Source organism: Diadema setosum, chromosome 9 (genome assembly GCF_964275005.1).
Source record: "Diadema setosum chromosome 9, eeDiaSeto1, whole genome shotgun sequence".
Classification (NCBI taxonomy): domain Eukaryota; kingdom Metazoa; phylum Echinodermata; class Echinoidea; order Diadematoida; family Diadematidae; genus Diadema; species Diadema setosum.
In genome coordinates, this window is record NC_092693.1 from 22,946,160 (window position 1) to 23,007,107 (window position 60,948).

General features: G+C 40.8%; 3 protein-coding genes and 2 long non-coding RNA genes across 5 annotated transcripts; 3 read left to right on the forward strand and 2 right to left on the reverse strand.

The window, feature by feature from the left end:
• Nucleotides 1–11,761: 11,761 nt before the first annotated feature.
• Nucleotides 11,762–27,014, reverse strand: LOC140233246 (uncharacterized). The gene is made up of 13 exons (XM_072313356.1): nucleotides 26,896–27,014; nucleotides 24,590–24,719; nucleotides 23,533–23,913; nucleotides 22,781–22,920; nucleotides 21,952–22,008; nucleotides 20,695–20,972; nucleotides 19,289–19,389; nucleotides 18,573–18,870; nucleotides 17,913–18,075; nucleotides 15,052–15,269; nucleotides 14,099–14,369; nucleotides 12,290–12,427; nucleotides 11,762–11,776 (listed from the first exon to the last, which is right to left on the reverse strand). The coding sequence occupies exons 2-13, from the start codon at nucleotides 24,708–24,710 to the stop codon at nucleotides 11,762–11,764; spliced, it is 2,181 nt and encodes a 726-aa protein (XP_072169457.1). The 5' UTR covers nucleotides 24,711–24,719; nucleotides 26,896–27,014.
• A 9,671-nt stretch (nucleotides 27,015–36,685) lies between these two features.
• Nucleotides 36,686–42,564, forward strand: LOC140232537 (uncharacterized). Its single transcript, XR_011901490.1, has 4 exons — nucleotides 36,686–36,839; nucleotides 38,015–38,196; nucleotides 39,149–39,235; nucleotides 41,315–42,564. It is a non-coding gene; the product is annotated as an uncharacterized lncRNA (long non-coding RNA).
• A 4,788-nt stretch (nucleotides 42,565–47,352) lies between these two features.
• Nucleotides 47,353–53,231, forward strand: LOC140232552 (uncharacterized). The gene is made up of 4 exons (XR_011901491.1): nucleotides 47,353–47,506; nucleotides 48,682–48,863; nucleotides 49,816–49,902; nucleotides 51,982–53,231. It is a non-coding gene; the product is annotated as an uncharacterized lncRNA (long non-coding RNA).
• Nucleotides 53,232–59,172: 5,941 nt separating this feature from the next.
• Nucleotides 59,173–59,583, reverse strand: LOC140233247 (histone H3, embryonic). The gene has a single exon (XM_072313357.1). The coding sequence runs from the start codon at nucleotides 59,581–59,583 to the stop codon at nucleotides 59,173–59,175; it is 411 nt and encodes a 136-aa protein (XP_072169458.1).
• A 715-nt stretch (nucleotides 59,584–60,298) lies between these two features.
• On the forward strand, nucleotides 60,299–60,610 carry LOC140233248 (histone H4). Its single transcript, XM_072313359.1, has one exon. The coding sequence runs from the start codon at nucleotides 60,299–60,301 to the stop codon at nucleotides 60,608–60,610; it is 312 nt and encodes a 103-aa protein (XP_072169460.1).
• Nucleotides 60,611–60,948: the final 338 nt, after the last annotated feature.

A 60,948-nucleotide genomic window follows, 5' to 3' on the forward strand; every position in this document is an offset into this window, starting at 1 on the left:
ACCCCATGACATTGCACATAAATAGTCAGAAATGTGCATTTCATGCCACTGGTATTCTGACGACTCATGATGTATCATCTTCTTTTTCCATGAAAACGTATGACAGTCACATTGAGATTGAAAGAAATAACAAAAACAAAACAAAAATCAAATACGGGTGGATCGCTGTAAAGGGTGAAGTATCTGTAGGGGGAACGTTCCTCTCACGCAAGTTGCTGAATCAAATAGATAGTACATTATTGTAAGTGCAGTGATATCGGATGACAAACAGAAAAGGTGTGGTTACTTTCTGTTATAAGGGACCGAGTTGGAGTAGTGGTCTTGTCTATATATGTCACTGTGATATCAACATGGGGATCCTCCCTGGAAGAGTCAACTTGAGTTGCCACTAGGACACCATGAGGAATGATTCTTCACACAGTATGCATATTAGTCACATCCTTATTATTTCTCACCTGGGGGGCATTTCATGAAGCATTTTGTCAGATATTCTTTTTTTTCTGACAAACTGTGATAAGCTACTGAAATCCTCACATCTGACTGGCTGAGAACAAATTTATTTGTCCAACAAATTTGTCGTACAAAACGCTTCAAGAAATGCCCCCCAGATTCAGCTCAAACTTGGACTGATTTGCCCTCACTTTTTTGTTGTTGCTGCTGTTGTTGACTTCCATGCAAAACAACTTTGCCCACCTAGTTCTGGGTAGCGGCCAGCCCTCATATGTGGAACACTGTATAGTATCTGAACCGGCAAAGTGTAGGTGGATTTAGACACTGCTTTGTGAAACAAACATGTCACAATATTCTATTGATTGTCTGAATCTCACAGCATAATACTTGGCATGTGAGTGTACCTGTGTAGGTGTCTGTGTGGGTGTGCATAGTGTTTGCATGTGTGTGTGTGTGTGTGTGTGTGTGTGTGTATAAAGACAATTTCCAGGTATACTGCTTGCCAGAATCTGGCAAGCAAATAATTTAAAAGCCACCCTTTCTCCTCACATTTTCCCTCCAACAAACCCATGAAATCATGCATACTCAATCTCAAACCAGGGACTGTTTAGCGATGTAACAATTTCAACCTTACTGTCGAACACTTAGTGCCTATTGCATATTGCGATGCAACACCAACACACATTGCTATTGAAGAAAGTTTGCTTATATTCCAATACAATGTGCGTCTAAATAATGTTCTGTGGTGACAAAGGCGAATTTTTGACAGTAAAAAATAAGAAGCGGCAGCAGAAGAAACTGCCTGCCGCATGCCATTTCAGCCCGACCAGACGCGCGACGCTGTTAGTACGCTGTGCGAATCTCTACGTACAGCAACTGGGCTGTGTATACTCGCGGGAATGCCGTGGCGTGGTGTGTACCAGCGCTGCATCCACCGGACTAGCAATGGCCGCGCACACACAGCGCATCTGCACACATGTGATTGTCATGTACCGTATACATGTATGGATTGCGTGCACAGAACCTACTACTGTACGGAATATCGTAGCATGCAGCAGCATGATGTACGGTGAATGACGGTACGGTGCTTACAGGGCCAGGGTAAGGGAAACTTGCCGAAACCTTTACAAATTATGTTTACGAACCAAAAGAAAATGAAATTGCTTGAATGAAACGTATGCAAAAATTGTTTCAGTATTTTCGGGGGTGCGTCAAATGTACCGAGGATGTCCGTCAAAAAAGTGACCGAGGTGTGCGTCACTTTCAACGTGTTGTCCGTCAAAAAAGTGACCGTGGTGTTCGTCACTTGCAACGTTTTGTCCGTCAAAAAAGTGACTGTGGTGTCCGTCAAAAACCCCGTGTGGTCAGTCAAAAAATGACCATGACGCACCCATGTCCGGGGGTAGTGGGGTGCGTCATTACATTGACAAGTGCATAACAACAGAGGACATGCCAACTCGCTGGCTTGCATAGCTCCAAATTTCCCACATGGATGGTAATCCCCAGCCTAGGTTATTCTCTACTTTCCCCTCAACCCTTACATGGCTCTCAAACTGCCACTACATTTTAGTCTATGTTACAAAAATGTTCACCAAGAAAGGTAGATTTCTATTCATTTTATGACAGCTCACAATCATCCAAGCAGTATGTAGTGCGATATTACAGAGCTATTATGCCCTACTGAGTCCAGGAAAGCGACAACTACTGGGTATAAATATTGCATTAGAGAATACTACATGTAATTACAACGGTACCACAAATTAGCAGCTTTGTAAGTGTATCTATTGACACTTTTCTCAAGTTATACTCAGGGACGGATCCAGGAATCCGTAAAGGGGAGGCGCCTTTACAAAAGGGGGCGCATGCGCCCCCTATTTTTTCTTTTTATATCTTTTGTTTTAACAAGAAATAAAGAAGGGGCGTGTGCCCGGTGTGCCTCCCTCTGGATCCGCCACTGATACTAATGACATTGAAGTCTTCCCAACTATCTCCATGGCAGAGACAGCAACAGAAAAACAGGTTTGGCCGGATATCAGATTCTATGACATCACAATTACCTCAGGCATTTCCTGAAAATGCCTCTTTACATGACACTATTTTCGGGTTTGCATTCAAGCTAGAAATATCACTCAACTACAAATACCATACCCCTGCCCCAAAATATGCTGAAGTGGTAGCTTTTATGCAAGATTTTTCCTTAATGTGTTGCTTTCACAGCAATGAACTTTCTGCCAGTCATATCAAATATATATTGGTACCAATACGAATATGTGTGCTAAAGTAATTGACAATGCTTAAACACGGGGAACTTGTTTGCTGCGCAAAGGTTTTTCCCACATTTTTGGTCACACAATGCCGCTCCCATGGTAACCTTTCTGGCACCCTCTGAGGAGATGCAACTGTTTTGCTCATCAGTTTCTCAATACCAACAATTGTGCCAAGTAGCACTTGAATCGCTCAAAAAACTGGGGAAGTTGTTTTCTCTGCAAAGCTTCTTCTTGGCTTGGTTGCCACTTTACCGTAGAGGAAGATAATTTTCGCGGCATGAAAATTTCATGATTGCCACAAGCATCCAATGCATATAGTGTACATATCGACATTCGTATGCATTTTAATTTCGCGATCGTTGGCTCTTGGGAAATTTGCGAAAACTAAAATGTGCGTGAACATTTCTGGTTCACAGTATGTCAGTATATTGTTACATTAACACACTTTCTGTCACTCTCAGAAAGTCTTGCACATTGGAATAAATTGAATTCATTTGTTTTACATGGCCACTAAGGAAACAAGAGTGTGCTTGTACGCAAGCAACCTTGGGACCGATGACTTTAAAGGGAACCCAAAGAGCAATGTGGATTGAGTGAAAGCAGCAACATTAGTAGAACACATCAGTGAAATTTTGAGGCTAATCGCACAATCAATGCACAAGTTTATATGAATTTTTAAAGTTTTTATGTTGGAACCGCTGAGTGAGGAGACTACTAGAGGTTATGACATATCAGTGGACAGCAATATAAAGAAAATATATAGGGAATTCAATAGAAATTTATTTTTCATGAAAATTACATATTCCATCAACTTGATACTGACATATGTTACGGGTAGCAATTATTCCCCCTGCTTTCTGAAAGCGGTTAGTCAAGTGCTCTTCCATTTTGCTAGAAAAGTTAATTTTTGTGGAATTTCCTTTATATATTCTTTATATAGTTGTCCACTCATACGTCATAACCTCTAGTAGTCTCCTCTTCCAGTGGTTCCAACAGCAAAACTTTAAAGATTCATAACTTTTGCATCGATTGTCTGATTTTCCTCAAACTTTCACTGATGTATTCTACTAATGTTACTGCTTTCATTCAATCTACATTGCTCTTTGGGTTTAGGTTCCTTTTAAAGCCAGAAACACCTCCTCTATTAAAAACATCAATTTCTTTTTTTTTTTTAACCTCTAAGTCAGTTACAGAGATACAATGATCTTTGACCCTATAAAAGATGGAACATTGAGAGCAGCATTACCAAAATGCACAGGAATCTAGATTTGACCATCATACACCCAAGTACAAAATTTCAATAATATTTGTATAAAATTTCAACAATATCCATTATGAAAAACTAACTGTATGGCAAGCACAAGACATCCACCAAATACTGTAAAATTGGAAAATTTCGCAGTGTTGAAATTTTCATGCATTTTGCGCAACCAGAAACTAGCGTGAAAATAAAAGCAATGTGAATATTTTTGCTTGCCAGACGTCTCAGTAGTTGATGTCTGATTCCACGGAATTAAAAACACGCGAAACTCATCATACCCAGCCGAGAGTGAAAAATTAGTCGTGTGAAAATATCCACTTTTACAGCATGACCTTTGACCCTATAAAAGGCAGAACATTGGAAGCAGCATAACAAGAAACAATGGAGTCTAAATTTCACCATGATGCAGATCCATATGTTTTGAAAAATCCATCAAGAAATGTGAAATGTTGAGCACACACAAGAAATTAAATATGGTGGCAGCCTTTGGCCCAATAAGAGACAGGACACCGAGGGCAGCATAACCAAAATTAGCACAGGTCTCACATCTATTGATTCTCAATAAACATATATGCTAAAAACATAAGATTAGGAAAATATATACAATACAATCAGATTCAGTGTTTTTGTGTTTCATATAGTAGGCCCATTTAATTCACTTTAGTTCTGAAAAGGGAAGATTTTCTGTTTAAATTCCCCTCAGATGTCCTTGATAAAAGAATCTGGTTTTACCAAGCTCAAAAGTTCAATGGGTGTTCTGAATCTACATCAAAACAAATGTATTCCCCCCACATCTAAAAGAAAGTGCATCCAGCCTCCAAAATGAGGTATGTTTTACAGCTCGGGATTCCCCATTAAACACATCTTATTTGTTTCTAACATGCTGGTATGGCCTGTCGGTACAATTTTCTAGATTTATGTTACGTCATTGATATGAAAAAGTAAAGGGGTTTACCATAAGCTTGTCCACTTTAATCACTGGGGTAAGACCTACAGCTTCAAGAAATTACAAGTATTCATGTCTGTGCAAAACTTGAATGAAGTCCATTGAGATATGCGGCCAGTAGAGTACAGACAAGGAGACTCTTAAAATCTGTATCAGGGCGATTACCTCCCGAGGACAGGGGGTAATTGCCCTAGACCCCCTAAAATCAACCATTTTACATTTATGCAAAACAAGCATACAAGTTACCATCAAAAGTTACAATAAAGAGCTAAATTTTGAAATAATACCACTGAATCAATAGATATGACTCTATAACAAACTTGAATGACCTCCGTCAAGAAACTCAGCCCATAGGCCACACACACACAACACCGACAAAAATCTGACCTTTGACCTTATTAAAAAAAGCAGACATCTGGGGGCAGCATCATTAAAAACAATAAAGGGGTCTGAATTTCACCATGATGCACCTCCATTATGAGTTTTGAAGAAAATGATCTAGCAATGTGCATTGTAGAGCACAGTAATGGAATAAAATCAGGGGTAGCATCACCAAAAATTATAGGGATTCATATTCAACTATGTTGAAACTCTGCAAAAATTTTTAACACAATCTGTTCAGGAGTGTGGCTAGTAGAGTGCACACAAGCAGATGCTAAAAAAAATAACATTAACCAGTATGTCAAAAGATGGATTAAGCAAGGGTGCTACCACCAAAGTTACAAGAAGCTCGATCTTTTAATGGTACACCTCCGATCGGAATTTGAATAAACTCCGTTAAGGAACGAGGCTAGTATTGCGCACACAAAATGTGATTGGGCAGCGGCAGCACAACACTGCTAAATCTAAAGTATTCTCCAATACATGTACAGTTGAACCTCTATTATCCGGCCTCCCTTTATCCGGATCTCTCTATTATCCGGACGCAATCTCGCCGTGATTTTTTAATCTTTTTTTTAATAATTACGGGAGGAAAGGGGGATTCCCAACGGATACATTTCTTAATAATTATTTAGGTAAATCATCCCAAGAATTTATAAAAGAAAATGATTTCATTCTTGCAAACACGAACCTCTATTTTGGGGTCTGTTACTGTGTGTAACAATGAAAAGGTTGCAGTATACACATTACTACATGTGGTACTACAATGGGCTACATCAGTACAGTGTACATGTGTATGTATATGTAGACTCTAAGCATTGAGTCTCCCGTATCCGGCCAAATCCCTTATCCGGACGAGCCCCGGTCCCGACTTGTCCGGATACGAGAGGTTCAACTGTACCAGGTAAACAATCGATCAAAATGGCCATGTGCTATGGATTGGATATTTTGCATGTTGCACATATCATGTCCTTCTTGTCATATGATGCCAGGCATAAGATCTATACTGCCCTAATTTGGCGAAAGGAAGCAAGTGACATACCATCCAAATTTGACTTATTGATCATTTAAGTGAGAGTAACTTTCCCGGTATAAGTACCTCATGAGAGGCTCAATATAAAGTCGAGAGGGAGGTCACCTGACTTGATTGGGGACTTTTGTGTGTGTCATGTGACTGCCTTTTAACCAATCGCGTTGTCATAATTCATCATGCCAGAAATAAAGCCATAGCAGTCCCTCTAAGACCTTTGGCTCGAGATATGATCTGCTCCCAGCCGTCATTAGTTCCATAACAATAACAACTGCGGTCATTAAGAGAAGTAAAAATAGCCCAACATGATTACGATACACTTTGCATATTATTTCTAAATACACATTCCTCTTCTTCTCCAAGGGTAAGGAAAAAATTCACAACACTAAGGCTTCTTCCAGAGCTCATTGTTTTCTACTTTTTTGTGTGTTTTATTTGGGACAAAGTTCCTGGTTCTTAAAGATTACAATTAGATACTTGATCCCTCTAGTTTGGTCATCAGGTAAATATTAAAAAAACAAAAACAATCTGCAAAGTGGGACTCTTTCAACAAATATTAACTTTTCGTGGCTAAGTAGAGCTAATCCTGAACATCCAAAACATTAAGTGCTTTTATAAGAGTACAGTGACTGTAAGATATGGTCACATGATTTGCTCCTTGGCATAGGTTTTGTGACATGAGACAAACATCATCAGACAATTGGGGGTGGGGGTGGGGGTGGGGGTGGGGGTGGGGGTAGGGGTAGGGGTGGGGGTGGGGGTGGGGGGAACCATGCACATCATTTTCAGTTCCACATTGGTCTGTGTTCATGTGACAACATACAGGAGAAGGGGGCCACCAATACTCATCCTTTAAAGTGAGGGAGATTATTCCAAAGAATAATCGTGGAGAAGCTTTTGTGCTAGATGCATCTTAATGGGCAAAAATAAGTCCCAAATCAAGGAGATTTGTTATATTCTGTTATCGCAGATCATAGATCACAACATCAATCCCTTCTCCTTCTTCGCAAAGTTAATAACCCCTAATACAAAATGTGATGACAGGTCTTTTTCATTTGCTGCCCAAAGATTGTGAAACTCACTACCACAGCATATCCGCCAGTCATCTACATTGGTTTCATTCAAATTCTCTCTAAAGATTTATTTGTGAAGAAAACATTTTTTGTGTATGTTATGTACATGAATGAAAACAGTTTATGTTGTGTGTTGTATGATTAGATCTACTTTTATTATGCTGAATGTAATTTGTCAATTTTTTTTTTTGTGATAATATTGTAAAATGGTAAGATTTACTGTAAAGCGCATAGGGAATTAATTTGTCATATGCACTGTACAAGCTAAATTATTATTATCATTATCTGGACATGAAGAGATTGTTAAGTTTTCAGGAAGCCTCCTGCGGAATCAAGGAGACCTGGTAGAAAGAATTAACCCGTTCAGGACGGACTGATTTTGCTATAACGCGCATTTCCCATAGACACCTGCCCGAGTATTCTCGGGACTCGTGTTCGACGGGTTAAGGATAACTCTGCTCTCGAAGAAAGGAGAGAAAACTTGACAACTTTCAAAGTCCACAGATGAGAGAGTATGACTGACAGAGACAAAGAGAGAGATAGATTGACAGACAGCACATATGGGACCCGCTACAACAAAAGGATCCTAAAGTCGCTGACGGCTGAGCTGAGAAAATCGAGTTTGAAGTCACATCATCAAAATTGGTCAAAACAATCGGATTTCTGTTTTTGCCATGATGTTGTAGTCTAATGTTCTGTCTATCATCTGCCGAAATTTCGAAGCTAAATGATCAAAGGAAAGTTGAGAAATCAGCGTTTTTCTGGGCCATGATTTTCCGACTTTCAACGTAACAGAAACGTGTCCGAAGATTTGGATTTAGCGCCGCAGCTAGACTCATACCTGCCAACATTTCAAGATGAAATATCTTACTCGTGGATTGCAAAAATCTTATTTTGTATTCAAACTGAAGTTAAAAATCTTACTTTCGGTTAAATCTTCAGAAAATACACATGAAAGGTATATCTTAATATTTTTTTAAAATCTGATTTCTCTGACAGAAAATCTGATTTTGCTATTTTTAATGTAAAAAAATCTTACTGAATCTGATAAAATCTTACTAGTTGGCAAGTATGTAGACTCCGCCCCTAGCAACGAGGGAGTGATCTTATTGGTCAGTGCGTGGCATCGTGATTACTGATTGGTCATGCATAGACCGCTGGTGCTAAGCTTGAATGAACATCGCGGAGGTCGCTAGGAGCATGCCTTCTATTGTCAATCGGTGAAAACTGTCTCGCCTCCCCTTGATCATGATAGCGTCGGAAGGAAAACTTTGAAGGCGTTTTTCTCGAAACTCTGATTTCCTCAACTACTTGACATGCGCTAATGAAATTATCTATATCTCCGCAACCGAGTACTTTTATGACTCGTGTTATATATGAAATTAAAGAAGAAAAGTCAGGGAATAATGTCATGCCATTTTCAGAAAATTGTCCTCCCCCGACTTTCGGATCCTTTTGTTGTAGCGGGTCACATATAATGATAGAGAGTATGAATAAGACCCACATGACTATATCTAACGCTGGCTGTGTATGCATTCATAGCTAATGTTGTTACACCTTTGCTTGAAACCCGGAAATAAACTTGATTTATGCCTACCGGTAGTGGAGGGTAGGGGGTAGAAACTTTGATGATATCATTCAATGAGTATAAAACCTTTAATACGTTAAAGGACAAGTTCACCTTCATAGACATGTGGGTTGAGTGAATGCAGCAATATTAGCAGAACACATTAGTGAGAGTTTGAGGAAAATGCGACAATCCGTTCAAAAGTTATGAATTTTTAAAGTTTCTGCTCAGTCATGGCTGGATGAGAAGACTACTATAGCTTGTGATGTCACATGAGTACAACGGTATAAAGAAAGAAAGTATAAAGAAAATTCACCTTATTTTCACTTTTCTCGCATAACAAAAGAACACTCGACTTCTCTCTTTCAGAAGGCAAGGGGAATAATATTATCCTTAACGTACATCAGTAACAAGTTCAAGAAATGTGTACTTTATTAAAAAAGTAAAATTTTGTGAAATTCTCTTTTTATTTTCATTATATGGTTGTACGCATGTGACATCACACACTGTAGTAGTCTTCTGATCCAGCAGTAATTGCGCAGATATTTAAAAAATTAATAACTTTTGAATGGACTGTCGGATTTTCCTCAAACTTTCACTGTGTTCTACTAATATTGTTGCATTCACTCAATCCACATGTACATGAAGGTGAACTTGTCCTTTAAGCTTTGTTACAATTTTATTTTGTTTCTCGATGCTGAATGGAAATTGCCTTGTAACTTAAAAAATGTAAAAACGTTGTCTGAAATGCCAAATAACAGTGGTGATGATGATAATAATGATGATACTGAAAAAATAAACCTGAAAATTGTACTTACAGAATTCCTCATACTCTCCAAGCAATTTATAAACCAAAAAATAATGTCAGATGCATGGTCATGAAAAATATCTTGGGGGTGGTTGTACTATCCAAGTTAGCTTGGTATTAAGCTCTAGCCGCCATAGCACTGTACAGAAAGTCTTGTTGTTTCAACATGTTGCTGGCATCTTTGTCCGTTATATAGTACAACCAATATATCATAAGGATGCAAATTGTATATTTTGCTGATCTAGAGGACCTAGGTATTTATATATCTTTGTGACATACTGTATATGCCATATATTTCGCAAGTCTAAATTTTCGCAAATCGGGAATTCCCAATGATTTCGCGAGTGGTTAAATTCGCGATCCTGGAGTCCTGTAATGAACAGAGAAATGTACATGCGTACATCACATTCACATCGGGATCAGAGTCAATATTTTTGTGTGTCTTTAATTTCGCGAATAGCACCCGATTTGCTAAAGTCGCGAAAATAAAAACCTCCCAAAATATTCGGCGTATACAGTAGTATGAACGCACCACATCACACTCAATTTACTGAAATTGGCAGACATTTGCAGACAACAAGCTCCACAATCTTCTGACTCTCATGAATACTCACAAGATGTCTGCTTTTGGTTGGGCATGGTTATTTTTGACCATCTGTCTAAAACACATATTACTATGAAATATAACTGACATATATACTTCTGCACAAAACATTAAATAAAACCAAATCCCAAGTAAATGTGGATTGAGTGGAAGCAGCAATATTAGTAGTTCCATGCCAGTGAAAGTTTGAGGAAAATTGGACAATTGATTTAAAAGTCATGAATTGTTTTGATTCTGTCACTGCTGGATGGGGAGAATACTATTCTCCATGATGTCACATTGGACTACTAATAATAGAAAAAGAAAATGTAAGGAGAATTCCACAAAATTTCATTTTTCATAAAAAAATACACATTTCATTGACTTGTTACTGACATATGTTTAGGGTAATATAGTTCAACCTGCTTTCTGAAAGAGGTAAGTCCAGAGCTCTTTCATTATGCTCAAAAAATTAAATTAAGTTGAATTTTCTATATATTTTCTTTACGTTGTTGTCCAATACGATGTCATGACGTGCAGTCTCCTTATATCCAGTGAGGGCTGCACCGAAACTTAAAAAATGCATTAGTTTTGAATTGATTGTAACTTTCACTGATGTGTTCTGCTTTCAGTTGATCCACATTTATATTTAGGCTTTGGTTTCCCTTAATACCTGACTACGCAAAGTACATGCCAATAAAAACAATGACTTGATTTTTGAACAAGCAATACCAGGTGCCAAGCCACAACAAACCCTATGCACGTGACCAGATATTGGCATCAAATCACTATGGGGATTCCCCTGATGTAATGTACTTTGAGGGAAATCCCCACACCATGACATGTCCTACTTTAATAAGGCAGAGAAAGGACATGATAGGGTGTCTGTGAATCTACATAACTCTCTGACTATGTCTGTGTCTCAGATTAAAAAGAAAAATCCAAGAAAAATAACAAAGAGTTCACTCATTGTGCACAACTTGTTACATACACACACATCCTCCAGTTTTCAAACACATTAACACATACATACAAAATACAGCATGCACACTGAGGTTCGCCCATGTTTATAGCTACCATACGCTTCCCACATTCACATCTTTATGGGTTATCCTACTAGTGATATATTCACTACACATCATTGGAGTTTGTTATAAAATGAGATTCATAACAGCCAACAGCAGACACTCATGTTAGTAGCAAGGACAGATTTTTGTACTTTTTAATCTTTTCTATTTTTTTGAATGGGGGTATTCATTTTCTTTTAAAAAAGATACTGCCACAGGTAAATCCAAACTCGAAGTTATATTGGTTGTGGCTTAGCAGTATGACAACATTACAATAGACTGATAAATACTGGATACAACAAAAAGCCAGTAACGACACCAATCAATGTCACTTTGGACAACGCTGCAGTCAGACACAATCAGTTACAAATCACAAACATAAGAATGACATTGACAGTGTGGTCTGTCATACCACAGTGTACACGGGAGTGTATTAACTGTCTTTGACTTGCAGCTTTTCTGCACATTCAAACCAAGATTACTTCGTGCTGAACAAATAAATTACCATACCAAGGAAGAATCGTGGTGATATTCATGCCAAAGATATCAGAATTTCTCATATCAAATACTTACAACATAGGAAAACATAAAAGAGAAGAATGAGAACAACAAGAAGAGAAGAAATACAAGGACAACAGAAAGAAAAGAAGAGAAATAGGAGGAAAAGAAGACAGTAATGAAGTTCATGAAACTACTAAGAAAAAGAAGAAGAAGAAGAAGATGAAGAAGAGAAGACAGAAGATGATGAAGAAGAAAAGAAGGAGAAGGAAAAGAAAATAGTGATGACGATGATGAAAAACCAGAAAGGAAGGAAAGAAGAAAGAAAGGAGATGACAATCTAATCTGGCCATCCTACCTTCATGATGTCTGACAGATTTTGAAGAACAGGCGGCTTTGGTGGGGGAGAGACGCCGCCATCTGACCCTTGGTCAAGAGGTTCCACAGTTGTCACTCCAAGCTCACTGGTCAAGATGTAACATACAGCCTGTGCACCCTGTGAAACATCAATTGTATGCCTCATGACTTCCAAAGATATGAGTCACAAAGGAAGGAACAGAAGACTTAATTCTACTTATGAAGTGTTTGTGCACACTTGCATATTATAATATGTCATCTATGACACCTATATCACTTCTTAAAGGGTACCTTCAGGTATGGACTTTCTCTTCGCTGCGTGACAGATTTGCTACTCATAAGCATATATCACAAGTATTTTCATTTAAAACATTGACTCCAGAAAAGAAAGATGTTTGCACCATGTTTTGCCAGGTTGATGCACTGTAGCAATACATCATTTGATGCAATCAATGTACTGCAGAGCAATACATCATGGGCCCCTTCATGCATGAAGTTGCAATCATCCCGGTGCAATCGTGATAATATAGCTAGTGTAAACCAACTGAATGTACGAGTACGCAGCCAATGCTTGGCTATTATCCATACAGTGTGCATAATGATTTAGAAGCAATAAACATTGAATGTACACGCATCACTGACACATTGACACACTGACAGAAATAACCAACTTAAGTTGCCACAGAAATCCCACACCACATAGTTTCTGCTTGGTTTTTCTCTTCACAAAAATTATAGCCATGAGACATTTATTTCATTGACATGAGTTTTAAAGCAAAAATGGACAGCCAAAAAGTCTTCCTCTAACTGGCAGTCCCTTCGCACTGCGATACCTATACCTACTTTGCACCTGGGGTGAATAACATTTTATGACTTCGATCTTACATCCCTTTGCAATCACTGATTGAAATCGGTGCATGCAAAGATGTGATGTGGCTCATCCAAGATACTGAACAGGTGGAAATTTTCATGTCAGTTATTTTTCACACATTTTTAATTCACTCATGGTCCCACCAATTGAGTGAGCAATTCAAACAGCTCAATGCCACCATGGTGGTTGAAAACTTTGGTAGCACGCACTCTCGCAAAAGGTAATTGGTCTGCATTACGACAGCAAATTCACCTACGACACAGGACTAGCAAATGTGAGAAACACTACTGATAACATACCAGTTTACAGCCCTACTATTTAAATACCTACCTTATGATTAAAGATTTAAAATGATATCACCAATAACAAGCAAAATATTTGCAAACTTTTATTTTCACACTGAGCTAATGGTGCGCGGAATACAAGAAAATTTCAACTTTTACAGTATCGCTCTCTCTCTTCCAATTTGTTAGTTTCTCTTTTATCTGTTGTTTGTTTGTTTTCTTTTTCCATCAAGATGGCTGGATAGCCCATATTTAGCTGCACTAGACGGTCTTCCATGGGTCCAGTTGAGTGTACTTGGGGCAGATCACTTCTGCACCCTGCTATTTGAAGATGAATGAAGAGGGATCTGTTACACAAGTGCGGGTTGTGACTCTCTCACAGACAGGACCTCCATTTTGTGTCCTATCCATGGGACAGAGTGTTTTTGCCTCTGCTGGAGAGGAGAGCATGATAACACACAATGTTGCACAGCAAGACTCACAGGGATTGTCCCTTACCTCAAAAGGTGTGTCTGTGATAGGGGGAAACCCTTACATCAAGCTTTCACACGGTAAACACAAAATACAACCTGAAAGAGAGAAATCCCTCATTGTTGGGTTTTCCCCACTTGAGTCATGTATACAAGTGTGACTGCAGAAATGTCAGATTACCCACCGCTGAGCCCCCGGCTCCTGTCAGCATGTCCACCATGGAGAAGAGCCCCTGGGCCCTGGCGCGGGTCAGTCTCTGGGTCAGCCTCAACCTCGTGAATATGTATGAGTGGCCCTCTCCTGACTGGATGATTGGCTGCCAGGTGGAAGTCTGCGACATTTGATTGGACAACTGAAGCTCGCAGACCACGCCTTCGCCATCTTGCAGCAAGAGAGACCAAATTGGGGCGGGACTTCCTTGCCATTGGCTCCCGCTTTGAGATGTAGATGGTCCCCTGAAGAATGGAGTTTTGGAAACATCAAAGTATATTTGATTTCAGTGGTAGTTAGACAACAACTTCCTTAGACAGATAGATAGATAGATAGATAGATAGATAGATAGATAGATAGATAGATAGATAGATAGATAGATAGATCGATAGATAGATAAATGATTAGATGGAGAGATAGAAAATGAATATGTAAATGATACAATACCAGACACTTCATCTCATACACTTATATAAGATGATAACTTATCTATGCGGCAATCATTCTCTCACTTTTGAACCAGCATGAGAAAGTCAAAGCAATTTTGCACAGGAGTTGGATAGAAATCATGTTATCCATGCATCCCATTAAGTATTTACAACTTTTTTTCGAATTAAAGTTAAACTAGCTAATGTCTTGTAATATTGGTTAATGATAATTACGTGAAAGGACATGTGTCAGCTACTGTAAAAGTCGAAATTTTCACGGTGTTGAAATTTTCCTGCATTTCGCGCAAACCAGAAACTAGCGTGAAAATAAAAGCATGCAAACATTTTTGCTTGCCATATGTTCCAGTAGTTGATGTCTGGATTCTGCGGGATTAAAAACACGCGAAACTCTTCTTACCTGGCTGAGCGCGAAAAATTAGTCGCACGGAAATATCCACTTTTACAGTATCTTGTTATAAGACATTGGAGGGTTCCCTACCTAGCAGACTGGTTTACAACACTTCTCTGCTGCTTTCTCTGCACCACTCTCTGTACTCTAGCCTTGAAGCTGATACCAGATGATGAACATCCACCAGTCTCGCTCACACACTCCATAATGGATGAGGAAACAGGCTGCCTTCTGCCCAGTTCCTCTGCACCACCAAGAGAGGGCGACATTCCCATATTCTGACTGAAGAGCTTCATAGGACGTAGAAACTGTATATTCCATGAAAAAAAACACAACAAACAAAAGCGAAATATGGTACAAACAATTATTGAAGGAGCACCACCAAGAGAGGGCGACATTCCCATATTCTGACTGAAAAGCTTCATAGGACGTAGAAACTGTATATTCCGTGAAAAAAACAAGAACAAAAGCGAAATATGGTACAAATGGACAAATATTGAAGGAGCACCACCAAGAGAGGGCGACATTCCCAATATTCTGACTGAAGACCTTCATAGGATGTAGAAACTGTATGTGACCCGCTACAACAAAATGATCCTAAAGTCGGGCGAGGTCGATTATTTGAAAATTGCATGACACAATTCCCTAATCTTTCTGCTTTAAATTGATATATTACACGTCTTATAAAAATAATCGGCTGCGGAGATATCGATGTTTAAAAGAGAGCATGTCAAGACGTCTGGGAAATCACTGTTTCGAGAAAAGCGCCCTAAAAGTTCTCCTTGCGACGCAATCACAATCAAGAGACACGCAAGTCAGTATTCACCTCCGGACAATAGAAGTTAAGCCCTAGCAACCCCCGAAATGCTCATTCAAACACAGCGTCGGCGGTCTCCTCACCGACCAATCAGTGACCAGGATGTCAGGAGAAGCGGCTAGGCATAGTGCAACCCGCCCGCACGCACTAGTCGACTGGGCAGTGTGCGAGCTTCACGCTTCGGTTAGCGGCAAGCAGCAAACTGACCAATGAGATCACTCTGATCGTTGTTAGGGGCGGAGCCTATGTGTGGCGCTCAATCCAAATGTTCGAACCAGTTTCTGCTTCGTTGAAACGTCAAAAAAACATGGCCCAGAAAAACGCTATTTTTTGGTCTTTCCTTTCTTCATTTTGCTTCAAAATTTCAACAGATGATAGAAGACATGTCAGACTCTAATAATATGTCAAATTCAGAAAATCGTAAGTTTTGACCAATTTTGATGCTCTAACTTCAAACTCGATTTTCACGGCTTCGACAGTGCGCGACTTTAGGACCATTTTGTTGTAGCGGGTCACATATATTCCATGAATTCAAAAAAAAAAAAATATGGTGCAAACAGACAGACCTTGAAGGACAGTGTCAAAGGGTAAAAATATAAATTAGTGATCATACATGGACTAGCAATATTCAGAGGGATAACTTGACTTCAGTCAAGCACCTAATGCACCAAAGGCCTGGCATGGTTGGTATTCTCATTCAAAGTCAAGTAGCATCAGATACTGTTAAAAAGGACAATATAGTAAGTTGATATTAATTCCATAAATATTTTTTTACTGTATTGCAAAATATAAAACTTCTACTAATATGTTTTATACATTTGAAGGACACAGCCAGTCAATTTAAATTTAAGAGTAATCCTAAATAGCCCAGGTTTGATGGTGAAAAAAAAAATCAAGCTCTTGGACTGACCTGAAATTTATTATTGAACAATTTTCATGACAGAAAGGTCTCTTCAATCATCTCTTCTTATCACCTATTTCTTGGATATCTGACATACACACACAATAGTGATTGCTGTGTCTTTCAGAGTGTGGGAAGCAAAAATACCTGTTTACTCATGCCAGGAGATCAAAACATGATTTCTCCAGTCGTAACCACAAACTTACAGGTGACATACAGGGAGGCCCAAAAAGAACGGAACCCCTAAGATCTTTAATTTCAGCAATATTGTTGCAAATATATCATTATTTTGCATACTACTGGAAAGGCCATTCTTTGTCCAATAGATTGACACCAAGTTCTTTAATTTTGGTTAATGTGTTATGATTTTAGGACCATTTTTGTCAACCCTTGCAATTTTCAAAATGTGATCATTTTGCACTCTCAGAGATACCAAAACCAGCGACAATTCGGCTTGTCATAGAACCAGTAGCGTTCACAATGTGTGGAATGTGGGGCGGACAATGACAATGACACCGTCCGCCCCACATTCCACACACTGTGAACGCTATACTGGTTCTATGACAAGCCAAATTGTCGCTGGTTTCGGTATCTCTGAGAGTGCAAAATGATCACAACTTGGTGTCATTGTATTGGAAAAAGTATGGCCTTTCCAATAGTATGCAAAATAATGACATACTGTATACGCCATATATTTCGCGAGTCTAAAGTTTCGCGAATTGGGAATTCCTGACGATTTTGCGAGTGGTTAAATTCGCGATCGTGGAGTCCTGTATTAAACGGAGAAACGTATATGCATACGTCACATTCACATCAGGATCAGAGTCAATATTTTCGCGTGTCTTTAATTTCGCGAATAACACCCGACTCGTGAAAATCGCGAAAATAAAAACCTCGCGAAATATTCGGCGAATACAGTATTTGCAACAGTATTGGTGAAAACAAAGATCTTAGGTATTCCATTCTTTCTGGGCCACTCTGTATTGACTTGTAAAGTATCAACATACACAAAGAATTTCATTCAAAATTACACAAGCAAAAAAAAAAAAAAAAAAAAAAAAAAAAAAAATATCAGGAGTTTCTATTGCAACGACTTGGGCAATGTTGAACAATGCAAGGTTCACTGGTTTCTGCATTATCAGGTCTCCGCAAACATGCCTTCCAGTGCCCCAGTTAATTCTCAGAACACCTACGACAGACTGACACCCACGACAGACTGACACCCATTCTCACCTTTCTTGTCTCTTCTCTCTCTGTGTTGTCAGGAATGAGTTGTGGCTGTGCTTGTGAGGATTCACCAATACCACTACCACGGTCTGCCTCAGAGTTCAGAGGTCGGCAAAAGTGTGTGCACAAAATGACAGGCTTACTGTAGTTTGGTATGGACAGCTTCTGCCTGCACAGATTGAGAAGGAGTTTATAATGACGAGTTGCCCCATTGCACAGGACACCAGCAATATGAAATTAATATACATGAACGGCAGTCCAACATTTCACAAATTTGCAATATTTTGATGACCCACGGAAGGAAAAAAACAAACTTCAAGCTAGTGATACAAGAAATTGTGATTTCTCTAAGAACTCTTTAAACGGTGATATTTGTTCCATCAACCCTCCATAAAAAACAAGCAAACAACCAAATGTGTCTATTTGCAGTTTAGATCTTGCAAACATTATGATTAGATCTGAAAAGCCCGAGATTCATACCATCAACCTTGCCTAACTCAACCTCGCCCAAGTCGAATGTCTTTTCAAGTCCTCTTCTCTTCATATTCTAGTGATTTTAATCCCTCATACATCAAATTTTCTTTGAAGTCAAAGCTATTTCTTCAGTCCAAATAAATTCAACTTAGGCAAGGTTGAGTGCATATCCATATTTTCAGCGTCACTCACCATGGGGTGTGGATGGCAATCACAGAGTCCTTGCCCAGACCAAGCCGCTGTGCCGTGGCACGTGCAAACAGGACACACACGGCTTCATCTCTCCTTCCTGCTCCTGCTCCTGCTCCTTCCTCTCCCCTTCCTCCTCTTCCTCCACCGGTGGCATTGGTCCTGGACCCTGAGGCATCCCCTCCCACGGCATCCCTTGCCCCTATTTCTCCATGGAGGAGGAAGCAGTTGGCCGCATACAGACCCACGTGACTTTCCAGGGAGAGGACTCGCACAACAAGCTTGGACTTCCTCTTGCTCTCTGATTGACACAGTTTAATGAGACAGAGGACCAAAAACCAGATAGTGTGACATTGGGTGATTTCAAGTGTGGTGCTAGTGCTAGTGCTAGTGTTATCTCCCGAACAACTGCCTTAAATCGAGCTCCAACACCATTGGTCAGATTAATGCAAATGACACCAATCCAAATCATCAGTCCTAATACTCGAGAGTAGGTGTTGGCATCAAACCACTGCGAAGTCTGTGAGAATTGCATGATGAAAAAAGCAATGGCGCGTGGTTACATTCAAATATTAAAACATGAAGTCATGACTGCTTAGTTTTAGACACATCATTAGGAAGAAGAATTAAAATGCCACAAATTTCATTTTTCTCCAAAACACAGCAACCTTAATTTTGCTTGAAGCATCAAAGTGAATGCATTTAAGAAGTCTTCTTACCTTGCTGAGAACCCTGTGAATCATGTTGGTTATGATACCACATGGCCACCGAGGATTTCTCTCTGTTCACCAACCGCTGGAGGCGCTCTGCCAGACCAAGTCTAGAGATGCAAGCAAACAAACCAAAGACTGGGTAACACACATTCTGTGAAATTTCACACAGAATACCGCACTTTACCCCACTTTTACTTGATTGCCTTTCAACGTACTCTCACACCAAAAAAGAAAAAGAAAAAAAAAAGATATAAGAAATAAAATAAGATAAAAAATAAAGAATAAATAAAGAAAGAAAGAACAAAAAATAATTTAAAAAATCATAAAAATATTAGCTTATGCCTCAAGATTTTTTTAACCACAAAGCCCTTCTCGTTTAAAGTCATCACTGCCTGAGTTTAGTTATCACTGCCCAGGTTGTTACAGTGCTATTGTGATTTGAGACAGAGACTAGATTTTTTTTTTTTAATGTAACTTCTTTACAACATGGAGAATTTCATAAATATTTTATGTGCAGGTAAATGGCAGTGTTGTGAGGGGATGACATCATTACATCATTTGATATGCATGATAGATGATTGTGATTAACATTATTTCATTTTGTTTATAGCACTTTCTTTATAGCACTAGTGCAGCACAATGATTAGTATGTTCAAGGGAACTTACTCTACAAGGCCTCAGAGGCTTTGTTGTTGTTGTGTTTTGTTTTTTGTTTTTACTTTTTTTACACTTTCAAGTATTGGAGGTAAAATTTTTTGGCTCATATATTGATGTAAAATTTTGCAAATGTACATAATCTGTGTACATTTTGTTTTACACAATACACTTACCATGCCTATCAAAGTGACATGTTTATAGGACACCTTTTTCAATGTCAGCCTGTGAACTACCTTCAACTCATGGCTACAAACATTCTGAATATGATGCCTAGAGAGCTATAGTACTGTAAAAACATATCCGTCCATGCATGCACAAGTTCACATAATCACAAACTTGAGCAATCTTGTTATTTCCTTGTGATAGTGCACACGAGGATTTGCCAAAATAAGTACTAGTAGTCAGTAGATCTGGCGTGGGCTGTGGACTGGCATTGTTACACGCACTTAAACATCTATCACCTGTTACATGTACTTCACAACCACACGTTGACAAAGAATGGTACTTAAAATCCACATTCACCTTCAAGTTTGGTTTGAGAACAAAGCTTGTTCTGTAGACCTTATAGCTTTCTCATGTGAACTTCTTCCCAATAGAACAGATTTTGTATACCTTTTGAAGACATGAGATGAGTTGGTACCACAAGAGGGGGGGGGGGGGGGGCAATGAGAGTGACAGTAAGAGTGTAGTGGGGTAGATATTAATAAGTGAATACGATGACAATTTCACAAGCAGTGTGAGAGACAGACACTTACTTGAGGAATTTCCTCTTTTTTCTCGCCGAATCCCCTGCGTCTCCTCGGCCAGAGGTGGACGTTGATGCTGTTGCCGTCGTTGTAGCACCTGCACCATGAGCTGTTTTCTCTGGTGTGACTGCAGCCTGGAGCTTCAGCTTTTTGACCCATTCACTGCCGGTATGTGGGCTGGCACCTGGTGAGGTGGCATTAGCATTGTCTGGGCCTCTCTGTGTGTGCCTCTGGTGTTGGGTTGGTAAGGAGGAGGCATCTGATACACAGGTGCTGATGGATAATTCCTACAAGGATGAGTTTTGAATACTGGTAAACAATATGTCACATGAAAAACTTACAAAGTCTACACAACTACAAGTACCCTTAAAATCACTACCCATATGGTACACAGTAAAAAAAAAAAATCTTGATATTTAGGAAGAGCTGACAAAATGGTGTGTGTGTGTGTGAATAAGATCAGTATTCATCCAGTACACTAGCCATACCATGAAAAGGAACATTGCTTCCCTGAACAGTTCATGTTCAAATGTCACTGTACTATGATATCTCCTTAAAAGATCATTGCCGTACTATTGGGCCAGCTTGATGTAGTAACACTCTGTCTTGCATCTCTACTAGTGTGGTATACATTTGTTTTGTAGTGATCACCATAGCAGCAGTAAGTGCTGTAAGTGGGCTCTGTCAGTTCCCTAAATGAAGGTGTCTAAAAACTAAAAAGAAAACACCACAGTTGGTTGCTCTATTTTTGTTTAATTCAAATATACATGGATAATAATCTAATATGTGGAACACAACATACATTGTTGTCTTGAAAATTATCAACTCAAATCTGTATGCTGAGATTAAATCATGCTGAAATCTTGGACTGCAGAATGTAGAGCAACAAGAAATGCATGGCAATATTTTAAGTTAAATGTATCAGCGGACAGGGTCACAGCACTTGCCCAGGTATACATAAACGAGATGCAAAAGACAATGCATAGCAGTCTAAATATTAGGAATATGTGTTAATTCTTGTTTCATTCCATTTATGTGAGCATCATATGATCTGATTTCCTAAGTCTACACCTTTCCTTCATTAATGTATTGGTGTTTTCTTTTAACCCCACGCTGACTTCAAAGTGAAGTGTGCTGATTTATTCTGATGGTTTAAGTAGTCTTAAATCAATCAAGACATTGTCTACACAGAGAAGTATTAATATAGTACAATTTGCCATCATGTGAGTCAACAGGTGAAGGAGATATATTTTTTTCCCTACTTACTTCATTGGTAGACTCCTCCGGTGACTCGTAATCCAGGATTTCTGGTTCACATGAGCTCTGTTATCACAAAACATGAAAAACACATATATATATCAGCTGAACAGCTGATATATCCTGAATTCTTTGAAGATGAAATATCACATCATTTGACTCAATATAACAGTGCTGTGAAGCAACTAGAAATCTGTTAATGGTGTCTAATCTTTTCAGTATAGCGAGAAGCTAGAAATTGGGCTGGTTGCATGGGCTTGAACCCCATGCAACCAGCCCAATTTCTAGCCTTGGAATGTTATCAGTCTGTGTCAATAAATCCTACATAATATGGCATAACACGATTGTCACTGCGATTGTCATATTAGAACATTTAAAGTCAGTATTTGAGAAAACTGATTTATCCCATATCACACACATAACGTTGATTAATTCCACAACAGTGCACAAATTTCTTGGAGTGTAACAGCCTTTAATATATATCATCAAAATGCACCAAATTGACAAAATGCTGAGGATCATATACCATAGCTCAGCCTTACAATTAGCATCTGCTTCTTCATTTCCCTTTTTGATGACAATGTGTGGGAAAAAAAAACAAACAACTCACTTCTATAGCTGTTGAACATTCACTGATCTGAAAAGGAGGTCTCAAAAAAACTGTAGAGACATGCTTAATTATGTACCCTTTTGCAGCGAAGAACCCAAAGAGTATTGAAGTCAGCACATGATTGTTTTCAGACAAGACGTAGTCACAAAATCACTCTCAGAAGTCAGAGGTTTGTGCACACACAGAACTGTGTGAGCTCATTAAAATCAATATGATTTCACTTCTCACCTTGGGACTTGTTGACCGACCGTTACTCCGTCTGGGATGACCACAGCTTTGTCTGAATGTCTTGTCCCTCTGTGCGTTTTTGTCTCCTGAAAGTCTACTCCCTTCAACTCTTTCTTCCTGTCCCATGGGTACATTTATTCCTGTGAAAAATGATTTACATTAATATTGACTGAGAAACACAGGCAAATTTTCATGTGATGTCTCAAACTTTCGAGAAACACATAACCGGTAGGCCTACATGTCATTTGGAGAATTTAAATACAAGATGAGATGATAACAAGTATGATATTAAAATATAAGAGAAACACCTTGCAACATCCAGTGGGCACTTGAAAAATAGCAGACACAGACATGTGACCAGAGATCGAAGTTCAAATGTCTTTTGATTGTCTAATCAGTACGATCACTCAGCCTTTATTTGAACACGGAAGGCCCAATATAAGTATGATTTTCATTAGATTTGCTCAAAGAATGAATTTGGTTACATTGAAAAAAAAAAATCATTCAGGATTTTTTGTGACATGTTTCTCTTGCTGAACTGCTCTAACTCAAAACAATCTTCTCTTGGGGTGGGGGGGGTTCCCTTGTAGGTGTATGATTGTCATTCTTTAATTATCATGGGCTTCACACCTGTCTATCTGTGTGATCTACATTTGTATTACCTCTCTCACAAGGGGAAGTTTTCGAAGGTGACGTCAGTGATTCCCCTCTCTCTAACCCAGCCTCCTCAGAATACTGAGAATGCAGCAAACCAGACACTGGTATCCTTGGGCTTCCTAGGTCCCCCGAGTCACTACTGGAATCGCTAATGCATAGTTCTTCAGAGTCCAGAGGTGGCGTTCTCTGCCCTGTTTTGGCCCCAAATACCACTGCTCTCTCTTCACTGCGAGATCCCACCAGTGCCGGGCCCCGTCGCTGCCGACGAGGCGCTGGTCTCGAGGGGTTCCTTCGCAAATGACTTTTCTTCTTCAATGGGGCCATGCCTAGTGTCCGCAAGTCTTCCACATCTTTGGCATCCTCGTCACTGGAAGAAGACCAATCAATGACTGCCTCTTCTTCCGCCTCCTCATCCTCTTCCTGTTCCTCTCTGGAGCACTCATCAGTTCGGGGATTCCATCTCTTCATATTCACATCTGCAAGAATTGCAAATAGTATGGAGATGATAGCAATAGGAAACTGAAAAAGCACTGAGAGAGTGCAAACCTCCTCCACCAAGCAGCTCATTTCCATCCATACAAGTATGCTGAAAATTGCCCTTATTTCCTAATGATGAAGAAGCCTTTCTGTTGTGTCTCAGAGTGTACCTCATCAGCAGCTTACTGCATGCTGCACATCCAGCATGAAACACTATACATCGTATATACCACAACAACATAAGCAGCAGCAACAACATAGGCAGCAGCAGCATCAGCTTCTTCTGTGTAATACTAAAGAAACTTTCAAAAAGAACCATCAGGATTAGGTAAGATGCATCATGTATGCTCACTGCTTTAGTTGCAACAGCACTCTGTTCAGTTTGCCGTAAAAGCGTGTAAAATAAGAAATAGTTGTCATCATTATCATTATTAAGAGGAAGGTGTGGTGGGAGACTCTCCTACAATCCTAGCAGGCATGTTAATGGAATTGAAATTGGAAATAGTCGGCTTTTTAGTGCAGTGTACAATGCATGAGGTGTGGTCATACACATACATTTATATGTACTTGTTTGTGACACAGCCATCCTCTCATGTGCTCTGTTCAGACTTTTCCTACAGGTATGACTGCAAAATTATTAATCTACGAACGATTCTAGCCATCCATCACGCATACCTTTTGTTGCCGTTTTTTCCTTCCACTTGTGGAGTTCTTCAAACCCAGCACTGCAGCCTGACCAATCTTTCTCGATGCGGTCAAGGTAGGATGTTTTCCGTTTCTTCTTGGGAGGGTTCATCTTGTAAACCTGGGGACAGATGGAAAACATCAAGATTTTGTTTAAAATTCCATGGTGGTGGACACTTTTTTCTAAGACCCTTTTCTTGATAATTGATGAATAGACACACAACAGTAACATGTTATACAATAAACCTATACTGAATTCTTAGTAATGTGAGCTAGTTTACCATATTAACCCTTTGAGTACGAGTCCTGAGCATACTCGGGCAAGGGTAAAAAATGGGAATTGTTGCAAAATCAGTCCATCCTCAAGTAACACCTAACTGCTAGTAGAATGAGCCAGAGATTCCAAAACACAAAACTAGGGACATTCTCGGACCAGGATACCATCATCATGATGCTGAAAAAAAAAATTTAAAGATCTCCAACAGAAACCAAGATGCTACAAATGAATACACTAACAGTAACAATCAACTGCTTCCCGTAATTCAAATAGAGTGTACAGCTACTGTGATAATCCCTACATTTACTTTTTTCATGAGCATGATTTCAGATGTTTTCTCTATGTCGGAAATCATCAGCTGGGCTCTAAACTGCAACTATGGGCGAGCAAGTTCGATACACACAAATCATAATCATTAGGGCGGTTGAATGTAAGGACCCACAAGCATAGCATTAGCAACAATGGGTCTTGTTCAATGTAAAGTGTTACTATGTTCAAGGTATTTTTTTATGCTCGTGGATAGAACTCTTCTTTGTACGAATAGAATTACTAAAAAAAAATACAATTAATTATAATTTTTGGTATTAAGAGTGTAAGCGGAGCTCTAGAGTTCACAAGTGCCACTATGTCATTCACCATTTTACTGCAGTTTACTTAGTCTTAAGTTTACTTCTCATATCATACGGCAAGAGAGTGTCAAACTGAAAGCTGCTTCCATAAACTAAAGAAGGAAAAAAAAAGCCCCCATCAGCCACCCATGGGTAAATCATGGTCAAATATGACACTTACTAGGGCTGGAGCAGTGGGGTTGAACAAGTTTGTAATAATGTAGACTAATTGTAATTTTATTCAAATTCATTTAAGTTAATTTTGATTGCATCCTTACTATGCAATTTCAGGAGAGAAGAAGTGCTCCAACACAAACAGAAAATGAAGTCAATGTGACAACGATAGCTGCGCTTGTCACAAGGTAGAAGTTGTTGTTGTTGTTGTTAGTAAGTTTTGTAGTGTACAATTTGTGTGCCAAATATTGAGGCCATCTATGTGCAGGTTTCTACATCTTTTTGGCTTTCGTTGGTTACAGTACTTTTCATGAGGGGTCCCAGGTCTGGCATCAGTGAAATGTTCCTCCCACTTCATTCTTTTTTGTTCTGGGTTGCATCCTCTGGACAAGCCGGCTCTGTAAATAATACGGGTACTTTGAGCAGATTTCTCAGCCTCGAGAGGCCTAGTCCACTCAGCTCCAATGCGTGTGATTGTGAGGCGTTTACTGATGTGCCAGAACCTCTTAATATCGACTCCTCTAATCCGATATATCAATAAAATCGATCGGTTAAAAAGGGAAAAGGAAAAGAGAGGAAAAAAAACATAATATAAAAACAAACAAAACGAATGAACAAAAAACTATAACATAGCAGAAAAAATATGGGTTGACAACGGACGTGGGATATAAGAGCTAAAGCTAAATTACGCACACACAGAATAAACCATGCATGGGAAAGACTTCCTTTTGAGACAGCCACCCCAATCACGCTAGTACGGTACTAAATCAATGCAGATCTATACAGCTCTACCTAGCCTAACCTTGCTTGCGATACGCACGGATGCACGCACTCACTTTTGGGTGGCTGTCTCAAAAGGAACTCTTGCCCATGCATGTTATGTTAAAGCAGTTATGCAGCTAAAAAAATTAAAATGGAACTATTACAAAACGAAAGGAAGCGCACGCTGTCTGTGAAGAGAATAGGTTAGGTGGGAAATGCAACAGAATTTAAACTGAAATACATACGAAACATAACCAACGAAAAATTAGAATCTATATAATATTAATACACGTAAAATGACGTATTTATTAATAAATGTATTTAAAGTTTTAATGCAACAAAAATAACAAACCATACGTTTTGGCAAAGGCATAAATGCGCATGCTCAAGAATTCAAATGAATGACAAAATGTGTTTTATCTGTCAATAATGTGATGTAGACTAAGGGGGGAGTTCACATAAGTGGAATTTCTCACCTATAAATTGACTGACTTTGTTCTTGATCAGTGAGTGTCAGTGTCACTGTCGGTGTCAGTGTAACTGCGACCAGAACCAGCCCCAGAGCTCCCCGACCCGGGGTTTCCTGTCGTGTAGCACAGCACACAGCTCACGGAGGTGATCAACAAACACAACAGTGTGCATGTGGGACTAAAATGTCAAGCTTGCTATTCTCACGAAGGGTCTTGCTAAGGCGGAAGGCCAAGGGATATCTCAGTGACGATGCATTGAGATTACGAGCTCCACAAATCAGACGAGCCAACATGAAGTACATTTTAGGAGATAAAATTAGATTCAAAAGGCATTTTAGGTTTTAACCGTTACTGTTCGTGTTGACAGCACTAAAAATACTAACTACAGTGGTATACCACTTGCAGTACACATACGGCCAGGGCAAGGAGGTACAGTGTAGTAGACTACGCTAATACTTGGCCAGGGGCTGAAAATATAACGTAACATGAACAGAACATAACAACCGCGACCGGCACCGGCGCGCCGGTAGCCCGCCCGCACACCCCGGCCGGCCCACGCGGTACTCGGTCCTTACCGCACCGGCCGTATGCCGGTATTCAAAGTTTATTTGATGAAAATCGGTTTTGAAATGGCTGAGCATAAGATATCCAAAAACAAAGTAAGACAAAGTGATCCTAATAAGACGTGTGATGGATATCACCTTTTATGAGGATTTCTTTGTTTTAGATGTCTCGGCCATGTTAAAAGCAATTTTCATCAAAAAAAAAAAAAAAAAAAAAAAAAAAACCAAACAAACAAACAATCAAAACAAAACCAAACAAAGCATACTGAACTGCTTTCATGAATTGCATAATCATACTCTTCCATATTTCTAGAGAATTCAATTTCTCAGTGTCTCCCAAAAAAGTTGAAAAACCATCCTCATCTCAACCAAAACTAAACCATCCCTTTAACCCTTTCCCTGCTTGCATGGTTCCCATACAATTGATTTATTAGGCCTATACACTTTTGGGATTGACAATAGCCTGGATTTCATGAAATGTGTTTACGAGACAGACTTCAAGAGTTGAATTCTAAAAATGCAAGACTCCCTTGTAATATCTCTCGTATTCAGGTGTGTCGCTTCCCCTCGACAATACTTGGGGGGGGGGGGGGGTAAATTTACCATTTTCAAAATCTCCCTCGCATGGGAAGGGGGATACCCCCTCTCACATTCTCCCCAGTTAGGTCCCCTTCCATTTAACATTTAGGTAGGTCTGCACTTTGGAAATTTCTGAATATTTCACCAAAAAGTGTGCACCAGATATGTCACTTCTACTCAAAGTTCCGTATACCTGGGAAGGGGATATTATATCAATTCAATTCAATTCAATTCAAACTTTATTTCATTTTTCGAAAAGAACATAAACATTTCACTTTCATTGGTAACAGAGAATAAGGTTTCATAATCAAAACAAAGTAAAATTGAAAAGAGAACATAATTGTGGAACCTTGGGGTAACAAATAATGTTGTAATGAAAATTGACTGAAGTGATATAGACGATATAACATTACACAAAATATCGAAAAATGGAGGGACCCACTAAAAAGGCAATGCTTGTAGAATGTGGGCCCCTCAGGTACAGAATGTCAATAGAAAATGAACTGATGCAAAAAGGGGGAAAAAGATCGGGAATAAAGTCAGATTTAAAAAAAAAAGTCTGGAAGCCCAATATTACGAGACAGAGTAACGGACAGACACACATACACAGGCGAATGAACATTAAACGAGACTGAGACGACAAAACTTATATGAAAGGGGACTTCAATACAAGACAGAACGAGACAATGTTGACATAATAGGAAGACAATACAGCGGACAGAAAGGAAACACAGATCCAGCGATCCTCGACAGAACTATGTCGAAAAAATATTGGGATGCGAGGAAGGGATTTCTTGTATGGAAAAATAGAGAGAAATAGATGCGGAGGTACTACAAGTAGAATTGAATCTACTCAGTAAGAGTCTCAGGACAACAGGGACGAGAAAATATGTGAGAGGGATTATTGGTAATCAAAATTCTTCGGAAAAAAATTAAAATGAGCCATCAGGCTGATTCACTTCTGTAGGAACATAACATTGCAATAGAAACAACTTTAATCTCCTTTTAAATGAAAATTAGAAGGTGAATTTCTTATGTCATTATTCAGAAATTCCAATACGTTGGGCCAGTATAAATAAGTGTGTTCTTAGCAAGAATCGTTCGTAAGAGAGGTAAGTGAAATTCATTGGAACGTCGAGTTGGATAGTCATGGAATGATTGATTTCTTTGAAACATAGAATCGAAAATGGAGGGGAGTGAGTTGTTGCTGTACGTATACATAAATTGCCCCAAATTAAATAAATACAAATCTTTAATTTTTAGCAGCTTATTTGCGGCAAATAACATATTTGAGTGGGAGGGTATGGAATTAAGGATAACTGATGACACGGAGAGCTTTCTTTTGTAGAAGGAACACTCTATCCAGTAGGTTCTGGTGAGTGTTGCCCCAAACTAAAACACCATAATTAAGATATGGCAATATCAGTGACGAATATAACATAAGTAATGATTTTTGTGGGATATACAATTTCATTCTATTTATAACACCTATATTACGTGAGATTATGTTGGATATATAATCAATATGTAACTTCCAGGAAAGTTTGTCGTCAACAATAATTCCAAGGAATTTAAAATGTGAAACTTGTTCTAAATGAAAATCATTCAAAACTATAGCTGTACTCAAAATGTCAACAGTATTACTAAAAATCATATATTTCGTTTTTGGGTATTCAATGATAATTTATTGGCTCTTACCCAATTATTTACTTTTTGTAATTCAGTATTGACTTTTTGAACAAGAAAATTAACATCATTGTGGGCAAAAAATACACTGGTATCGTCAGCAAAATGGATAAAGGATAGTACATCGGATGCCTGGCAAAAATCATTGATATAAACAATAAATAATAGTGGCCCTAATAAACTTCCTTGTGGAACGCCAAAATTTACTTCTCTTATTACTGAAAGATTGTCTTTAATTGTAACAAATTGTCTTCTATTTCCTAAATAGCTCCTGAACCACTCCAAGGCCTTCCCACGTATTCCGTAATGTGATAACTTGTGGAGTAGAATATCATGATCAACTGTGTCGAAGGCCTTGGAGAAGTCAAAGAAAATAGTAATTAAATGAGAGTGATTATCAATTGCATGAGCCACTTGATCAACAAAGTATAAAAGAGCATGAGTTGTATTATGCTTCTCTCGAAAACCAAATTGAGAATTAGTCAAAATATTATGCAACTTCAAAAAATTAATAGTTCTCTTATAAATGAGTTTCTCTAAATCTTTGGACAACGATGATGATAATAGTGAAATTGGACGATAATTACTGACTTCATATTTGTCACCCTTCTTAAATAATGGAATCACTTTGGCCAGTTTCATCTTAACAGGAAACACACCATTAGAAATTGATAAATTGAAAATATGAACAAGTGGATCAGCAACTGAAGATATAACACTGATATATCCTCTGATTATACTGAGGCCAAGGCTATTCCCAGCATAAATATATGTTGACGTCAGAAGGGGGGGGGGGGGGGAGTGTGTGGGAGGGCGGAGCTTTTGCAATTTTAGAATTGTTGATTCACACTTCTGTGGAATACCGTTATTCCGAAAATTGACAGTCCTCATGGGCAGAGTCGGATCTAAATCTGTGGATAGGAATTGAGCTGGGGAAACGTAAATTAAAAATGAGGACTAAAAGTTTTGAATATGGATGTCTATTTGAATGCAAGTGACAGATATCATAATAATGCACACGTTTTGATGAAATACATTGTACATTGTATTCTGAAATTTGTCAATCCCCAAAGTTTACTAAGTGTGTGGATGGTAAGTGGGAGCAGGGAGATTCCCACCTCCCTGGTGGGAGGGGGTATCCCCTTCCCAAGCCCGCGACAGAGATTTTGCATTTTCAGATTTGAAATTAAACAATTCGTTGCAAAATCGGTGAAAGATTTGGACAGTTGATGGAAGCACGAAAATGTTCCTCATATCATTTCGAGGATTTATTAGGGGTTAAAATGACATGTTTGCCCCCTTGTCCAACACTGACATCTTTTAAATACGCTTATATTTTTAGAGGAGAGTGGGGAGAAGTGGGACAAAATTTGTGATTTGATGAATTTTCTCATGGCCGGGGGCACTCATGTCTCGGACTCAAAGACTGCTCGGTACAAACGCTATCTAACGTTAAAAGGGGTCGTAGGCTATAGTTCGGTTGAGACCTAATTTCAGATTTCTAACATTTTTTTGGTGAGAAAATGAGAAACCTCTTATGAAATATGAAAGAGCACGTAATTCCTTGAGGAATTCAACGTTTATTTGATAAAAATTGGTTTTGAAATGGCTGAGATATCCAAAACAGAGCGATTCTAATAAGTGTGGGACCCACATGCACTTTATTACGATTGCTTTGTTTTACTTTGTTTTTGGATGTTTCAGTCATTTCAAACCCGATTTTCATCAAATAAACTTTGAATTCCTCTTAAAATGGTATGTTATGTACTACAGTATTTCATAAGTGCTTTCTTGGTATCTCGCAAAAAGTTAAAAGCCCAATTCTCATCTCCACCAATACTGTACCATCCCTATGCTTTAACGTTATAGGCAGAGAGGTGGGAAGAGCCACCTCCCTGGTTTAGGCCAGATGGGTTACTTTAAACAGGGAGGTGGTCTCTTACCCCTATTTAAAGTCTCATATTTGTGTCATAGTTCTAGACCGGTCTATATACATTGTAGTTGATTAAAAAAAGGCCGCTGAATGGGGAGAAGTGGACCACCCCGTGGGAGAAGTGGGACATTGGCTGGGGTGAAGTGGGACAAAAAATTAGTCACTAGACTTCTACAAGTACTGTATGTAACAGTTATCCCCAGTATATCAGATATGTGTGTGTGTGTGTGTGTGTGTGTGTGTGTGTTGTGTGCTAGGCCCCATGTGTGTGTTTGAATATTATTGTAACGCGAGACCCTCTCACTACTAGTACTAATAAACCTCTTGGTAACGCTGCCACCACTCGGTCAACCATGGCCAGCTTTGTGCCCATACACAACAACCACAATTAGGTACAGCCAGCAATCCAGGCAACCAAGACTCCATACTTCACTAGTCTCACATTCTATCTCTGGTAGTCGTGAATCATATCTTTACCGAAGGGTCATTCGATGACAGGTAAGAAGTCCGCTGTTGACGAACTATATGCTGCCTTACTATTAATTATGCTACGAAAACAGAAAGAAAGAAGATATATCTAGAAATTGTATAACAAACTCCCATAGCCCGTATTTTCTAGGTCCAATAGCAATACTGTGATTACGAGCTAACTTGAGCTTGCCTGCTAATGTATGCGTATTGCGTGTCACATGCCACCTCACTAGCATTCACACCTGCAACGGCACTTGTCATCTCACATGTTAAAGTAAAGCCTGCTAGTGTGTGTGTATGCCTATCGTGTATCACATGCCACCTCACTTGCCATCACCACAGTGTAAGTATAGCCTGCTGTAGCATTCACACTTGCAATGTCACTTGTCACATCACATGCACCCCACATTAGCCACTACACTCACCAACGCTACTGTTGCCACTACACATGCCATGACACTTGTCACTGTAAATAAGTCTCCTACACTTACTTATTCCTCTGCCTGGGTAAGCTATGGTATGGTATACACTTCAACAAAGAAGAATCGAAGAAAGCTGTCAAATACATTTGAAAACCAGTTTATTACATGACGGATTCATTCTATTCCGTTCCATTCACAGCAAAAGATACAGCTGTCACACTGGCTGTATTCATATTGTTCACATCTGATCTAGAACAACACTTACTCAGATTCATAATTGAAATTATATTGCAGGCAGTTACACTTGTAACTTATAGGCAAATACACCTTCACTTGCAGTTTATACTAACGACCTTCAGAATCTATTCTGAGCATGTCTGAGTCTCAGCAAGGATTACACATGTCGTGTATGTGCACACACTATTTATCATTCAAAACTGTGGGTCGTTACTAAAAAAAGAGGGGGGGGGCTTTAAAATCAATGCCTAGCATAACCGTCAAATAAACAATGGCCAACTGATTTACACAGTCAAGGTTTTATTAGAGTCACTGTAGATCTCTGCTCCACACAAGTTATCTCGCTTGTGGGTCTTATCTTTCCACTAACATTTCCTAGGATGAGATCTTGCGTTAAGGCTTCCCACCTTCGTTAACAATCTCCATATCAGTATCACTCAGTCTGGTAATTGGCCATATTACCCTTGAATCTTTCTCTGGGATAAACCCACTATTCCACTCAATCCACCCTTCCAGGATTCCACTAATGCCACCGGCCCTAGTACTTTGTTCACATGTCACTCACTCTGTCGGTGTACATGTTACTTGATACTACATACTAGTGCTTAACCAGCACTTGCTTTCAACGCTTGCATCTATCTGGTCTCAAGTTTAATATTCCATAAACTTCCAGAAAATAATGCAGCTAAAAGAAATCACACCTAGAAAAGTTTCACTATTAGTAACAAGTTTGTCGACATTACTTGTCACTCGTCCCTTGCTTTCTGTGATCTACCAACCTTTCACACCTGACTATGAAATCTCTCCTATTAAATCAATGTATAACTGTAGTTATATTCAGTGACATCACAACAACAACACTTGTCGTAACAAGTGTCAATAACAATTACACTTGCCGCAGTGTCAAGTATCAACAAGACAGAGCCTCAGTCACAAGGGGGGGGGGGGGGATGTTCCTTGGGGCTGTATACTTCCGATGAAGTGACACATGTAACTTTCTTTACTCAAGATTGTTACTATTGCTACTGTCAGTATCGGCATTTTCCTTGTTCAGGAATTAAGTCAGATGACGTTCACTTTCCCTGTTCGGGATTGCTATTGCAGGGGTACCCATTTCATCTGATCAAATGCAACTGCACTTCGACCTTCATCTCAGTGGTTACCTGAACGTTCCCTGTTCGGGATTGTTCGCTCCAGTCCCGTTGTGAGGGGGGGGGGGGGGGGGGAATAACCTGGCTACTGTCAAATGACATCAGTAAACTTCACTGCTGTGAGAAACCACTATGCTTACATGTATATGCTTATAAGGGCATTTATAGTGACACATCGATAATGGGAACTCGATAATAAATGCCAATTTAATGGGTAATGGGACATGCTTATACCAGTAAAATCTTTATCCACAATCCAAAACTTATCTCGTCAATTTCAGCAACATCTGGCAACTTTCACTAACAAGTGCAACACTTGCAAAGGTTCTTAATATCCATGGTGTTCCTGGTCAGTAACATTTGCCATAGTGACAACTGTTGTAATTTGTTTAAGTGTTCCTAATCCTTTCAATTGTTCTTAGTCCGTTTTAACTTTTATCATCCGTTAAGGAGTGGTAAATACTTAAGCCAGGGTCCCAGACCCTGTTCTCCTTCCCTATCACCATTGTACTCTTACCTATCATTGCAAATGTTAATGAGACAAATGAAAGAATAAATGCATTCATAAATCGACATGTCCTAGACTCTTTGAGTGTCTTATTATCTACTTGTCATATAGAGAGAACTGGTGGAGGCTAGACTGTAAAACCTTGGGTGACAGATGACTATCAGTCAGCTTGCCATCCTCGACCTGACCCTAGTCAAATTGGTAGTGACAATATTTTGTAGTTGTCACTGTAAGTGTTCATCACTTGGCCAAAATTGTATTACTTGTACTCGTTTCACCTCGTCCAGTAATCTCTTTACAATGACTGCATGTAAAAATGTGTCTTTGTTGGACAATAGCAGACACATACATTGTACACTTGTATATGAACTAGCACTTGTTCTAACTAAGAAGTTATATCAAATAAAATTATTATATTTCACTTTGTTTGAAATCGAATTTGGCAATCATATAAAACAGAATGAGGTAGTCTATATTCCTAGTTTCAGAGGTAAATTTAGAATTCGATACCAAAAAAAAGGAAGAATGATCTCAAAAATTTGGTTGTGAAGAAAACTAAATATCCTAACTTCTTCTCTAAAATACTTCCTATAAACTTACTTGAAGAGTGTCAACACTGGAAACAACTGGAGCAAGAAGCTTGAAAAGGACTGGAACGAGAAGCTTGGGAAGGGCGGGGACAAGAAGCTTGGAAAGATGTTAAGAGCTAGGTGTGGCGGAGGAAAGTTTCTTGCAAGGAGAGTGATGCAAAAAGTTCTTTAGCATCACCTGTCTACCCTTTTATACGAAACCTCAGGATCCACTGTCACCAAAATCTAATTTGCATAATCAGTGCCAATTGGTTGAAAGTAATACCTCAGACAACCTAGTAATGCTGATTGGTTAATTCATTTCCAATACATTTATACATGTCCTTATTATCAAAGTTCATTGACTCTACAAGCAGTTCTCTTCTGTGTACGACTCTACAGACAGTTTTCTTCTGTGTCTAACATACCCACAAGACTCATTTGACATCAGAAATGCCACTTACTCTCCTAATTTTAAGCCATAAAACTTGCATTGATAAAAACTAGAACATCATACCCAGATGAATATGATACCTTTTGCTACATTTATCACCATTTTCCTTCCTAAATATTTCACAATATTCCATAATGTATTGGGCTTAACCCACTACTTTCACTGCTACTGGTACCTCAGTTCGTATTTGCCGGTCAAAACAATGTGGACACACCCACTACTATAGTATGCAAATGAGTGTCTCAGTGAGTGACTTTCCATTCATAATTCCAATCACTACTGCGTGTTACTGCGTAAGAGATGTCTTACGCCGGAAAAGCTTCCGTATGCAAATAAAAAGAATGGGCGGGGCTTGACTGGGAATCACGCACACACAATAAACCAATGCGCGTACTCGACTTGTCCGCGGGGACAAAACGGAAATCAAGTCGTAAACAACTTCATTGTATCCATTCATAACGGTGTCGGAGGTCAATAACTGTCACAAGAACTACAGAGGGCGCTATGCCTAAATACCACAGCTTCTTAGAATTCATTGCCCTAACGCCAGTAGCCATACACAGAACTTAAATCTTCTTTATGAATAGACTGTCTCCTCGTGAATTACATATATGAGTCTTTCTGTACTGTGCTTCTTAAAGGGAAATATATATTTTCAATTTTTTTTTTTTCGGGGGGGGGGGGGGGTATATGTCACACTACCCCCTTCTCACTAATGGCTGTCCCAGCCATTGACATGTTCATGTCTTTTGCTTAACAAAACTAGTGTGAAGTAGCAAAATAATTATACACAGGACACATTCCTTCTTTGCCTCCAAACATCATCAGAAAGCATTAAAAATTAATTGGTTACACTGTATCAGATTATGATGTCCTTTTCATCTTCACTTGCATCTTCACTTGCCTCTGACACTTTATGTGCCACTTGCTCAAATTTCACCTTTCTTAAACAACAGCTGCCTCTTGAACAATATTCTTCACAAAGCTTCAAATGTAAAACTTTCAACTGCAATCATTAACTGCAAAAGCAGGTACAAATCTTATAACAACTTTCAACAACAATTTCCTCTTCCTCTTTTCAAATACATGTAACAAATTTCACTTGCAACAATCAATTGCACAAACACTTGTGAATCACTTATAAATGTAACAATGAACTGATGATTTCTTCTGGTCTCAACCTCTACAGGCGCGGCGTGGACTCGTAAAAGAACTTGGAGATCTTTACTTCCTCGACAACCCTCTCTCCACGGAAGGTTCCCATCTTCTCGGTGTGGACCTCCACCTTTACCAAGCGGTGCTCCTCACCACCAGGCACCTTCACTTCGATGTTGACGTTAAACCCAACCGTCTCGGTCTTCACCGTTGTCTGAACAGGTACCTCTTCTTTTTCGACGTCACTGTCTGACTCACTCTCGCTACTAACGCTGCTACTGTCACTGAGGTTTTCGATTTGTTTTATCCGCTCAGCCTTCGCGGACGCAGTGCAGCTCTTCTCATGGATGGGGTTTGGTGCGGGCGTAGGTGTTGTGGCCAGACCGATCTTCTCTGAGGGCTTAGGGGCCGGTTCCTTTAGTGGGGTGGGCTCTGTGCTGACGAGGCTTGGCAGTTGCATCTGGGGGGGCGGGGTAGTCTCCTTCCTTTCCTTCCTCTCCGTTGGCTTGTAGGTAGGTGCACTGTCCCTCCTTGGTTCTCTCTCCTCCTTGCGAGGTCTCTTATGACTGGATTCCTTGTCCTTACTTTCTCTATCCCTCTTCCTTTCCTTCTTGTCCTTTTCCCTCCTGACAAAGTCATCGGTGGCCGCCTCGAATGTTAAATATTTATACTCATTACCTGCCCGTGCATGGTTGCGCCGATAGTGACGGGCAATCTCGGCACGTCCCTCATTTTCGTAGATACAATAGTCGCACTTGAGGGTAAGTGGGTATTCATGCTTCTCGTGCATGTGGGCCTGCATTGCTGCCTTATTAGTCATTTCCCTTCTGCAGATTTTGCAAGAAGGCATGGCGTCAGTTCTGCGTTTGAGAAAAGTAAGAAAAGGAAAAATGCATCGATAACAATGTGACAATAAATGCATCATCGCCAGAGTAGTCTTCTTTGCCTCGCCTATGTTAAATGGATTCCAGCTTACAGATCAGTATACCTCCTAGGCCTAACTCTGTTTCTGGATGGGTTTCGCCTCACTGTTTGTTCCTTTACCCAGTTTTGCAGTGGGGGGCCATGGTACCTCTTTAGTCTATCTACATGCACTACTTTAGGCTTCCCTCTCGCACTTTGTTGAATGCGATAGATTACATCTGACATTTTAGTGAGAATGAGATAAGGTCCAGTCCATTTGCTCATAAGTTTTGGGCTCAATCCTCTCTTTCTTTGAACTCCACTCAACCACACCCACTCTCCTTCACTGTAACTATTCAGCACTGTGTTCCTGTCATAATTATGTGATTGACGTCTGTCAGCTAACTTCAGTTTCTCCCTTGCTTTTTCATGTGCATCATGTAGCCTGGTTCTTAGTTGATGTGCGTAATCTTCATCATCTCCCTCTTGATCAGGTTGATGGACAGTTACATCTACCGGCAGAGCAATTTCACGGCCGAGCATCATCATGGAGGGTGATTCATTGGTGGACTCTTGCACAGCAGACCGGTAGGCCATCATCGCATACGGGATTCTCTCATCCCAGTCCTGCTGATTGCGCTCGGGGTCTAACATCGATGCCAGCATGGAAATTAAGGTACGGTTGAACCTCTCCACTAAACCATCTCCCCTTGGGTGGAAAGGGCAGGTTCTCGTCTTCTTAATGCCCAACAAGTTGCACACCTCCATCATCAGATTAGACTCGAAATTTCTCCCTTGATCGCTGTGAAGCTCCTTGGGTACTCCATACCTGCAAATAAACTCTTCAACCAACACTCGTGCAATGGTATCAGCTTCTTGATTGGGGAGGGGGTATGCTTCCATCCATTTGGTAAAATAGTCACCGACCACGAGAATGTACCTGTTTCCACGATCACTGACTGGAAGTGGTCCCAAAATATCAGCTGCAACTCTTTCAATGGGGGCTCCTACTCTGTATTGCTGAAGGGGGGCTCTTGGTTTCCTGGGGGGATTTTTCACTCTCGCACACACTGAACACTGACGCACCCATGATCTGACATCTGCCGCTAGGCCGACCCAGTAGTAACGGTATTGCACCTTGTGAAGGAGCTTGTTTACCCCAAGATGACTACCAGTTTTGGAGTTGTGAAGCTCACTCAGTATCGTCGGTCTTAATGTTCGAGGGAGGACGGTTTTCCAGTTTACTGTCTTGCCATCATCTGATTCCCATCTCTTCACGAGAATTCCGTCTTTGACTTCTAATAGGTCCCAGTTAACCCAATATGTTTTCACAGCTGCCGACAAACGTGACACATCCTTCCATTTTGGTTTTGTGTTTGATTCTTCCTTCCACCTTTGAATATGCTTAATGTCAACATCTGCCATTTGTGCCTTCCTGATGACATCACTGGTAAGATTAGGTTCTAATGTCACAGCTTGTAGCTTGCATCCTATCTCTTCTACATCCTTATCAAAATTACTTTGAGAGTCTTGAAGTCCATCTCCATCAGCCATCCTAAAATGAAATATAATACAAAATACACTTGTTAAATCCACTAGTCACAAATTCCTACTGCTTATCACTACAGATATCCTGCATCTGCCCACACTGTGGACATGGTCGCCGTGACAACCCATCTGCATTGTTGTGGAGACGACCTGGTCGATGATGAAGGGTGAGTTTGTACTGACTGATTATTTCTAACCATCTTGCCAGTTGTCCTTCTGGGCTCTTGAAATTCATGAGCCATCTTAAAGCTCCATGATCTGTTCTGACCATCACATCTTGCCCATACAGGTAATGTCTGAAATGCTTGAGGGAGTCTACTACTGCCAACAGTTCTCGCCTGGTTACGCAGTAATTCTGCTCTGCTCGGCTCAGCGTTCTACTTGCGTATGCAATCACTGGCTCTCTTCCATCTCTCTCCTGTGACAAAACAGCTCCAATTGCAAACTTGCTTGCATCTGTGTCGAGGAGGAACTTGTCTCCGAGTCTTGGATATGCTAGAATTGGTGCTGTGGTGAGACGCTCTTTCAAAGTTGCAAATGCTTCCTCACATGCATCTGTCCAAATGAAAGGCTGGTTCTTCTGAGTCAGAGCAGTCAGTGGTTTTGCAACATCAGCAAACTTCTTCACAAATCTTCGGTAATAGGAAGCTAGTCCTAAGAAACTTCTGACTTCTGTGGCGTTGGTTGGGGTGGGCCATGAAATGACAGCTTCTATCTTGGCTGGGTCTGTGCTAACCCCCTTCTCAGACACAACATGTCCAAGATATAGCACTTCCGTCTGAAATAGTCGACACTTGCGTGGCTTGAGCTTGAGTTTAGCGCTGTGTAGCCTGTCAAAAACAAGCTCGAGTCTTGTCATCACTTCAGTAACCGTTGATCCAAAAACAATGACATCGTCAAGGTAGATGAGCAGTATCTTTCCATGCAATCCAACGAAGACTGTTTCCATCAGCCTCTCAAAAGTGGAAGGGGCATTACACAGCCCGAAAGGCATGACCTCAAATTGGTAAAGTCCTCCCGGTACCACAAAGGCCGACTTCAATTTTGCTTCATCGTCAAGTGGGACTTGCCAGTATCCGGCAGCTAGGTCTAGTGTGCAGAAATACTTTGCACCTGAGAGGCAATCAATCGTTTCATCAATCCGTGGTAATGGGTACGAGTCTTTCACTGTGTTCTGATTAAGCATCCTATAATCAACACAAAATCGCTTCGAACCATCCTTCTTATCGACTAACACGATAGGTGACGACCAGGGGCTGGTAGATGGAGTAATGATTCCGCGTTGGAGCATGTCATTCACTTGTTTTTCTATTTCTTCTCGTTGACCCATGGGTGGTCTTCTTGGCCTCTGCCTTATAGGTGCTTGGCAGGTGGTATGTATGCTATGCTTTATCTTCTCAGTTCGTCCAATGTCATCATCATCTTTTGAGAACACATCACTGTACTGGCATAGAAGTGCTTCTATTTCATCATGATACTTGCAACTGACGTTTGCCTTGGCATCCATCCCTAGCTGGCTCAAATGTTTTGGTACCAATGGGGCTTCATTCTCCACGGTGTTCACTTTCATCATCTCTCCATCCTCAGTGAAGCATGTGATGACTTCTCCATTCATCTTCATTGTCATTTTGTCACAGTTGATAGAGGCATTATTCTGATGCAGAAAATCCATGCCCAAGATGGCATCTTGCTCTATGTCTGCTACTACCACTTCACATTTGTACATCGTAGTACCTATCACTAGATTCAGTTCAGCTTCTCCATAGACTCTAATGGGAATTCCATTTGCCTGCCGCAACATTAACACTGAAGGAGTCAAATTTCCAACATCAAATTCCTTAAGTTTACGAAAAGTCAACTCTGAAACAATTGTAATTGTAGCTCCTGTATCTACAAGAAAATTGATCCTCTGATTTCCACAATTTGCTGTTATGTACATTCCATTCGTGATTTCTCTCACTGTACAAATGATGGTCTGATTTCCCTGTGACTCATTACTTAGACGTGTGGGCCTGGCTTGTAAGCTGGCTTCCCCGTGACCCAGCGAGAAGACCTGCTGTCGTTTCCCTGCCTGCATTCTTTGAGAGGACATCTGCTTGCATAATGACCCTTTTGCTGACAATTGTAACAAGTAATGTTCGTCATGTCAGGTGAAGATCCAGTTGCCAGTTTTTCAATCTTTGCAGCCAGTTGATTGAGACTAGACTTTAATTCTTCCATCTCTTTTCTGATTTTTCCATCAACAGGTTCAGCCTTGGTATCCGGTGACCTAGCATCAACAGCTCTGATGGGACGTGCTGGGCGGTGACGATCACGTGCACGCTCTGACTTCATGAATGACTCCGTCGCCAACGCGGCTTGGATGGCGTCATCTAATGTGATGGGATGGGAGCGGAAAATACCAGCGCGAATTTCCGGTTCATTGATAGCCTCTGAAAAGTGAACCTTTGCCAGACGCTGTCGTGCTACAGTGTTCAACTCTGGGTACGCAAGGCTAGAAAGTTCACGGATCGCTTGCCCGAGCTCCTGTAGACTTTCATCCTTGTTGCGCCTCCTCATCCTCAGTTCAAGAAGAAAGTTTTCTGCTTGGTCTCCATGTCCAAAGCGTTTTTCCAACTGGATCGCAAGCTGCTGGTATGATATGGGGGCATCACCGGGTAGGTTACACAGGACTTTGAGTGCCGGTCCCTGCAGTCTAGTTGCAAGAAACTGTCCAGCTTCCTCATCCGTCCAGCCATTCAGCCGTCTGCAGACATCAAAATGACACTTGTAGTCAGCCCAGGGGGTTTTTCCACCAAACTTGTCAGGCAAAATGTCCTTGCGAATCTGTGCACCAAGCAGTCGTCCATCTCCCTCGGTTACAGCTCGACTCGAGACGTAGTTAGGGTTCCCTCGAAAAGCAGCGGTGTCGTACTCGCGACGTTTGTCAGATGGGATTGCATCCCCATACTCTCTAACCCGAACCGCAACTTCTGGATCACTCTCATCCATAGCCCAACTTTTCTTTGATGGAGCACCTGGACTGTTAGTGCCTACTGAAAGTGTTTCAGCTGCTTTACTTTCACTTTCCAGATCCATCTAAGTTTTGTCAAAAGAAGTGTTCTGACTTTAACACCTCTATCTACAAAGACCTAACTACCTTTGCAATCTATTTACATTCTGAACCATTTAACTCGTAACTTTTTTTTTCTTCTTCTTCTTTTTGTGATTCTACTGGAAGGGGTAAGCATGTCCCATTCTACAACTTGAAGGTACTTATTACTTCACACTTAAGATGTGCACTTGACACGTATCCTGCTCGTACATGAGTTGATATACAGTATGCAGTAATTACCTAACAATGAAATTCAGTTGACAGTTTATATTCTTCTTTACTTTTGTATACCATTACCAAGGCAGAGTGAACTAGCCTATGTTCTATGATACTCTCTTCCTGAGACATCCCATAGCAACAGTATCCTACCAATATACTATGAAAACACATCCTATGGCAGCATTACACGGCAGCTATCCCACCGCTGCCACCAAGAAAAAGATGTAACGCGAGACCCTCTCACTACTAGTACTAATAAACCTCTTGGTAACGCTGCCACCACTCGGTCAACCATGGCCAGCTTTGTGCCCATACACAACAACCACAATTAGGTACAGCCAGCAATCCAGGCAACCAAGACTCCATACTTCACTAGTCTCACATTCTATCTCTGGTAGTCGTGAATCATATCTTTACCGAAGGGTCATTCGATGACAGGTAAGAAGTCCGCTGTTGACGAACTATATGCTGCCTTACTATTAATTATGCTACGAAAACAGAAAGAAAGAAGATATATCTAGAAATTGTATAACAAACTCCCATAGCCCGTATTTTCTAGGTCCAATAGCAATACTGTGATTACGAGCTAACTTGAGCTTGCCTGCTAATGTATGCGTATTGCGTGTCACATGCCACCTCACTAGCATTCACACCTGCAACGGCACTTGTCATCTCACATGTTAAAGTAAAGCCTGCTAGTGTGTGTGTATGCCTATCGTGTATCACATGCCACCTCACTTGCCATCACCACAGTGTAAGTATAGCCTGCTGTAGCATTCACACTTGCAATGTCACTTGTCACATCACATGCACCCCACATTAGCCACTACACTCACCAACGCTACTGTTGCCACTACACATGCCATGACACTTGTCACTGTAAATAAGTCTCCTACACTTACTTATTCCTCTGCCTGGGTAAGCTATGGTATGGTATACACTTCAACAAAGAAGAATCGAAGAAAGCTGTCAAATACATTTGAAAACCAGTTTATTACATGACGGATTCATTCTATTCCGTTCCATTCACAGCAAAAGATACAGCTGTCACACTGGCTGTATTCATATTGTTCACATCTGATCTAGAACAACACTTACTCAGATTCATAATTGAAATTATATTGCAGGCAGTTACACTTGTAACTTATAGGCAAATACACCTTCACTTGCAGTTTATACTAACGACCTTCAGAATCTATTCTGAGCATGTCTGAGTCTCAGCAAGGATTACACATGTCGTGTATGTGCACACACTATTTATCATTCAAAACTGTGGGTCGTTACTAAAAAAAGGGGGGGGGGGCTTTAAAATCAATGCCTAGCATAACCGTCAAATAAACAATGGCCAACTGATTTACACAGTCAAGGTTTTATTAGAGTCACTGTAGATCTCTGCTCCACACAAGTTATCTCGCTTGTGGGTCTTATCTTTCCACTAACATTTCCTAGGATGAGATCTTGCGTTAAGGCTTCCCACCTTCGTTAACAATCTCCATATCAGTATCACTCAGTCTGGTAATTGGCCATATTACCCTTGAATCTTTCTCTGGGATAAACCCACTATTCCACTCAATCCACCCTTCCAGGATTCCACTAATGCCACCGGCCCTAGTACTTTGTTCACATGTCACTCACTCTGTCGGTGTACATGTTACTTGATACTACATACTAGTGCTTAACCAGCACTTGCTTTCAACGCTTGCATCTATCTGGTCTCAAGTTTAATATTCCATAAACTTCCAGAAAATAATGCAGCTAAAAGAAGTCACACCTAGAAAAGTTTCACTATTAGTAACAAGTTTGTCGACATTACTTGTCACTCGTCCCTTGCTTTCTGTGATCTACCAACCTTTCACACCTGACTATGAAATCTCTCCTATTAAATCAATGTATAACTGTAGTTATATTCAGTGACATCACAACAACAACACTTGTCGTAACAAGTGTCAATAACAATTACACTTGCCGCAGTGTCAAGTATCAACAAGACAGAGCCTCAGTCACAAGGGGGGGGGGGGGGGATGTTCCTTGGGGCTGTATACTTCCGATGAAGTGACACATGTAACTTTCTTTACTCAAGATTGTTACTATTGCTACTGTCAGTATCGGCATTTTCCTTGTTCAGGAATTAAGTCAGATGACGTTCACTTTCCCTGTTCGGGATTGCTATTGCAGGGGTACCCATTTCATCTGATCAAATGCAACTGCACTTCGACCTTCATCTCAGTGGTTACCTGAACGTTCCCTGTTCGGGATTGTTCGCTTCAGTCCCGTTGTGAGGGGGGGGGGGGGGGGGGAATAACCTGGCTACTGTCAAATGACATCAGTAAACTTCACTGCTGTGAGAAACCACTATGCTTACATGTATATGCTTATAAGGGCATTTATAGTGACACATCGATAATGGGAACTCGATAATAAATGCCAATTTAATGGGTAATGGGACATGCTTATACCAGTAAAATCTTTATCCACAATCCAAAACTTATCTCGTCAATTTCAGCAACATCTGGCAACTTTCACTAACAAGTGCAACACTTGCAAAGGTTCTTAATATCCATGGTGTTCCTGGTCAGTAACATTTGCCATAGTGACAACTGTTGTAATTTGTTTAAGTGTTCCTAATCCTTTCAATTGTTCTTAGTCCGTTTTAACTTTTATCATCCGTTAAGGAGTGGTAAATACTTAAGCCAGGGTCCCAGACCCTGTTCTCCTTCCCTATCACCATTGTACTCTTACCTATCATTGCAAATGTTAATGAGACAAATGAAAGAATAAATGCATTCATAAATCGACATGTCCTAGACTCTTTGAGTGTCTTATTATCTACTTGTCATATAGAGAGAACTGGTGGAGGCTAGACTGTAAAACCTTGGGTGACAGATGACTATCAGTCAGCTTGCCATCCTCGACCTGACCCTAGTCAAATTGGTAGTGACAATATTTTGTAGTTGTCACTGTAAGTGTTCATCACTTGGCCAAAATTGTATTACTTGTACTCGTTTCACCTCGTCCAGTAATCTCTTTACAATGACTGCATGTAAAAATGTGTCTTTGTTGGACAATAGCAGACACATACATTGTACACTTGTATATGAACTAGCACTTGTTCTAACTAAGAAGTTATATCAAATAAAATTATTATATTTCACTTTGTTTGAAATCGAATTTGGCAATCATATAAAACAGAATGAGGTAGTCTATATTCCTAGTTTCAGAGGTAAATTTAGAATTCGATACCAAAAAAAAGGAAGAATGATCTCAAAAATTTGGTTGTGAAGAAAACTAAATATCCTAACTTCTTCTCTAAAATACTTCCTATAAACTTACTTGAAGAGTGTCAACACTGGAAACAACTGGAGCAAGAAGCTTGAAAAGGACTGGAACGAGAAGCTTGGGAAGGGCGGGGACAAGAAGCTTGGAAAGATGTTAAGAGCTAGGTGTGGCGGAGGAAAGTTTCTTGCAAGGAGAGTGATGCAAAAAGTTCTTTAGCATCACCTGTCTACCCTTTTATACGAAACCTCAGGATCCACTGTCACCAAAATCTAATTTGCATAATCAGTGCCAATTGGTTGAAAGTAATACCTCAGACAACCTAGTAATGCTGATTGGTTAATTCATTTCCAATACATTTATACATGTCCTTATTATCAAAGTTCATTGACTCTACAAGCAGTTCTCTTCTGTGTACGACTCTACAGACAGTTTTCTTCTGTGTCTAACATACCCACAAGACTCATTTGACATCAGAAATGCCACTTACTCTCCTAATTTTAAGCCATAAAACTTGCATTGATAAAAACTAGAACATCATACCCAGATGAATATGATACCTTTTGCTACATTTATCACCATTTTCCTTCCTAAATATTTCACAATATTCCATAATGTATTGGGCTTAACCCACTACTTTCACTGCTACTGGTACCTCAGTTCGTATTTGCCGGTCAAAACAATGTGGACACACCCACTACTATAGTATGCAAATGAGTGTCTCAGTGAGTGACTTTCCATTCATAATTCCAATCACTACTGCGTGTTACTGCGTAAGAGATGTCTTACGCCGGAAAAGCTTCCGTATGCAAATAAAAAGAATGGGCGGGGCTTGACTGGGAATCACGCACACACAATAAACCAATGCGCGTACTCGACTTGTCCGCGGGGACAAAACGGAAATCAAGTCGTAAACAACTTCATTGTATCCATTCATAACGGTGTCGGAGGTCAATAACTGTCACAAGAACTACAGAGGGCGCTATGCCTAAATACCACAGCTTCTTAGAATTCATTGCCCTAACGCCAGTAGCCATACACAGAACTTAAATCTTCTTTATGAATAGACTGTCTCCTCGTGAATTACATATATGAGTCTTTCTGTACTGTGCTTCTTAAAGGGAAATATATATTTTCAATTTTTTTTTTTTCGGGGGGGGGGTATATGTCACACTACCCCCTTCTCACTAATGGCTGTCCCAGCCATTGACATGTTCATGTCTTTTGCTTAACAAAACTAGTGTGAAGTAGCAAAATAATTATACACAGGACACATTCCTTCTTTGCCTCCAAACATCATCAGAAAGCATTAAAAATTAATTGGTTACACTGTATCAGATTATGATGTCCTTTTCATCTTCACTTGCATCTTCACTTGCCTCTGACACTTTATGTGCCACTTGCTCAAATTTCACCTTTCTTAAACAACAGCTGCCTCTTGAACAATATTCTTCACAAAGCTTCAAATGTAAAACTTTCAACTGCAATCATTAACTGCAAAAGCAGGTACAAATCTTATAACAACTTTCAACAACAATTTCCTCTTCCTCTTTTCAAATACATGTAACAAATTTCACTTGCAACAATCAATTGCACAAACACTTGTGAATCACTTATAAATGTAACAATGAACTGATGATTTCTTCTGGTCTCAACCTCTACAGGCGCGGCGTGGACTCGTAAAAGAACTTGGAGATCTTTACTTCCTCGACAACCCTCTCTCCACGGAAGGTTCCCATCTTCTCGGTGTGGACCTCCACCTTTACCAAGCGGTGCTCCTCACCACCAGGCACCTTCACTTCGATGTTGACGTTAAACCCAACCGTCTCGGTCTTCACCGTTGTCTGAACAGGTACCTCTTCTTTTTCGACGTCACTGTCTGACTCACTCTCGCTACTAACGCTGCTACTGTCACTGAGGTTTTCGATTTGTTTTATCCGCTCAGCCTTCGCGGACGCAGTGCAGCTCTTCTCATGGATGGGGTTTGGTGCGGGCGTAGGTGTTGTGGCCAGACCGATCTTCTCTGAGGGCTTAGGGGCCGGTTCCTTTAGTGGGGTGGGCTCTGTGCTGACGAGGCTTGGCAGTTGCATCTGGGGGGGCGGGGTAGTCTCCTTCCTTTCCTTCCTCTCCGTTGGCTTGTAGGTAGGTGCACTGTCCCTCCTTGGTTCTCTCTCCTCCTTGCGAGGTCTCTTATGACTGGATTCCTTGTCCTTACTTTCTCTATCCCTCTTCCTTTCCTTCTTGTCCTTTTCCCTCCTGACAAAGTCATCGGTGGCCGCCTCGAATGTTAAATATTTATACTCATTACCTGCCCGTGCATGGTTGCGCCGATAGTGACGGGCAATCTCGGCACGTCCCTCATTTTCGTAGATACAATAGTCGCACTTGAGGGTAAGTGGGTATTCATGCTTCTCGTGCATGTGGGCCTGCATTGCTGCCTTATTAGTCATTTCCCTTCTGCAGATTTTGCAAGAAGGCATGGCGTCAGTTCTGCGTTTGAGAAAAGTAAGAAAAGGAAAAATGCATCGATAACAATGTGACAATAAATGCATCATCGCCAGAGTAGTCTTCTTTGCCTCGCCTATGTTAAATGGATTCCAGCTTACAGATCAGTATACCTCCTAGGCCTAACTCTGTTTCTGGATGGGTTTCGCCTCACTGTTTGTTCCTTTACCCAGTTTTGCAGTGGGGGGCCATGGTACCTCTTTAGTCTATCTACATGCACTACTTTAGGCTTCCCTCTCGCACTTTGTTGAATGCGATAGATTACATCTGACATTTTAGTGAGAATGAGATAAGGTCCAGTCCATTTGCTCATAAGTTTTGGGCTCAATCCTCTCTTTCTTTGAACTCCACTCAACCACACCCACTCTCCTTCACTGTAACTATTCAGCACTGTGTTCCTGTCATAATTATGTGATTGACGTCTGTCAGCTAACTTCAGTTTCTCCCTTGCTTTTTCATGTGCATCATGTAGCCTGGTTCTTAGTTGATGTGCGTAATCTTCATCATCTCCCTCTTGATCAGGTTGATGGACAGTTACATCTACCGGCAGAGCAATTTCACGGCCGAGCATCATCATGGAGGGTGATTCATTGGTGGACTCTTGCACAGCAGACCGGTAGGCCATCATCGCATACGGGATTCTCTCATCCCAGTCCTGCTGATTGCGCTCGGGGTCTAACATCGATGCCAGCATGGAAATTAAGGTACGGTTGAACCTCTCCACTAAACCATCTCCCCTTGGGTGGAAAGGGCAGGTTCTCGTCTTCTTAATGCCCAACAAGTTGCACACCTCCATCATCAGATTAGACTCGAAATTTCTCCCTTGATCGCTGTGAAGCTCCTTGGGTACTCCATACCTGCAAATAAACTCTTCAACCAACACTCGTGCAATGGTATCAGCTTCTTGATTGGGGAGGGGGTATGCTTCCATCCATTTGGTAAAATAGTCACCGACCACGAGAATGTACCTGTTTCCACGATCACTGACTGGAAGTGGTCCCAAAATATCAGCTGCAACTCTTTCAATGGGGGCTCCTACTCTGTATTGCTGAAGGGGGGCTCTTGGTTTCCTGGGGGGATTTTTCACTCTCGCACACACTGAACACTGACGCACCCATGATCTGACATCTGCCGCTAGGCCGACCCAGTAGTAACGGTATTGCACCTTGTGAAGGAGCTTGTTTACCCCAAGATGACTACCAGTTTTGGAGTTGTGAAGCTCACTCAGTATCGTCGGTCTTAATGTTCGAGGGAGGACGGTTTTCCAGTTTACTGTCTTGCCATCATCTGATTCCCATCTCTTCACGAGAATTCCGTCTTTGACTTCTAATAGGTCCCAGTTAACCCAATATGTTTTCACAGCTGCCGACAAACGTGACACATCCTTCCATTTTGGTTTTGTGTTTGATTCTTCCTTCCACCTTTGAATATGCTTAATGTCAACATCTGCCATTTGTGCCTTCCTGATGACATCACTGGTAAGATTAGGTTCTAATGTCACAGCTTGTAGCTTGCATCCTATCTCTTCTACATCCTTATCAAAATTACTTTGAGAGTCTTGAAGTCCATCTCCATCAGCCATCCTAAAATGAAATATAATACAAAATACACTTGTTAAATCCACTAGTCACAAATTCCTACTGCTTATCACTACAGATATCCTGCATCTGCCCACACTGTGGACATGGTCGCCGTGACAACCCATCTGCATTGTTGTGGAGACGACCTGGTCGATGATGAAGGGTGAGTTTGTACTGACTGATTATTTCTAACCATCTTGCCAGTTGTCCTTCTGGGCTCTTGAAATTCATGAGCCATCTTAAAGCTCCATGATCTGTTCTGACCATCACATCTTGCCCATACAGGTAATGTCTGAAATGCTTGAGGGAGTCTACTACTGCCAACAGTTCTCGCCTGGTTACGCAGTAATTCTGCTCTGCTCGGCTCAGCGTTCTACTTGCGTATGCAATCACTGGCTCTCTTCCATCTCTCTCCTGTGACAAAACAGCTCCAATTGCAAACTTGCTTGCATCTGTGTCGAGGAGGAACTTGTCTCCGAGTCTTGGATATGCTAGAATTGGTGCTGTGGTGAGACGCTCTTTCAAAGTTGCAAATGCTTCCTCACATGCATCTGTCCAAATGAAAGGCTGGTTCTTCTGAGTCAGAGCAGTCAGTGGTTTTGCAACATCAGCAAACTTCTTCACAAATCTTCGGTAATAGGAAGCTAGTCCTAAGAAACTTCTGACTTCTGTGGCGTTGGTTGGGGTGGGCCATGAAATGACAGCTTCTATCTTGGCTGGGTCTGTGCTAACCCCCTTCTCAGACACAACATGTCCAAGATATAGCACTTCCGTCTGAAATAGTCGACACTTGCGTGGCTTGAGCTTGAGTTTAGCGCTGTGTAGCCTGTCAAAAACAAGCTCGAGTCTTGTCATCACTTCAGTAACCGTTGATCCAAAAACAATGACATCGTCAAGGTAGATGAGCAGTATCTTTCCATGCAATCCAACGAAGACTGTTTCCATCAGCCTCTCAAAAGTGGAAGGGGCATTACACAGCCCGAAAGGCATGACCTCAAATTGGTAAAGTCCTCCCGGTACCACAAAGGCCGACTTCAATTTTGCTTCATCGTCAAGTGGGACTTGCCAGTATCCGGCAGCTAGGTCTAGTGTGCAGAAATACTTTGCACCTGAGAGGCAATCAATCGTTTCATCAATCCGTGGTAATGGGTACGAGTCTTTCACTGTGTTCTGATTAAGCATCCTATAATCAACACAAAATCGCTTCGAACCATCCTTCTTATCGACTAACACGATAGGTGACGACCAGGGGCTGGTAGATGGAGTAATGATTCCGCGTTGGAGCATGTCATTCACTTGTTTTTCTATTTCTTCTCGTTGACCCATGGGTGGTCTTCTTGGCCTCTGCCTTATAGGTGCTTGGCAGGTGGTATGTATGCTATGCTTTATCTTCTCAGTTCGTCCAATGTCATCATCATCTTTTGAGAACACATCACTGTACTGGCATAGAAGTGCTTCTATTTCATCATGATACTTGCAACTGACGTTTGCCTTGGCATCCATCCCTAGCTGGCTCAAATGTTTTGGTACCAATGGGGCTTCATTCTCCACGGTGTTCACTTTCATCATCTCTCCATCCTCAGTGAAGCATGTGATGACTTCTCCATTCATCTTCATTGTCATTTTGTCACAGTTGATAGAGGCATTATTCTGATGCAGAAAATCCATGCCCAAGATGGCATCTTGCTCTATGTCTGCTACTACCACTTCACATTTGTACATCGTAGTACCTATCACTAGATTCAGTTCAGCTTCTCCATAGACTCTAATGGGAATTCCATTTGCCTGCCGCAACATTAACACTGAAGGAGTCAAATTTCCAACATCAAATTCCTTAAGTTTACGAAAAGTCAACTCTGAAACAATTGTAATTGTAGCTCCTGTATCTACAAGAAAATTGATCCTCTGATTTCCACAATTTGCTGTTATGTACATTCCATTCGTGATTTCTCTCACTGTACAAATGATGGTCTGATTTCCCTGTGACTCATTACTTAGACGTGTGGGCCTGGCTTGTAAGCTGGCTTCCCCGTGACCCAGCGAGAAGACCTGCTGTCGTTTCCCTGCCTGCATTCTTTGAGAGGACATCTGCTTGCATAATGACCCTTTTGCTGACAATTGTAACAAGTAATGTTCGTCATGTCAGGTGAAGATCCAGTTGCCAGTTTTTCAATCTTTGCAGCCAGTTGATTGAGACTAGACTTTAATTCTTCCATCTCTTTTCTGATTTTTCCATCAACAGGTTCAGCCTTGGTATCCGGTGACCTAGCATCAACAGCTCTGATGGGACGTGCTGGGCGGTGACGATCACGTGCACGCTCTGACTTCATGAATGACTCCGTCGCCAACGCGGCTTGGATGGCGTCATCTAATGTGATGGGATGGGAGCGGAAAATACCAGCGCGAATTTCCGGTTCATTGATAGCCTCTGAAAAGTGAACCTTTGCCAGACGCTGTCGTGCTACAGTGTTCAACTCTGGGTACGCAAGGCTAGAAAGTTCACGGATCGCTTGCCCGAGCTCCTGTAGACTTTCATCCTTGTTGCGCCTCCTCATCCTCAGTTCAAGAAGAAAGTTTTCTGCTTGGTCTCCATGTCCAAAGCGTTTTTCCAACTGGATCGCAAGCTGCTGGTATGATATGGGGGCATCACCGGGTAGGTTACACAGGACTTTGAGTGCCGGTCCCTGCAGTCTAGTTGCAAGAAACTGTCCAGCTTCCTCATCCGTCCAGCCATTCAGCCGTCTGCAGACATCAAAATGACACTTGTAGTCAGCCCAGGGGGTTTTTCCACCAAACTTGTCAGGCAAAATGTCCTTGCGAATCTGTGCACCAAGCAGTCGTCCATCTCCCTCGGTTACAGCTCGACTCGAGACGTAGTTAGGGTTCCCTCGAAAAGCAGCGGTGTCGTACTCGCGACGTTTGTCAGATGGGATTGCATCCCCATACTCTCTAACCCGAACCGCAACTTCTGGATCACTCTCATCCATAGCCCAACTTTTCTTTGATGGAGCACCTGGACTGTTAGTGCCTACTGAAAGTGTTTCAGCTGCTTTACTTTCACTTTCCAGATCCATCTAAGTTTTGTCAAAAGAAGTGTTCTGACTTTAACACCTCTATCTACAAAGACCTAACTACCTTTGCAATCTATTTACATTCTGAACCATTTAACTCGTAACTTTTTTTTTCTTCTTCTTCTTTTTGTGATTCTACTGGAAGGGGTAAGCATGTCCCATTCTACAACTTGAAGGTACTTATTACTTCACACTTAAGATGTGCACTTGACACGTATCCTGCTCGTACATGAGTTGATATACAGTATGCAGTAATTACCTAACAATGAAATTCAGTTGACAGTTTATATTCTTCTTTACTTTTGTATACCATTACCAAGGCAGAGTGAACTAGCCTATGTTCTATGATACTCTCTTCCTGAGACATCCCATAGCAACAGTATCCTACCAATATACTATGAAAACACATCCTATGGCAGCATTACACGGCAGCTATCCCACCGCTGCCACCAAGAAAAAGATGTAACGCGAGACCCTCTCACTACTAGTACTAATAAACCTCTTGGTAACGCTGCCACCACTCGGTCAACCATGGCCAGCTTTGTGCCCATACACAACAACCACAATTAGGTACAGCCAGCAATCCAGGCAACCAAGACTCCATACTTCACTAGTCTCACATTCTATCTCTGGTAGTCGTGAATCATATCTTTACCGAAGGGTCATTCGATGACAGGTAAGAAGTCCGCTGTTGACGAACTATATGCTGCCTTACTATTAATTATGCTACGAAAACAGAAAGAAAGAAGATATATCTAGAAATTGTATAACAAACTCCCATAGCCCGTATTTTCTAGGTCCAATAGCAATACTGTGATTACGAGCTAACTTGAGCTTGCCTGCTAATGTATGCGTATTGCGTGTCACATGCCACCTCACTAGCATTCACACCTGCAACGGCACTTGTCATCTCACATGTTAAAGTAAAGCCTGCTAGTGTGTGTGTATGCCTATCGTGTATCACATGCCACCTCACTTGCCATCACCACAGTGTAAGTATAGCCTGCTGTAGCATTCACACTTGCAATGTCACTTGTCACATCACATGCACCCCACATTAGCCACTACACTCACCAACGCTACTGTTGCCACTACACATGCCATGACACTTGTCACTGTAAATAAGTCTCCTACACTTACTTATTCCTCTGCCTGGGTAAGCTATGGTATGGTATACACTTCAACAAAGAAGAATCGAAGAAAGCTGTCAAATACATTTGAAAACCAGTTTATTACATGACGGATTCATTCTATTCCGTTCCATTCACAGCAAAAGATACAGCTGTCACACTGGCTGTATTCATATTGTTCACATCTGATCTAGAACAACACTTACTCAGATTCATAATTGAAATTATATTGCAGGCAGTTACACTTGTAACTTATAGGCAAATACACCTTCACTTGCAGTTTATACTAACGACCTTCAGAATCTATTCTGAGCATGTCTGAGTCTCAGCAAGGATTACACATGTCGTGTATGTGCACACACTATTTATCATTCAAAACTGTGGGTCGTTACTAAAAAAAGGGGGGGGGGGGCTTTAAAATCAATGCCTAGCATAACCGTCAAATAAACAATGGCCAACTGATTTACACAGTCAAGGTTTTATTAGAGTCACTGTAGATCTCTGCTCCACACAAGTTATCTCGCTTGTGGGTCTTATCTTTCCACTAACATTTCCTAGGATGAGATCTTGCGTTAAGGCTTCCCACCTTCGTTAACAATCTCCATATCAGTATCACTCAGTCTGGTAATTGGCCATATTACCCTTGAATCTTTCTCTGGGATAAACCCACTATTCCACTCAATCCACCCTTCCAGGATTCCACTAATGCCACCGGCCCTAGTACTTTGTTCACATGTCACTCACTCTGTCGGTGTACATGTTACTTGATACTACATACTAGTGCTTAACCAGCACTTGCTTTCAACGCTTGCATCTATCTGGTCTCAAGTTTAATATTCCATAAACTTCCAGAAAATAATGCAGCTAAAAGAAGTCACACCTAGAAAAGTTTCACTATTAGTAACAAGTTTGTCGACATTACTTGTCACTCGTCCCTTGCTTTCTGTGATCTACCAACCTTTCACACCTGACTATGAAATCTCTCCTATTAAATCAATGTATAACTGTAGTTATATTCAGTGACATCACAACAACAACACTTGTCGTAACAAGTGTCAATAACAATTACACTTGCCGCAGTGTCAAGTATCAACAAGACAGAGCCTCAGTCACAAGGGGGGGGGGGATGTTCCTTGGGGCTGTATACTTCCGATGAAGTGACACATGTAACTTTCTTTACTCAAGATTGTTACTATTGCTACTGTCAGTATCGGCATTTTCCTTGTTCAGGAATTAAGTCAGATGACGTTCACTTTCCCTGTTCGGGATTGCTATTGCAGGGGTACCCATTTCATCTGATCAAATGCAACTGCACTTCGACCTTCATCTCAGTGGTTACCTGAACGTTCCCTGTTCGGGATTGTTCGCTTCAGTCCCGTTGTGAGGGGGGGGGGGGGGGAATAACCTGGCTACTGTCAAATGACATCAGTAAACTTCACTGCTGTGAGAAACCACTATGCTTACATGTATATGCTTATAAGGGCATTTATAGTGACACATCGATAATGGGAACTCGATAATAAATGCCAATTTAATGGGTAATGGGACATGCTTATACCAGTAAAATCTTTATCCACAATCCAAAACTTATCTCGTCAATTTCAGCAACATCTGGCAACTTTCACTAACAAGTGCAACACTTGCAAAGGTTCTTAATATCCATGGTGTTCCTGGTCAGTAACATTTGCCATAGTGACAACTGTTGTAATTTGTTTAAGTGTTCCTAATCCTTTCAATTGTTCTTAGTCCGTTTTAACTTTTATCATCCGTTAAGGAGTGGTAAATACTTAAGCCAGGGTCCCAGACCCTGTTCTCCTTCCCTATCACCATTGTACTCTTACCTATCATTGCAAATGTTAATGAGACAAATGAAAGAATAAATGCATTCATAAATCGACATGTCCTAGACTCTTTGAGTGTCTTATTATCTACTTGTCATATAGAGAGAACTGGTGGAGGCTAGACTGTAAAACCTTGGGTGACAGATGACTATCAGTCAGCTTGCCATCCTCGACCTGACCCTAGTCAAATTGGTAGTGACAATATTTTGTAGTTGTCACTGTAAGTGTTCATCACTTGGCCAAAATTGTATTACTTGTACTCGTTTCACCTCGTCCAGTAATCTCTTTACAATGACTGCATGTAAAAATGTGTCTTTGTTGGACAATAGCAGACACATACATTGTACACTTGTATATGAACTAGCACTTGTTCTAACTAAGAAGTTATATCAAATAAAATTATTATATTTCACTTTGTTTGAAATCGAATTTGGCAATCATATAAAACAGAATGAGGTAGTCTATATTCCTAGTTTCAGAGGTAAATTTAGAATTCGATACCAAAAAAAAGGAAGAATGATCTCAAAAATTTGGTTGTGAAGAAAACTAAATATCCTAACTTCTTCTCTAAAATACTTCCTATAAACTTACTTGAAGAGTGTCAACACTGGAAACAACTGGAGCAAGAAGCTTGAAAAGGACTGGAACGAGAAGCTTGGGAAGGGCGGGGACAAGAAGCTTGGAAAGATGTTAAGAGCTAGGTGTGGCGGAGGAAAGTTTCTTGCAAGGAGAGTGATGCAAAAAGTTCTTTAGCATCACCTGTCTACCCTTTTATACGAAACCTCAGGATCCACTGTCACCAAAATCTAATTTGCATAATCAGTGCCAATTGGTTGAAAGTAATACCTCAGACAACCTAGTAATGCTGATTGGTTAATTCATTTCCAATACATTTATACATGTCCTTATTATCAAAGTTCATTGACTCTACAAGCAGTTCTCTTCTGTGTACGACTCTACAGACAGTTTTCTTCTGTGTCTAACATACCCACAAGACTCATTTGACATCAGAAATGCCACTTACTCTCCTAATTTTAAGCCATAAAACTTGCATTGATAAAAACTAGAACATCATACCCAGATGAATATGATACCTTTTGCTACATTTATCACCATTTTCCTTCCTAAATATTTCACAATATTCCATAATGTATTGGGCTTAACCCACTACTTTCACTGCTACTGGTACCTCAGTTCGTATTTGCCGGTCAAAACAATGTGGACACACCCACTACTATAGTATGCAAATGAGTGTCTCAGTGAGTGACTTTCCATTCATAATTCCAATCACTACTGCGTGTTACTGCGTAAGAGATGTCTTACGCCGGAAAAGCTTCCGTATGCAAATAAAAAGAATGGGCGGGGCTTGACTGGGAATCACGCACACACAATAAACCAATGCGCGTACTCGACTTGTCCGCGGGGACAAAACGGAAATCAAGTCGTAAACAACTTCATTGTATCCATTCATAACGGTGTCGGAGGTCAATAACTGTCACAAGAACTACAGAGGGCGCTATGCCTAAATACCACAGCTTCTTAGAATTCATTGCCCTAACGCCAGTAGCCATACACAGAACTTAAATCTTCTTTATGAATAGACTGTCTCCTCGTGAATTACATATATGAGTCTTTCTGTACTGTGCTTCTTAAAGGGAAATATATATTTTCAATTTTTTTTTTCGGGGGGGGGGGGTATATGTCACATTATTACACGTGAAGAGTTTCATCCCCCCCAAAAAAAACAAAAACAAAAACAAAAAACAAACAAACAAACAAAAACGTGTAGACCCTACTGTACAATTGTAATTTGTATATCCATTATGGTCCATCAGAGAAAGTTGCATTAAAAACACCCAGAACTTCTACCAGGAGCACGTTTTTAGATTTTAAAGCGACTGGGCTGTGTATCCCCACAAAGCCGTATGATGAATTCAGAAAGCAATTCACACTGCATGAAAAAAAACAACAACAACAAACAAACATCTATACAAGTGAGAGTGTCCGAGAATAGATCTGTTACTAGGCAACCCTCATTCCACTAGATACTTTCTACTGTAATATTAGTAGTAATAGTTGTTGCAGAGCAGTTACCAATGACATGTGCTGGTCTCTTAACAGTTTGTAGTCTATCGTTATACTCCATAGTCCACCTCCTATAAACAGTAACCGTTAGAGTCTAGAGAGTCTGATGCCAAGTTTAAGAAGAAATCTAGACGTTTAATTCCAGGCCTAGATTTGTCTATTTATTTTTCTAACAGTTAGGGCCTAGATGATATCAAGTTTGACAAGCTATTTTGTTGGTTCTAACGGAATAGGCCAGGGAGGTGCTCACCTCCCTGGTTAGGCCTTGCCCTGGGCTAGCGTTAGTTCAAAACCATGAAAACTTTTTGATAAATATTATGAGGTGTCACGCTTCTCCCGCGTCCCACTATTTTGATCTTTGTCTAACGTTAGTTGAACTTGTAGTTCACCACTCTTTACATAGCCCTGCATGTCGCTGCACACAAGTGTCGCGACACTTGTGTGTAGTGATAGAGCTGTGCACAAATACGCCTAGCAGTGGTTTCTAGATCTAATAGGCCCTACCCCACTACTTAAACGCGCTACGCAGGGATGCCAAGTTCAAAAAAATTTTATGAGTGAGATTTTCATGACCCGGCATCTCGGAGCGCGAATGTGCGCGCGAGCGAGGGTGTGGGAGGGGTTTTTCCACCTGTGGCCTCCCACAGTAACGTTTTTTAGGGAGCTTTTTCAATTTTTAGCTCTTAAACAATGGTGCGATCAGGTGTATACTTAAGTGGCTATTTTCCTTATTTCGAAAGACAAAAGGGAAATTTACCTTCAATTTCAACTATCACACTTTAATCTTTTAAGCTATGCTCCTTATTATAGGCCCAAGTTGAAGACTTCGCCCAATGAGTGAGAAAAATGGGTGCCATGCGTGAGATGGACACTAAATGCTTGGGTCTCACGCAGAATGCGTGAGAGACTTGGTAATGGTAGCTCTGCTAACGTTAGTATCAGTTTCTTATAGTTAGAAATAGAATATCTACCCTAACATTGCTGTAACAAGTTACGGAGTCAATTTATAGGCCTATGGCTATGCCCAAATATGTATTTGTCTAGGGCCTAGGCCTAACGTTATATTGGCAAAGTGATTTAAGTAACGTTACACGTAACAGTTAGGATCTAACTATTGCACGTTTTTATATAGGCCCTACCCTCTAGGTGCCTACTACCACGTAGGCACTAGGCCTACGACTATTAGTACCAGGTAGTAAAAAAGGCAACTCAAGACTAAGAGATCTTTTCTTGTGATTTCTTTCTGGGAATTGTGGTGGCTCTGAAAAGAGCCTTTGGAATTGACTAAGGTCAAAAAAGGACCAGTTTAAGCACGCTCGCCACGGATGCGGCGGGCAAGCTGGATGTCCTTTGGCATGATGGTCACACGCTTGGCGTGGATGGCGCACAGGTTGGTGTCCTCAAAGAGGCCAACCAGGTAGGCCTCGCTGGCCTCCTGCAGAGCCATGACGGCAGAGCTCTGGAAGCGGAGCTCGGTCTTGAAGTCCTGGGCGATCTCACGGACCAGACGCTGGAAGGGCAGCTTGCGGATGAGCAACTCGGTGCTCTTCTGGTAGCGACGGATCTCACGGAGAGCGACGGTCCCAGGCCTGTAGCGATGGGGCTTCTTGACTCCACCGGTAGCTGGGGCGGACTTGCGAGCTGCCTTGGTGGCAAGCTGCTTGCGTGGAGCCTTACCTCCAGTAGATTTGCGGGCAGTTTGCTTGGTACGGGCCATCTTGACTTGCGATACACAATCTATGATACTGGTCGAAACGCGGGACTTGCGTTTATATACTTCACATTTGCGCGCCAAAGTTAACTGTGACGTTTTGCTCTCTGATTGGCTTACGACGTCGATGACGAATATGAGGAGCCTGAACGCACTGAAGCCACCTTTTATCTGTAATAAATTCTTTCAAGGGAAAAAAATATATACCATAATAGTATATTACATTGAATTAGTAAGTTTATCAAATAACTGATACCATGCACAGCAAGATAAAAACCCCATTTTTACAATTTCACTTAATCAAAATTGTATTCGATGAGAGTTTCATAAGCTCCACCGACAAGTCGTGTCTTCTGTGTCATGATTGGTCAACCTAAACTCTACGAGCCGCTACAAAGAAACACGCGAAGCGGTAATATTTTGTTCAATATTTTCTTTCTTTGAACCGAATGTCTATTAGATATATTACAAAGATTCAGTGTCTAATATCATTTGCAGACTAATGAGAGATATGTACAATGCATATTCAACTCTTCGATAGTGTAAAATGAACATTTGCTCGGGATTGGAGTCCGAAATGAATATTGTTGAGGTTCGCCGGTAGTGAATGACGTCATCGTAAGGGAGCGCTGTCATCTACGTCCGCATAGGAATTATTTATACCCTGCCCCTTCCAAGTTTCCTCATCAGTTCTACTAATCAAGCAGAGCAATAACTCACCATGTCTGGACGTGGCAAAGGAGGCAAGGGACTCGGAAAGGGAGGCGCCAAGCGTCATCGCAAGGTCTTGCGTGATAACATCCAGGGAATCACCAAGCCCGCTATCCGTCGTCTGGCTCGCCGTGGAGGTGTCAAGCGTATCAGCGGTCTCATCTACGAAGAGACACGTGGTGTCCTCAAGGTTTTCCTCGAGAACGTCATCCGTGATGCCGTCACCTACTGCGAGCACGCTAAGCGCAAGACCGTCACCGCTATGGACGTCGTGTACGCCCTGAAGCGCCAGGGACGCACCCTGTACGGCTTCGGCGGTTAAGAAGCTACCAGCCTTCTTACAACAACGGCTCTTTTCAGAGCCACCACATATCCAAGAAAGAATCAAAGTTTATACTCTCAGCAAGTTTAAAACTAGAGCCCCTAGTAGGCAACCCAAACTGTTAAAGTAAAACAAACCACACAGTTTCTACCTCACTTGCAGAAAGTTTTAAAAAGTTCTAGATACTAGTAAACGTTACCATTTATCCTAACTAGATCTAGGCCTATATAGAAAGGTCTACACTAACTGTCAGACACGAATAGAATTCCAACCGTCTATTTGTGCAGCAAATGCAATTTGAACAGCAAAATCATGCCACAAACTAATAAAGTAGGCCT

Excerpts from the sequence above, each read along its gene's own strand:
- LOC140233248 (XM_072313359.1), top strand. The coding sequence starts at position 60,299 with ATGTCTGGACGTGGCAAAGGAGGCAAGGGACTCGGAAAGGGAGGCGCC.
- LOC140233247 (XM_072313357.1), bottom strand. The coding sequence starts at position 59,583 with ATGGCCCGTACCAAGCAAACTGCCCGCAAATCTACTGGAGGTAAGGCT.
- LOC140233246 (XM_072313356.1), bottom strand. The coding sequence starts at position 24,710 with ATGAACCCTCCCAAGAAGAAACGGAAAACATCCTACCTTGACCGCATC. Across the intron at positions 19,390-20,694 it reads AAAAAGAGGAAATTCCTCAA|ACTTGGTCTGGCAGAGCGCC; the intron begins GTAAGTGTCTGT and ends TTGCATCTCTAG. Across the intron at positions 15,270-17,912 it reads AGAGAGAAGAGACAAGAAAG|TTTCTACGTCCTATGAAGCT; the intron begins GTGAGAATGGGT and ends TGGAATATACAG.